Genomic DNA, 72,089 nt, shown 5'->3' on the forward strand with positions numbered 1-72,089 from the left:
TTTCTTCACAACTGCTTCTGCCTTCTTCTGTAGCTTAGATAGATATTTGCTCTTCTCATCTGGATAGTCCTCAATGGTTTCAATGCTTCAGGGACGAGCAGCTTGTTGATCACCCTGAGGAGGTCTCTTGCAAGGTGGCTTGAGGGCGAATTTCTTCGCATACTTAGGAGTAACATATATGTACTACTTCCACTCCTTAGACCACATGCGTTCAATTTTCTTAAGCCTTATCTTGCGCTTCGCCATGGTTTATTTGCCATGAATTTCCTCATCTGGAGTGCAGTAGTCAGCATATATGTCTTCTGGAATTTCAAAAGTTGTGTTCTGTTCAGGCTTATTTCCTCCCTTCTGCTTCCGGTCATCCTCCATTTTCTTCAACTGAGGCTTTTTCTAAGGAATATGAACTCTTGAAGATTCTGATGACATAGGTACAGTTTCTTTCGGGAACTCTACAAATGAGTTAAGTTGATAAGAACCTAGTGATTCATCAGCTGACATTTTGTACGTGTGAATAGAGTATAGGTGTGAAGAATTTGGAGAGGTCATATGCTTTCTCAGATTTGAAGAAATTGAAATTTTTTTAATAGTTGAGGAATTTGACTAGTGGGTTGAGGAATTTGAATAAGCATTCTCATCTTGGGTTCCAGAGTTGTGCGCATTCGAGAATTTACACAATTGAGGAATCTCATGAAGAATTTGAGTGGCTTAGTGAAATTCATCAAGTGTTTGAGGAATGAGTGTGCATGGCTGACGAACACTCTGAGGAAAAACAGATTTCACCAGTCTAAAGTGAACTAATAGATCAACAGAGGCAGCAAAATAGGATTTTAATTACCCAGAGCGAAGAACACGACGAACTGAAGCAGTAAAAGAGAGAAGCTCTTTGGTTCAGATCTTCCGCGCCCTAACTCGGCGACAAAGATCAGCTACGGCGGTGGCAGAGGAAGAGATTCCGCGTCCGAGGTGAGTTCGGCGAGGGTGGGGGCGAGGTAGCGAAGCTTTTCCTCACCGGCAACGAGATTAATAGCGGTGGCGTTAGGGTCGAGCTCCAGCAGAGAAGACGAGAGGACAAAGAGTTTTGACTGAGGGGGGTAAGGGCATGTTTATAGCTCAGGTGAAAAACTGTTCAGCCGAAACTTTCGGACCGAAATGCCCTTGCCTATTCGTCTCCGCATGACACGTGGAGCCCATGACTGAAGCGGTGGAGTTCGTGGTTATCCGATCATGAGAAGTGGGTCCAGTTACTGTGTAACGTTATAAAAATGATTTTTGAATCTTTGAGGATTTCGTTGCAAAGTCCTCAGCTGACAAGGACACAGTGAGGATTTTGAACAAGTGTCAAGTAGAACGCATATGTAGAAATGAATAGACTAGGTTGAGCTTAGCATAGAGTGGAGTCGGGTCCGATCACATTCACTTAGATGAAATATCAAATTGAAGATTAAGCTATAAGTGAATGTTATTGAGGACTTTGAAATCACAGTCTATATATATATCTTTGCAAATGAAAATCATCAAACGTTTTGAAGAATTTGAAGATTTTGATGATTTTGAAAAACTTGAGGATTTTGTGACAATGTGTTAGATTGATGAATTTCAACTTTGAAGAAAAACAGCTTGAAGAATTTCAAAGTTGGGTGGTGGCGTGACCCACTGTATAAGAATGATGATTTCACGCGCCACGTACAATTGTCGTAGGGCCTTGAGAACCAGATTCTTCATTAATTTCTTCACACTAAGAGTGATATTCTTCACTGATTGAACAAAATTGATTCTTCGTGTGTTGCACATCTAAGTCATCAATTTTGCATAAGTGTTAGGATGTGTGCATGTTTTTACAAAACATTTGAAGACTCTACGATATTTAGCTCACACCGCAACTTGCAAAACCTTTTCTCATCCAAGGGCTTCGTGAAAATATCTACTAGCTGATTGTCAGTCTTCACATGATCGATGATTATATTGCCCTTGAGGACATGGTCCTGAAGAAAATGATGACGAATCTGGATGTCCTTAGTCTTTGAGTGTTGTACTGGGTTGTAGGCGATCTTGATTGCACTCTCATTGTCGCAGTAGAGGGGCACATTCTTCATGTTGTTGCCGTAGTCTCTGAGGGTTTGCTTCATCCATAGCAGTTGAGCACAACAGGATCCAGCAACAATGTACTCAGCTTCGGCAGTGGAGAGAGAAACACAGTTCTGCTTCTTTGAGGACCAGCTGACTAATGATCTTCCGAGGAAATGGCAAGTGCGAGATGTTGACTTGAGATCCACCACCATAACCAGAATCATAATATCCAACGAGATGAAGATTTGAGCCCTTGGGGTATAATAATCCTAGTGTTGGTGTGTGAGCTAAGGATCGAAGAATATGCTTCACAGCATTATGGTGTGATTCCTTCGGTTTTGCTTGAAAACAAGCACACATGCAAACACTAAGCATTATATCTAGCCTAGATGCACATAGATACAATAAAGAGCCAATCATTGAGTGATATACCTGTTGATCGAAATCTTTACCATTTTCATCAGTGCAGAGGTGGCTGTTGGTTGGCATAGGAGTCTTGATGCCTTTGCATTCATGCATGTCGAATTTCCTCAGAACATCCTTGAGGTATTTCTCCTCAGATATGAAGATGTCATTGGGTTGTTGACGAATTTGAAGACCTAAGAAGAATTTCAGCTCCCCCATCATAGACATCTGATATTCTTCACTCATCATGTAAGCAAATTAATCACTGTTACGTTTGTTAGTATGACCAAAGATAATGTTGTCGACATATATTTGGCACACAAATAGTTCTTTGTCATAAGATTTTGTGAAAAGAGATGGATCGAGTGAACCAGGTTTGAAGCCTTTCTTCATTAGAAATTCCTTCAATGTATCATACCACGCCCGAGGGGCTTACTTGCGCCATAGAGTGCCTTTTTGAGTCTGAAGACTTTGTCTGGATGCTTCGGATCCTCAAAACCTGGGAGCTGAGCAATATATACTTCTTCCTCAAGCTTACCATTTAGGAATGCACTTTTCACATCCATTTGATATAGAGTAATGTTATGATGATTAGCATAAGCAAGTATTATTAGAATAGCTTCAAGTCTAGCAACAGGTGCAAAAGTTTCATCGAAATCAATTCCTTCAACCTCTGTGTAGCCTTGGGGTACAAGCAGTTCCTTATTCCTCACCACTTGATCATACTCATCTTGCTTGTTTTAAAAAATCCACTTGGTGCCGATGATATTGTGCTTGCGAGGATCTGGTCGTTTGACGAACTCCCATACGTCATTTAGCTTAAACGGAAGAAGTTCATCTTGCATGGCTTGAATCCACTCAGATTCCAGGAAAGCTTCAACAACTTTTGAGGGTACTGTGATAGACACAAAAGAGGAATGCCAACAAAAGTTAACTAAATGTGAATCTTTTGAGCGAGTGAGAGGACCCGGCGCATTGATGTCATCAAGGATTTTGTCAAGTTCTACTTCATTTGCAATCCTTGGATGTGCTGGTTGAGGATTTTGTCTAGGCTAAGGAATTTGATCTGGAAACATTTCCTCAGGTGCACCTTCTTGAATTTCATCAGTGATGGGGACGATTTCTTCAGTAATTTCGTCAGTAGGAACAATGTCTTCAGTAGCTTTTAACTTAATAGCTTCCTCAGGAGATAATTTGTCTGGACAGGAGGCAATTGCTCTCTTTGCGAGGCATTAGTTTCATAGAACCACACATCTACAGTTGCAACAACCTTGTTGTGATAGGTGTTGAAGACTCTCTAGTGTGCGAGTCCTTTCCGTAACCAAGCATAAAACCCTCATGTGCTTTAGGTGCAAATTTTGAGCTATGGTGAGGATCTCTAATCCAGCATTTTGCACCGAAGACTTTGAAATAACTTACATTGGGTTTTTATCAGTGAGGAGTTCATAAGAGATTTTCTTGAGGAATTTGTGAAGATATACCCTGTTGATGATGTGTCAAGCAGTGTTGATTGCTTCAGGCCAGATAAAACGAGGAGTCTGATATTCTTCAAGCATGGTTCGTGCCATTTCAACCAGATTCCTGTTCTTGCGTTCAACAACGCCATTCTGTTGAGGAGTATAAGGAGAAGATAATTCCTGACTAATACCTTATCAAGATAATCATTCAAGCGAGTGTTTTTGAATTCTGTCCCATTATCACTCCTGATGTGTTTGATCTTGATGCCGAAGTTCATCGAGGCCCTTGAGTAAAATCGTTTGAAGACTTCCTGCACTTCATTTTTATACGGAATGATATGTACCCAAGTATATAGAGAATAGTCATCAATGATGACAAAGCCATATAAGGATGCTGCATTGGTTAGAGTAGCATAATGAGTAGGTCCAAATATTTCCAAGTGAAGCAATTCAAGTGGACGAGTAGTAGTCATGATAGTCTTCGAGGGGTGTTTGGATCTAGTCATTTTTCCAGACTCAAAAGGACCGCAGAGGTGGTCCTTGAGAAATTTGACTGATTCGATGCCAATGACATGCTTCTTCTTCGCCAGCATGTGCAAATTCCTCATGCCTGCATGACCAAGACTTCGATGCCATAGCCAGCCTTTTGAGGTTTTTGCTAGTAAGCATGTGGCTGGTTGAAGACCTGTGGAAAAAACAACAATGTACAAATATCCTCTCCTAAAGCCTTCGAAGACTTTTGATCTGTCAGCTTCCATGATGACTACACATCTGTATTTTCCAAAGATAACAACCATATCAAGATTACAAAGCATTGAGACTGACATGAGGTTAAACCCAAGGGATTCGACAAGCGTCACTTTGTCCAAGTGCCTATCCTTGGAAATAGCCACTTTGCCAAGTCCCAATACCTTGCTTTTACCTTTGTCAGCATAAGTGATTTGCTTCAGTGGTGATGGAGTCAGTGGTATATTCATTAGCAAGATTTTATCACCAGTCATGTAGTTTGTGCAACCACTATCAAGAATCCACTCAGTATTCTTGGGTTTGTCTTCTTGCAGATCAATTAGTACAGCTTACCATCTCATATGCTTCAGACTTGAAGAATATGATTTTAAGTTTTTCAGATAGGAATTTCATCATAAATAGTAATTTTGAGGACGTGTGAAATGTTATCATTTCATCAATTCTAGCTTGCGCCCAATCAAGCATTTTCTTCAGGTCTCCAGCAAATTCTTCACATGATGATTTTCATCTGGAGACCTGACTTGCAGAAGTGATTAGTTCAATTTCTTCATCACCCACATCTAAAGGGGTGGCAAAGAGTTCATCATCCTGAGAGCACCATATGAGAAAGGGGGCATTGAAGCTAATGCACTTCTTTTCGCAGTAGGGGGGTTATAGTACTCAAATGAATAGGCAGAGAAGTTCTTTGAGGATTTATGAACATAATGATTTGAGGTATAATGCTTATATTTATATCCCTTGTAATTTCCCTGCATATCAGAAGCATTAGCATGAGTACGAGCATAGTTTTGTCCACATGAGGATTTCGATCCTCTTGAAGACTTTGGTCCACCTGAGGAATTTGATATGGGGTTCAAGTTCTTCACAGGTGGTGTCATGAGGACATTCACCTGAAGATTTTCCAAGCAACTTTTGGGGACCCAGATTTTCCTCAGGAGTGGTCCATTCCTGGAGTTAGTTCCAACATATCGAGAAAATACTTCACCAGATTGATTTTTGAATAGTTTATATTTGGAGCCAAATGACTCCTCTGAGGAATAGGATAATTCACATGCAAAGCCTGTTAGAGTAGATGGATCAATAGAAGGTCCTTTAGCTGCAACCCATGTGGTTTTGGGGTACTTCTCAGGTTTCCAGTATGATCCATCAACATTCGATTTCCTCTCGAAGGCAATTCCTTCTTTCCTCGGGTTCCTGTTCGAAATCTGTTTTTTGAGCACATCGCAAAGGGTTTGATGCCCTTTAAGACTTTTGTATATGGATGTCACATACAATTCCTTCAGCCCTGCATTTTCGTCAGTGGCATTTGTGGTTTCCTGAAGTGAGGAATTTGATACCTTAGGAGGAGTTGAAGAATTTGTAGCAATATAAGCATTTGATAATTCTGGTGAAGAATTAGCAGTTTCATGCTCGATGCATTTGAGACATGGTGGAGTGAATTCAACCTGAGCGGCACTGATCTGTTGAGCAAGCAATGAATAGTTTTCCATTCGAAGATCATCATGAGACATCTTCAACTTCTCAAGATCAAGTTTCCTTTGAAGAAATTCATAGGAAAGTTTCTCATGATAAACCAAGAGTGTGCCATAACGATCTTGAAGACTATCAAATCTAGACTGAAGACTTTTCACATCTTCAGTGAGGATTTGAGTATGATTCATTTCATCATTCAACAGATCATCGCTTTTGTCTAGTAGTTTTTCAAGCTTTTAAAGGGCGCTTAGTTGTTTAGTTGCAATGTTGGCAAGTTTACTATAACTGGGTTTTTTATAATCATCAGGCTCACAGTTACTTGAATCAGAGGAGGAAGTGTCATTCGGTACCCTTGAAACTTTTGCCATGAAGTAATAGGTTGGAGCGAAATAAGTAGCATAGTCATCGGTGTAGATAGCGTTGTCATTTTCTTCAAGGTTGAAGATTGACTTGCTGACGAATGTGGTGGCCATTGCAAGACTTGCCACACCAGACTCTGAGTCTTCTTCAGAACCTTCCTATTCATCACATTCCTCAGATTCCTCCTCAGAATCCATTTCCTTGCCAATGAGTGTCTGAGCCTTTCTGAAACAAGTCTTCTTGTGCGATGAGGACTTTGAGAATGAGGATTTTGAAGATTTCTTCTTTTTCTTCGAGTCATCAGAACTTTCATCCTTGTATTTCTTCTTCTTTGATTCTTTCAGCCAGTGAGGACAGTCAGCTATGTAATGACCAGATTTCTTACATTTGTGACAGGTTCGTTTCTTGTAGTCCTCAGATGAAGATTCTGATTTCCTCATATCTCTTCTTGAAGATTTACCAAAATGGCCACGCCTTGTAAACTTATGGAATTTCCTTACGAGCTTTGAAAGCTCGTGTCCAAGTTCTTCAGTGTCACCAATGATGCAACCTAAGTCTTCTTCTTCAGACGAGGATATTGCTTTAGCCATCAGCGCACGAGGTCTTGAGTAGCTTGGTCCATACATATCTATTTTTTCTTCCTGTTGGAATTCATGAGTATTGAGTCTTTCAAGTATATCAGAAGGATCAAGCATATTATAGTCTCCTCTTTCTTGAATCATCAGCACCGCTCTATCAAATGATGGATCAAGAGATCTTTGCAGTTTCTTCACAACTTCATGGTCAGTGATGTCTCGAGATCCCAGTGCTTGCAGTTCATTTGAGATGTCAGTGAGGCGATCAAAGGTATCTTGGCAGCTTTCATTGTCAAGCCTCTTGAAGCGATTGAAGAGATTGCGAAGAACATCAACACGAGAGTCACGCTAAGTTGAAATTCCTTCATTGACTTTGGACAGCCTATCCCAGATAAGCTTAGCTGTGCCCAAAGCACTCACTCTACCATACCGACCTTTGCTCAGATGGCCATAGATGATATTCTTCGGTTGAGAATCAAGTTGCTTTTATTTCTTCACATCAGTGGCACAGATAGTAGCAGTGATGGAGGGAATACCATGTTCCACAATGTACCAGAGATCATTGTCAATAGCCTGAAGATGCATCTGCATCTTGGTCTTCCAGTAGGAAAAGTCCTTTCCTTCGAAGGTAGGACATCCTGCAGTAACCATGATCATACATGAAGTCGACATAACTAAAACTCCAGGTGGTTAAACCAAAATCACACAGAACAAGGGAGTACCTTGCTCTAATACCAATTGAAAGTGTGTTATATCGACTAGAGGGGGGTGAATTGGCGATTTTTAGAATTTCATCGCTGAGGCAATTCCTTTTGAGGAAATTCCTCACTCATGAATTACGTGAAGCGAAAATAGTACAGGGTCAGAAATGCAAGGACTACTACATCAGATTACTTGGTGAAGATTATGAGAACCGGTTTGCATAGTACGCAGGTACACAGAACGCATGTGAAGATTAACTCGAATGAAGAATTTGAGGTTGAGGGAATGTAGAGAAAGTCTTCAGACAAATTCTTCAAACAGCACAGATGAAAGTCTTCAGCAAACAATTCTGAGGAAATGAAAGAGTTGAAGAAATAGAACCCGTAGCTTGATGAAGACAGTTGTTGATGATCCAGTTCCAACTGCTGTGAGAGTTGTACATCTAGTTTGGAGCGTCTTGGTATGTAAACCAAAGGACACATAGTCTCGAGACACACTGTCCCTACCGTATTCTCCATGAGCTAAGGACACACAGTCCTCGCCGAACACTCGTGGTAAGTCTATAGGGCAGACTTCCAAACCCTCACAAACTCGATCACCCGGCGATCCACAATTGACTGTTGGATGCTCTAGACCATGACGCCTAACCATCTGGAGGATCCACAGTCCTCAAAGGTAAAAGGCTTCAGTTCCACACAGGAACAAATTCTTCAGTGATGCTCAATCACTTGCTTTTCAGTTTGGGTTTGGTGCTTGGGGTATTTCATCACTTGATGATTTACTCTCGAAGACTGAAGAATTTGGATTGCTCTAAATGACAAGTGTCAGTTTCTCTTAGAGCAGCCAACCAGCTAGTGGTTGTGGGGCGTCTATTTATAGCCTGGGAGCATCCGACATGATTGACATAAATACCCTTAAATAATGTGACCATTGGGTGGATAAGATCAGTGAGGTGGCGCGTGTCGCGGTAACGGTCGGAACTTTTAACTGTAAAAGTCCTCATGTCTCTCATATTCCTCACTTGAGGCATTTGTAAGTTTAGGGTTGGATTGAGCATCATGAGGAAATTCATTCCGTAGTATTACTTCGACCCCCTTTAACAATACGGTGTTCCTATGACTTAAGAGTAAAGAAAATGAAACAGAAAGAGTAAATCTCCACGCTTCAAAGTCTTCAGACTACTTTTCTTCAGGACACACCAAATTCCTCATCTTCAATATCATCATGAGGAATATCAATTTCATCGCAATTTTCTCGCGATCAAATCTTCAAGTTAAGACCAAATTCTTCAGCCAAATACATTAATTTTTAGGGCTCGATAGTCATCGTATAACTCAAACTCCTCAGCGACTTATAGACCTTGTGTACACTTACAAACACATTAGTTCCTTAAGATATAAGTCTTCAAACCACCAAAATCACTAAGGGCACTAGAGGCACTTACAATTACTTATAACAAGACTTCTGGAATGTCCTCAAGAACAAAAGTTCCTACTCACACCTCATAAACATGTTCAAGATAATTGGTGTAATAATACTCATTAAGTATCTAAACATAATATCTTCCACCAAGTAATCCAAAAAGCATCAACTACAAGAACAAGTAACCAACATGTATCAATTTGAGGTTTTGAGACAAAAATTGAAACAAGAGATTGACAAGGGTTGGAGATGAGATGGTGATGATGAAGATATTGATGAATATTGTCCTCCCATGAAGGAGGAAGCGCTGGTGATGACGATGGCTTTGATTTCACCCTCCCAAAGGAAAGTTTCCGTGACAGAATCTCTCCGATGGAGAGCAAAAGGGCCTACGCCCAGGTTTTCGCCTAAAGACAGGAGCGCTTCATCCAAAAATGTTTATTATGATTTTTCTAGGATAAAATACACAATATAGGAGCAGTGGGACATCAAAAGGGCCAACAAGGGGCCCACAAGCCATCAGGGCGCGGCCAGGGAGTGGTCGTGCCCTATTGGCTTGTGGCCAGCATGTGGCCCCCCTGTGGTATATTTTAGGCCCAATAATTCTTAAATATTCCAGAAAAAATATTCGTGAAGTTTCACATCACTTGGAGTCTCTCAATTTTTGTGCCTTTTTCTTGGTTTCTCGGTCTAGAATTCCAGTTTCCAGATATTTCCCTCCTTGTGATGTACCTTGCATATTCAAAGAGAAATGGCATATGGGTTGTATGATAAGAGGGAATAATCGAAAAGAATGACACAAATATCAATAATAATTCATGATAAAAAATGGGCGTATCATCTTCCAACGCAGAAATTAATATCATATCTGGTCCCAATACAAATACATTGTTATAAGCATCAAAGATCTCATACCCATACCTTCTTTTTATTATAAGTGTTACGTTACTATTAGCTTGATTGATCCGGTCAAAAGATAGAATTAATCTTTTAACAAATTCTTGATAGACATCATCGCTTCAAGGGAACCTTCCTCTCACGGGTTCGATAACCGAATGTCGCCTCTTTGGGGATATATATGAGGGGTACTTTCTTGAACCTATCCTTTGCTTATTTCGCATCTGAAGATAGAACCATGGCATGTTTGATTGTGTCTCGGTGTTACGATACTTGTTCATTGTTGTTGGTCTCCGAGTCGGAAAACAAGATCAGATCTGCCATGATGACGCTACAATCTGAGATGGCTCATCGAGGATCAATCCTAAGGGGAGTGGTCGATGTGACAGTTATCGCAGCCCATAGTCACCAACTACAAGTTTATAGCTAGTCGATCAGGACGTATGAACTTTAGAATCTTTGGTTCTTTGAACTCATGTGTTTTGGGTACCAGGGCTTAACCACTGTCCATCAGATCTGAGGCGAGTGATGGTGGTATGACATGGATGACCGACTATTGCTGTAGCGATCGAGTGGGTAACATAGGCATTGGAATAGTTGTTGCTAGTATATTTCTCCTCAAAAATTTAGCTCAAACATGTGTGAATATCTTGTTGCCGATGACCGAGATGCCTTGATGATTGAAGAGGTTCTCGGGGCGGTGTGCCAAATTGGTGGCAAGCGCAATCAGAAGTTGTCGTGGTTGTTGATGCTGAAGGCAATGGTGCATATGTAGATCGTGCGTGTAGGGTGGGCGATGGGTTGATGTTGAGACGACAAGCCCCGTTGATAGTGAATGTGAGTGATCCAAAACTTAGGCTTTCCCTCAGCAAGAAGCCGCCGGAGGGTGGGACATATAAGATCTGAGATCACTCTCGAGAAGGCACCATGCGTGTGTGGTGTGCAATTTGACGATGCTATCTACCATCAGATTCCTCGGTAGGGGTCGAGGAGCGTATGGAAGTCCTAGATTGGAGATCACACAAGGGTTTTACCTACGTTCGGGCCTTCAGAGATTAGTACCCTACATCCTGCTAGTTTTGTTATATCACTATGGAGGGATAGCTTGTTTCAGGGGTTAGAATGGCGTATGAGATTGCTATCGAGAGTTTCTTTCTAAGAATAGATAAGAATGAGGGTCCATGGCCTCCCCTTATATAAGCGATGGATGCATAGGTATTACAGAGAGGTAGATGCAATCTCCTCCAACGTCGCCCTTGTCTTGGAGGGGAAGAAGGTCTTCAGAATGCTCCTAGGGTTTCTCCTTTTCTTTGGGCCTTATGGGCACGTGGTTGAGCCTGCGTCTGGGCTACCTTCGATGAGCCACCCCCAGTGTATGGAAACGTTATTGTGTCTAGGGTGTTACAGTTGGGATCCCAACTATGTTGACTTATCAAACAAGCTGCGAGCATGATGCGTAGAGTGAAAAAAGAGAGAATGAAATAGGTATAGAAAATTAATCCTTTTCAAATCGAAGAAAGTATGGAAAGAATAATTTCATGAACCAATGGTCTACAAAACCACCACTTGACCTATTATTTTATCTAGAAATTGTTTATAAATGTTGTTCCTTAATGATCGTTTCAATCCCACAATTTCCGATGAGATTTTTTTTATAAATGAATGATATTATTATATACATACGATCATGCTATAAATGTTGTTCTTTACTTTCAAATATATCTTCTTATATACTCGGGCATGTTCCATAGAGGAACATCTCTAAATGATGTTCATTAAATTCCATTATATCTCATTATAGACTCGAGAAAATTCTGATATCTCTTTTGCTATAAAAGGTCACGAGGGGCCTCAACGGAAGGCTCACTTTCACAACAACACATTTGTCCCATCCTAATTAGTAAATGGAGAATTCTACTCAACCCATAGTGGTTTTTGTGTTACTATTTCTTTGTAATGCAATCATAGTGGGATGCATTCCATCTATCGAAGAGGTAAAACATTTAAATAGTATAGTTTGCTCCTAGTATATTTGAGGTACACATATTTTTTAATTAAGTATCCATCTTTCCCTATATGTTCTATTTGTAGAAAGGAAACTCAACATTGCTATGACCTTTTGACCTTCATCCAACATTCTTCTCGGCAAGCAAGAACACTAGCTACCTTATATCAAAATTCAAAATTTGCTTATGTGAGTATTACACATGTCTATGCTATCTCAAATTTTGAGGCATTATCATATAAATATTGAATCTACTTATTAGCACTACATTAATTACATTTTGGCAGTCTTCTAGTCATTTCTGGCTAGGAGGAGGTCGTATTGATTATTATGGCGCACAGACCTCACCAGATGTATATGGCTTTAATTTACATCGTGGCCAAGAAACCGCATCTGCCATTTGGATTGTAGATAGGGCTTCACAAAACGGAATTCAAGTTGGATGGCATGAAAGTTACCTTGATCTCGGCAACTATGAAACAAAAACCATAATTTTTTGATTCCCTATGATGTCCATAATTTCACTAGAAATTGTTTTATTTATTATCTTTTAGTACACGATTTTTAAATATTTGTTATAATAGCTTATGTTTATTGATGAATTCTCAATAAGATATAAACCTCTATGTACAACTTGTATTGTTGAGAAGAAAACATAAACACTACTTACAAATTGTCTTTTATGTTACTCTGATATATCATAGCTTATTTTCATGATAAATGAATAACATACTAAGTTGTGTTTATTAGCTACTACTACTTTTTGATCAACTTTTGTGCATTTGATTTTTAACACACCATAACAATTTTGTGCAGGTTTCGCCGAAGTTGTACAATGATTCTCATACTCACTTCTACATGGCTTGGACGGTAAGTTATATTGTTATCTGCATATGATGTAAAATTAGAAATGGTTAATCCTAGTGGTGTATGATTATTTTTGCAACTATGAAGGACAACATTGTCCTTGAGATATTACAATAATTTGTCTTTACATACATACAAAAGGACATACATTCTAATATATTAAACTAATATCCCCCTTAGCAAAATATGGGCTTGTTTTATACTCTTTTGACTTGCTTGGTACTTTTATAATAAAACTAAACAAATCTACAAATTGTCACAAACATGATACACAAGCCATCATGATGTGACTTCTTAAAATTCGTGGTGTCTATTACTATAATCTTTGATATAATGTACTCCCTTTATTATGAACATATTTTTGTAATTTAGTATTGATACAACTCTCAACGTAAAAAATTAACTTACACTTTCACATGCATAGGTAACAAAAATGTAAAACCAATACATGATGTCGGCATAAATTTGACCTAAGAGATTTTCCGTGAGTTTGGAAATGCATTTATTATTGCCACTATCATATATGCTATGTAGTACGTAGATGGCTAAGGTTATTTTTATAGTTGATTCAACCGATGTATATTTTGAGATATTCTTGGTCCTCTAAAACTTATGATTAACAATGAATAGGTGTTTACCTTGTATACGTACAAAGCAGGTATACAATGAATAGGTGTTTCCATGATAAAACTTGAGTTTGTAGCTTCCATAGAAAAGCAGATATAAGTACATTACATTTTATATAATATGAAATCAAGAATAGATGATTGATATAACGCTTTATCGCACACACGGTGGGGGTCTTCTATAGAAATTTTGCTATGTAATTATTTTGCCAATAATCACAAGAAAATGAACAAGAAATTCAATAAGTTTGATATGTTATAACTTCAATGATAATGCACTAAAATATAGCTTTGTATTCCTTAAAATACTTTCATTCCTTTTTAGGAAAAATCACAAATACTTCTTACATGGAGAACATGAATGAACATACACAAGGCTCAATTTTTTATACTCTTTATGTTGCAATGACAGACTGACACTGGAAAGAGTTGCACAAATATGCTTTGCCCTGGCTTTCACAAAATATCATCAAGCATAGCTCCACGGAAGATCCTCGACAAAGTTTCAAGAATACATGGACCAAAATGGTTTATGACACTAAGAGTATTCAAGGTAAATTATTCCCAAAATTATTGAATTTTGATTGGTCTTGTCCAAGTTGACGTGCTACAAATAATTTACAAGCTTACAACTAATTTTAAACATATTGACAATGTATGAGATTAGAACTATATATGGGCATACATAGGAAATGGTAGCCTTGGAAATGATGTTTGTGGGTTAATGATTCCTAGTTGTAAGTGATTAATTTAATCTATGAAAGTTTGGGCGTACAATGGATAGTTTTTTAAATATTGCATTTAAATAATCACTTGAGTTTTTTTTTCATAAAAGGGAACTTGAACAAAAGTGGTGATCAACATATTTCCGCACTTTGATAATTAAATAGAAATTTTTGAATGTGATGTGATGTTATATTTTTCATAATAAAGTAAATTATATTTATTTTTATGGAAAAAATAGATAACCTACAATACACATCATATGCTGGTTTTACTTTCAGGAGAAATCTTCTGGTGATTGGCATGTCTACCTATACAAAGATAATGGTATTCAAGAACTAGTAGGTTACTTTCCAAAGTATTTGGTTCCAGGACTCATAAATAAACAAGTTGAGATAAGTTTTGGTGGCTATGTGTATTACAAGAAACCACAACCGAGTCCTCCAATGGGTAGCGGTTATGTTATAGCCAGCAGCAATGCGGCATCATTCAACATCCTAAGGCTTATCGATGCTCATGGTAATGATCATGTAGTCAATACTGATCTGCCATCTTATATTGACAGGAAGGGTTGTTACACTCCTTCACAGATTGACGCTTCAACTATATTCTTTTATGGGGTTCCATAACAAGGGTACATCAGAACAAAAGAGCTTGCCTGAGCAAAGCAGTGACCCAAGATGATTCTACTAGACGACCTCTTTTGCACACAAGAACGTTCCTACTTCCTCATGTGGATTTTATGCAAAAAGGATTCCAGCACTGCTTGCACAGCTTCATTCGGTTGTGCTTTGATGTGTGAGATCAGCTTTTCATAGGTCTCCCTTTCATACTCAGAGAACACCCTCTGGAAGTGATGATAAAGAAAAGCATGTCACGCATGCTTGCATTGTAAATGAACTTATAATAGTAAAAATTATGCAATGAACAAGTCTTGTCACACTATGTTGAACAAAAAGGAAAACCTCGAGATTGAGCTCTTTATACAGAGCCTTCACTTTTGCGACGCAAGCAGGATCTGATTTCCCGTAATTTTCCTGTGCATGACAATACAGACGTTAAGATAGTGCGTTACACAATATTATAGAATGATTCAGTTCATGTGCCTTACAAATAGGATGTCTTTTTGCCTCTCATCGACACGCACTAGTGCTTGAACAAACAGCCAAGAGCACTTGAAGTCTTCGATATCGGTTCCAATCTACGACAGGATTGTTTTAATTACAAATCACATGCAAAATGTTTTGTTTTGACAGTAATAGAGGAAGTGAATCAACTTACCTTGCCCAGAACTTCTGGATCGCCAAAAGAGTCGAGATAATCGTCCTGAAAGGTGAAACTGGCTGTTAACACTATTAGAAATGAGCAACTGACATTACAAGGGGGCCAAGGGCTAGTACATATACATGTGGTAAAAGGCAAGAAACCCCTTATACAATGGAAAAAGTTTACCATCATCCGACAGATAGCATGGCCGCATCCGCCACCTTCTTTATGTGACACGCGTCCAAATAAGGATTGTGTCTTCGTCAAATACATTACTGCAACTAGGGTTTTGTTTCTAAAACATATGCGATGTTGCAATGATTTACGACCGGTTTATGTTTTGCAGCAAAATCTATGTTTCAGAAATTTTCCGCAACAAGACCCTAGTTGCAAAAAAAAGATGCAACAAAACCCGAGTTGCAGATATTTTTTGCAACAAGCCAACTGTTGCAAAAAAGTTTGCAACAAGACCTATGGTGCAAAATTAATTATGCAACTAGGTGTATGTTGCAATGGTGAAAGCAAGCTTGGCCGCTCGATGCGGTCAGATCCAATGGTTTGTGATCTGGCTAATCTTTTAAAAAGATCAGCCGGTGGACACATAGCATGCCCCTTATACAATGGGATGCACAGTAAAAATGACTATACACATCTATCCCCCATCCCCCTCAAACCCATGGTGGGTCAACAACACTGAGTTTAGAGAGAAAGAACACATGCTGCGCTCGAGTCTGTACCTTCGTGAAGAAGTCTGCCAATTGTAACTCAGAGGGCACATACTGAAGAGCGAGAGTCTGATCCTCCACAGCAGCACGCACAAAGTGGGCATCCACACCAATGTGCTTGATGAGCTCATGCTTCACCAGGTCACTGTGTTGTCTGACAGTAAGGGAGTCGATGTAGTAACAGGCACACGAAAGTCCTCAAGTAACCATCATAACCAGATCACCTCAGCCGTCAGCATAGCCATCGCACGCAACTAAGCCTCGGTACTCGAGCGAGAAACTGCAGTCTTTTTCTTGGTCTTCCAGGCAATAAGAGAGCCACCAAGAAGAACACAGTAAGCAGATAGCGAGAGGTGATAAGATGGATCACTAGCCCACGTAACACCAGAGTAGGCCTGGAGCTTGAGTGAGCTAGAGCGGGGAAAGAAAAGGCGATGAGATATCGTGCCACGAAGATATCGTAGAACACGGAGGAGGTGACTATAGTGGACAGAGATGGGGGTGCAGCAAACTGACTGAGAATGTGGACTGGATAGGAGATGTCAGGACACGTAACAACAAGATAGACAAGGCTCCCAACGAGGTGACGATAGCGAGTGGGATTAGGAAGAGGATCACCGTTAGAAGCGCGAAGCTGAATGTTCAATTCCATAGGAGTCACAACAGTGCGCTCATCAGCAAGAGCGTAGCAAGCAAGAATATCCTAAATATATTTTCCTAGGAGATGAAGAAGCCATCAGGGATCGAAGAAATCTCAATCCCAAGAAAATAGTGAAGGGGATCAAGATCAGACATGAGGAACTGGTCGCGAAGGCGGGCCTTAACAAAGGCAATGTAGTCAGAGTCATCACCAGTGATGATCATGTCATCAACATAGGGAAGGAGAAGAGTCTGACCACGAGGAGACATGTGAACAAACAGTGGGGGGTCATGATCAATACGAGAGAAGCCCGCGGCAGTCACCATAGAGGCAAAACGCTCAAACCAGGCGCGAGGGGCCTGTTTGAGACCATAGAGGGAGCGTCAAAGTCGGCAGACCATACCATCAGGAGCATGGTACCCTGGTGGTGGTTGCATATAAACCTCCTCATGCAACTCACTATTGAGAAAAGCGTTCTGGACGTCAAGTTGAAACACAGACCAATGACGAACAGAAGCCACAACAAGGAGAGTGCAGACAGTGGTCATGTGGGCAACAGGAGCGAAAGTCTCATCATAATCGCGGCTTTGTTCCTGCTGAAAACCACGAGCCACAAGACGAGCTTTGTAGCGCTCAAGAGAACCATCAGAGCGAGTCTTACTCTTATAGACCCACTTGCAGGTGATGGGACGAACACCGAAAGGAAGGGAAACCATATCGCAGGTGCCATTGTGCTCAAGGGCAGCAAGCTCCTCGACCATTGCAAGCTGCCATTCAGGCTTAATCATGGCAGTCCGATAGGACAAGGGCTCAACCACAACGGAGAGACCATAACTGTGAGGAGAATAGCGATCAGGCGGGGGGCAAGGCCGAGCACGAAGGTTATGAACCGGGGGAAGCGTGAAGGGAGGCGCTCCGGAAGTGGAGGGCGCATCAGTAGGATCATCTTCACTACGAGGCCGGCGAGTGTAGTGCAGAGGAAAAGGAGAGACGGGTGATGAGGGTGGGGAGGAGAATGGAGGGGAAGAAGATACGAATGGTGAGGATGCGGAGGAGGATGGAGGGGAATGTGGTGTCATGGTGGATGAGGAAGAGTTAGATGTGTCGGAGGAAGTGGGGAGATAGGAGGCACATAGGAGGAGGTATCGGGAAGAAGAAGAAAGGAAAGGTCGTCCAAGGAAAAGCGCGAGGAGGAAGGGTGAGGGTAGTACGAACGAGACTCATCGAAAGTCACATCATGAGAAATGCGCAACCGACGACCAACAGGATCCCAACAACGATAGCCCTTGTGCTCATCACTTTAGCCAAGAAAAACACACTCGACTGACTGAGCAGTCAGTTTGGTGCGTTCTCGCGCCACAAGAAGGACGTAGCAAACACACCCAAACATATGGAGAGCTGAGTAGTCAGGAGAACAACCAGTGAGACACTCCATAGGAATGCCACCCTGCAAGGCAGTCGATGGATGAATGTTGATGAGATAGGTGAATGCGGAAATGGCCTCAGCCCAAAAGTGGGGTGGAAGAGAAGCGGCGATCATCAGCGCACGATGTTGGGACCCCGATCCTGAGTCATAAGAACCTAGCCTGTAACACATCACATCACTTTGCGGCCTCACGCACGGTAAACTCCACGGCTGCCACCTTACCTTGGCCGGGACCGTTTGCGTCTTTTGGCTCACGTATATGAATATGTTGCTAGCGTTCAAACGACGATGAACCCGGGTCGACATGACTAGTTATAAACCCCAGCGGTACAACCGTACAGGGGCAGGCATACATAACCCAGCAAAGCAGGTGTCGGTCATCAGCGTGTGTAGACGAGTCGTAGCAAGCTACAAGGACTCCATTACACCGCGTGACATTTCCCCGAGGGGACAGACACAGCACCAAAGAAGGATACATGCCGGTCAATCAATGTGTTCCGAGCAGTAGCAAACTACCAAGGCTCGATGGAATCACAAAGAGGCATTTCCCTATAAAGAGTACTACTAAAGGCAAACAACTAGGTGTCGAATCCCACACATATAATGCATTTCAAACATACACACATTATGCACGATATGTGTAGATACAAGATGGCATCACAACATAACTCTATGACTCAAGCATTTATTAAAGACTCATAAGAGTCAACATAGTATGATATTACAAACAGGGGGTCTCGTGACCCGACACTCAAGTCATACAAGCAACAAGCGGAAGCAATTCATGTCTCGGAACAGACATCTACTAAAAGTGGCTGGAAGAGCGTGACAAGCTACTACGACCCTACCAAAGGAGCCAGACCTTTGTCTGGGATTCCAAGCTATTCCGGTCAACATCGAACACATCGCGTAGAACCTTTAATGAGTCTAAGTCTTCTCTGCAAAAACATAAATAAAGCAACCGTGAGTACAAAGGTACTCAGCAAGTCTTACATCAGAACTATCTACATATGCATCATGTTTCAATGAAAGGGTTGTGGAGTTAGATTGCAGCAAGCCAGCTTTGACTCTTGGCTAACCTGTACTACGACTACAAGCTCTTTCTTTGAGGTGGGATAGCGCACACGAGTCCACATATTCACCAATTCAATACACCACTATGGATCCACTCTCGTTTCCCTACGAGAAGGCCTTCCATAGCACTCACACTTATCTTGCATGTTTTAAAGTATCCATTTAAGTTGTCTATGTACCACGTAATGCTTCCAAGTAGTCCATATCCGAGGACGCGGCTATTCGAACAGATTGAATCACCCTGCAGGGGTATACTTCTTCACACATGCTCCCACCACTTAGCACCATATGCACGTCATGCATCTCGGATAGCTTCAAGCGGAAGCACTGGAGTGGGTGTCGGCCACGACCGTTAACCACACAAGACCTTAGTCCAGGTTTATCGCCTATTTGAGACTGAACCCGCAAGGAAGTCCGGCCGAGGTTTCCTCTACGGCCCCAAACGATGCGCGCAGGGTTCCCAAGCCCACCATTCGGGTGCCACTTGGTACACCGTGCCACTGTGTATCTACCGTAGTGAAGCCTACCCCGTCGGGCAGAGCTAAACACGGCCGCCAACACTTTTCCTACAAACACCAGAAACTAATTGCAACTCCTGGACAGAGATCTAGGCAATTAATAAGCCGAGCGGGGTCATATTTCAGGGCCCAATGCATGGTAGTATCTTGTCTTGGATAACATACACAGAACTCAGTTCTTAAGGCGGTCCAAATGAGACAACCCGCCATGTACTCCTACATGGCCTCTCATCGCTACCTTTACCAAATAATATTCACACCTTTACTCTCACACTGTAGAACATGAACACAACCATTCTGATCCATCATCCAGACGGATCAGACCCAACACGACTCTAAGCATAGCAGGCATTGTAAACAAGCATGGATGAGTAAGCACAACAAGGCTCAAGCAGTTGCTACTCATGCTAAGTGGTTTCAACTATTTACTGTGACAAAAACAGGTCATGCAGAGGAATGGGTTCAGCTACCGATAACATGTACAGTTGAAACGTGTTTGTCCTAATGCAGTAAAAGAGAGCAGGAGCGAGAGGGTGGGTTTATATCAATATGCTCAAGGGGGGGTAGCTTGCCTGACACGTCTGAAGATAGCAATGGGTCTTCATCAATGTCAACGATCACATCGTCGGAAACATCGTTTACCGAGAGGGAACAACACCGACAAACAAGAAAGAACAACAATTACTTCACGGAAATGCAACACTATGATGCATGCTCAAGACATGAAATGAAAGGTGGCGGGGCTAATGTGGCTATCATTTCTTAAGTTGAAGTTGGTTTGAATTAGGATTCAAACATCACCTCAAGCCGGGTATCTTTCCGGATACCCTTTTAATTGATTCGACCTGACGCTCATAACAAATTGTTCCAACATGCATGGAGTTAGTATTTTGAGGTACTGATTTGCATTGAGCATAGTAATTGAAGTGGGATTCAAATAAGTATCAATTTCCAACTCCAAACTATTTATTAAAGTTACCCTATTCATCATTTTGCCTATTTGGTGTTGTTAACTTTTTCAAACATGCATGAAAATGCCATAATCAGATTCCTTGGATTTTTCTGATACTTTTCATATATAAATTATTTTCATTGGACCTACACATTATTTTATATGATTTTTAGAAGTTTTCAGCATTTTCTGGAATTATTTTATAAACAGAAAATCAATTACTGCGTCACTGTGATGTCATCACTCCGTCAGCAGTCAACAGCGCCTGGGCCAGGTCAAACCTGACCAGTGGGGTCCACTGGTCAGTGACCCAGGGCTTAATCCCGCGTTGACCCACCCTAATGGTGGTTTGACTCTCCCGTGAGGCCCTATGTCAGCGTCTCTGGGGAGGGGGGTTAGTGGCTAATAGCTTGCCACGTCGGCCTCCACCGGAGGGTGGTCGCCGGCGACCAAGCCCGCGGCGGAGGTCTCACCGGAGTTAGCCTAACCGCGGCTATAGGGGACTATTTGCGACAAGGTTTGCGGCTACGGGACGCTGGCGATGCGCCCGTTCTGGCAGGGGGTAGCAAGAGGGATAGGGTGGCCGGGAGATGTGCCGGCGACGAGCGTGCGCGGCGGCCGGAAGTCGGGATCGACGGGGTTGTGCTCTGGAGGGGGTTTTCGAGCAAGAGAGAGGGGGAAAACATCAGAGGCTCACAGAGGTTCCATTCCTCGCATCGACGAGGTTGGAGGGGCTCTCTTGCAGCGGATCGACGGCGGCGGATCTCGGTGACAGGAGATGGAAACGACGATGACGGCGACGCTTCAGGAGGCTGCGACTTGATTCCTTTGGCGTGGAGGAGGTACTCGTCGTGGCGGAGAGAATGGGCTACTCAGGGGGCCTTCCCTGCGGTCGGAAAGGCGCCGGTGAGCTCAAGCAGAGCTCGTCCATGGCGGGAAGAAGAAGAGCAGAGGGGAAGAAGGAGGAATGGATGAGGCAGAGGGGTTCGAGGGAGGAGGAAAAGCAAGGCACGGGGGTGAGGCATCGCACTGGCTAGGAGGGACAGGCAGGGAGGGAGGAGGTGGCACCCTTGGCCACGGCGACGTGCTCATCTTCTCCCCTGCCTTCTGGCAGGAGGAGGGAGACGACAGGGGACCCCCTGGTGGGCTGGGCCTGGAGATGAGCGCAGGTAAGTCTCTCTCTCTCTTTTCCCTTTTTTTGTTTTTATTTCTTTCTGGCATTTAGGTTTAGGTTTTAAAATAAAATGTTTAAATATTTTATAAAACCCTAAATTAGTGTTATGTGATAGTGATAAAAATAAGCAATGCCACATAATAGTTTCAACATTTTATAAAACTAGGAGGTATTTGAAATTAATTAATTAATTGATTTCAGTGGCTTTTGAGTTTAAAATAAAATGCCAAAAGTATTTTGAAAATATATATCACCCCTGATATTTGATTTCCAACATTTATCAAAAATGATGGACTTTTATGAAAACCATTTTGGTTCATTGATTTGTCACCACTTTTGAATTGTTTTGCATATAGAGTTGCTAGGGTTTTGTTTTGAATATAGAGTAGCTAGGATTTTCCTCTTGTTGGACCTATTTGGATGTTGTTTGGTGTTAGGTTTTGGTCATCCCCATTTGTAGAACATCCAAATTTCAATTAAATTGATTTGAATGCATTCATGAATGCTTACTGATGCAACTAACTACAATCTATATTCTAGGGCTGTGACAACTCACCCCCACTAAACAAGAATCTCGTCCCGACATTCAGGCGTATTCGGGAGGAGGAAGAGGGGACACTAAACTATCACAATCTTCACGATCCATTTGCTCCTCTCGAGGACGTTGATTCATCGTACCATGTTGATCTTGACATCTTTGTCCTTGAGGTCTTCATCTAGCTTGACGACAAAAGAACAGGGAGACTACACAAGATTCGATCTCCTCGAAGATCGAGCAACTCAAGATCAACTCATAGAATGAGACATAGGAATGTCCCTTGAGCTGAGACACAACACATAACACGGATGAGAAAATGAGGCATAAGACAAAGGTTCAATTGGTAGGCAACAAATCCATGCTTAAATCAGATGGTGACGAGGTTTCAAAGTAGCGAGGATTAAATTGCCATTCGTAACATAACGGGGCACCTTAGGAAGGTGACTCACAGAGATATTCCTTTAAGTGGCAAAAATAATTACTTTTGATCCCAAGATCATTGAAACTCTTCATACCAGGGTAAAGCGATTCACAATTAATTGTTGGAGGAATTTGAAAGAATGGTATACTCAGTTTGAAAGAAACTAGAGTTATAGAACAACTCGGCGAACGGAAGGCACAATCCAATTATTACCGAGGATATAACCTAGTGTCTGAGCGTGCTCTCAAGAACTTGAGCACTCCCATATTCATCAAAGTTTTACCAACATCCGTGCCAAGATCTTGGTGACACAACATACTACCATGATGAACAGTGATGGAGGATGCAGATACAAAGGAAGACAACACTTCCTCAGATTTCACCTTAGCTGTGCCAAGGGAACGAAATCTGGTTGATCGGCCGAGAGACATTTAGCACTCTGCTTCTAATGTTCTCCTTGATGTACTAGCACACCCAAATTATAGATCATGCTTGATATCTAGCGCATCAAGTATAGGTCGGACTTCGGGACCAAAGGGAATCCATGAGGAACAACTTCCAAAATAAGTCATACAGAACCTCACGGGGAGATGGCTAAGATTGCTGATACAAGATATTCTAATATCAAGTCTTCCGGCTAGGTGTGTTAGCCATTACATCACTTTACCGGGTTACATAGAGACCAATATAATAATTCTTGGGGAAAGTTCCAACCATTATAACTGCCTGAGATTCAGCTCCGGTTGGTGCCACGATGCTTCAGACTTAGCATGTCTGAAAAGAAAGTTTGCAACACAAATCGACGAGATAACGTTGCATGAGTCTCAGGAAATGAACTACGGAAGACAACTCCAAAACATGAGCTAGATCGCAAGACCCACGTGAACACACTGCCCAAGACAATGATGACCACATGAAAAGTCTTACAACAAAACACTACCGCGTTCTAGTTTGGGAACCATCATTGCGGATATCGAAGCCATGTGCAAGTCCGTCTGGTACCTTCAGGAATGGCACTTAACTTCTTTTCCTTGAACAAGTCAATCAGTGGCTTGGTGTGCTAGGAAATACATATGGAGAGAGAGGTTGCAAAGCTATCAAACCACAGCATACTTCGCACGTGCATGACTGATTTGGGATGATTCTGAAGATAACAAAACGACCTTCCCAAATTCGTGGCAGCAACTTGCACCAATGCACATGAATTAGAGGAAGTCACTTCTTACCCTAACATATACCTCATGAATAGACATGAAGACAATGTCTTAAAAGTTTCCAACACTAACTTAATGTCCAACATAGATCATGGAACAAATTAGAATGTTGCCGATGGGCTCAACAACAATTCATCAAGATACCCATATAAATGGATTTCCATAACTATGTGAGCAAGATAATAGCATTGGTGAGATCAAAGAATATAATGGTGTAGGCTCAAGGAAAACCCTGAGTAAGACACCGCTACGAAAATCTTTGGTTCTGAGTTTGATTTGACGATAGCCCATGCTCAAATCAAAATTGAACAAGATAATATATGCAACAATTGCTCACACGAATCAACCGATGAAAATATCATCTTTCTTCACACCCACACAACATAAAGATATCCCTTTTAAATGAGCTGAGTTTAGGCGAAGCTTTTATCTTCCAACTCTCCAAGTTGTTGTTTAGCTTAACCAACTAGCTCGGGGTATCCAATACGGATTCTTGGAGAAGATGGCTTATAGAGAAACCAACTTGATCACGAGCTCTATTATAACAGTCAGGAAACAACCTGGTAATACTTCCGAGAAGATATTCGGAAAATCACGAACCACCGATATATTATTAAGCTCGGAAACAATCTCGCTTTTCAGGGCAAGATGATGTGATCAATAGAACGAGGGATTGACAAAATCCTAACTCATCGATCGAAAAGTGCACCATGAAACATGGACTAGGTAGGACACTCAATCTTAGGATGACAATTCAATCACCATCACCATAAGAGTGAAATTATTGTCCATTAGCTACCAAGCAATAGCATTGCTAGGAGTATTGATTTCACACATCATGGTTCACTTGTCGATATTCCGGTTACAACCAACACGAAAACCAAGGGATGAACAATGATAGCGAGAAGTATCGCTACATCAAGAGCTCATAAGAGATGGTGCAATTCTCATAACACTCTTGACAAAAAGAGGGTAATACTCCAAGATAGAACAGAACAAAAGCTGGTTTAGCATTTCGATCTGCGGAATACAACTACTTTGACCCAATCCAAGAAATGGATAAAGTACTGGAGTTTGCTTCTCCCAGTCATTCGAGAATAGAACAACTTGATAGACTAAAAGAATAATAGGCATCGATGACATGGATGCACAACTATTCTTGACTATCCTCTCATGGATGAAGTTCAGAATACAACTAGATAGAACCAACTCAAGATCACATCATTTCTTGAGTTATGGATGCATGGATTAGAATGTCGAACGAGTTCAACATAATTCTTCCAGATAACCCATGCAGAAGGGCGGAGTAGGCAGAATCACAATATGGAGTGGAGAACTCATCACGAGCACTCTTGTTATGATCTTTAATTCACGAAGAAATTATGCCAAAGATGATTCATGGTGTTGGGAGGATGATATACCATGAACCTTGGGAGCTACAACCAGGTTACTAATCATTCTAAAGGAACTAGCAACACTATCAACAGAGATGAGCAGAATGATCCTTGGATTCAAAGACCCAGAAATAGAGTACCTACAAGCTATTTAATATCACGAGATGTTTTTCGAAAATGATGGCCAAAACTATCACACTGGAAGACATACCACACATCTAGACTATTGGGTAGTTTTCGAAGTAACATGTTTTCCTAATACATCAACAAAACATTGAGGTAATAAAGTACCTCAACACAATTATTAGTGTGCTTTGTCCGGCCAAAAGACATTAGCTCAGGAGGAGGGAATTTGCAATTGCATCAGACTATTTGGGAACTTTGGAAAACTCGGATAGCATAACGGCTGTACGGGCATGAAATATGAGGCAACCTGCAAGAAAACTAACAACATAACAATTGAATTCTTATGCAAACACTGATCTAGGAAGACAACAACTTCTCTATAAGTCTCCAACATAGTAACTCGTCATCCTAATGAATAGATGAGAAGCCTAATTCTTAAACCCCTTAGAATAAAGAAGAGGGTGACTCAGAATAAGAATGACACAATGAAAGGAGTAAAAAGAGCCTTACGTTCCCTTCCACAAACAATTCCCTTATATAACTAAAGAGTTGCTAGACACAACATCGACCAGTTTGGCTTGGTTATCCTACAGGCAGTCAGGCTCTAATACCAAAGCTGCCGGGACCCCGATCTTGAGTCATAAGAACCTAGCCTGTAACACATCACATCACTTTGCGGCCTCACGCACGGTAAACTCCACGGCTGCCACCTTACCTTGGCCGGGACCGTTTGCGTCTTTGGCTCACGTATATTAATATGTTGCTAGCTTTCAAACGACGAAGAACCCGGGTCGACATGACTAGTTATAAACCCCAGCGGTACAACCGTACAGGGGCAGGCATACATAACCCAGCAAAGCAGGTGTTGGTCATCAGCGTGTGTAGACGAGTCGTAGAAAGCTACAAGGACTCCATTACACCGCGTGACATTTCCCCGAGGGGACAGACACAGCACCAAAGAAGGATACATGCCGGTCAATCAATGTGTTCCGAGCAGTAGCAAACTACCAAGGCTCGATGGAATCACAAAGAGGCATTTCCCTATAAAGAGTACTACTAAAGGCAAACAACTAGGTGTCGAATCCCACACATATAATGCATTTCAAACATACACACATTATGCACGATATGTGTAGATACAACATGGCATCACAACATAACTCTATGACTCAAGCATTTATTAAAGACTCATAAGAGTAAACATAGTATGATATTACAAACAGGGGGTCTCGTGACCCGACACTCAAGTCATACAAGCAACAAGCGGAAGCAATTCATGTCTCGGAACAGACATCTACTAAAAGTGGCTGGAAGAGCCTGACAAGCTACTACGACCCTACCAAAGGAGCCAAACCTCTGTCTGGGATTCCAAGCTATTCCGGTCAACATCGAACACATCGCGTAGAACCTTTAACGAGTCTAAGTCTTCTCTGCAAAAACATAAATAAAGCAACCGTGAGTACAAAGGTACTCAGCAAGTCTTACATCAGAACTATCTACATATGCATCATGTTTCAATGAAAGGGTTGTGGAGTTAGATTGCAGCAAGCCAGCTTTGACTCTTGGCTAACCTGTACTACGACTACAAGCTCTTTCTTTGAGGTGGGATAGCGCACACGAGTCCACATATTCACCAATTCAATACACCACTATGGATCCACTCTCGTTTCCCTACGAGAAGGCCTTCCATAGCACTCACACTTATCTTGCATGTTTTAAAGTATCCATTTAAGTTGTCTATGTACCACGTAATGCTTCCAAGTAGTCCATATCCGAGGACGCGGCTATTCGAACAGATTGAATCACCCTACAGGGGTATACTTCTTCACACATGCTCCCACCACTTAGCACCATATGCACGTCATGCATCTCGGCAACCTTCAAGCGGAAGCACGGGCGTGGGTGTCGGCCACGACCGTTCACCACACAAGACCCTAGTCCAGGTTTATCGCCTATTTGAGACTGAACCCGCAAGGAAGTCCGGCCGAGGTTTCCTCTACGGCCCCAAACGATGCGCGTAGGGTTCCCAAGCCCACCATTCGGGTGCCACTTGGTACACCGTGCCGCTGTGTATCTACCGTAGTGAAGCCTACCCCGTCGGGCAGAGCTAAACACGGCCGCCAACACTTTTCCTACAAACACCAGAAACTAATTGCAACTCCTGGACAGAGATCTAGGCAATTAATAAGCCGAGCGGGGTCATATTTCAGGGCCCAATGCATGGTAGTATCTTGTCTTGGATAACATACACAGAACTCAGTTCTTAAGGACGGTCCAAATGAGACAACCCGCCATGTACTCCTACATGGCCTCTCATCGCTACCTTTACCAAATTAGATTCACACCTTTACTCTCACACTGTAGAACATGAACACAACCATTCTGATTCATCATCCAGACGGATCATACCCGACACGACTCTAAGCATAGCAGGCATTGTAAACAAGCATGGATGAGTAAGCACAACAAGGCTCAAGCTAAGTGGTTTCAACTAAGTGGTTTCAACTATTTACTCATGCTAAGTGGTTTCAACTATTTACTGTGACGAAAACAGGTCATGCAGAGGAATGGGTTCAGCTACCGATAACGTGTACAGTTGAAACGTGTTTGTCCTAATGCAGTAAAAGAGAGCAGGAGCGAGATGGTGGGTTTATATCAATATGCTCAAGGGGGGGTTGCTTGCCTGACACGTCTGAAGATAGCAATGGGTCTTCATCAATGTCAACGATCACATCGTTGGAAACATCGTTTACCGAGAGGGAACAACACCGAAAAACTAGAAAGAACAACAATTACTTCACGGAAATGCAACACTATGATGCATGCTCAAGACATGAAATGAAAGGTGGCAGGGCTAATGTGGCTATCATTTCTTAAGTTGAAGTTGGTTTGAATTAGGATTCAAACATCACCTCAAGCCGGGTATCTTTCCGGATACCCTTTTAATTGATTCGACCTGACGCTCATAACAAATTGTTCCAACATGCATGGAGTTAGTATTTTGAGGTACTGATTTGCATTGACCAAAGTTTGAGCATAGTAATTGAAGTGGGATTCAAATAAGTCTCAATTTCCAACTCCAAACTATTTATTAAATTTACCCTATTCATCATTTTGCCTATTTGGTATTGTTAACTTTTTCAAACATGCATGAAAGTGCCATAATCAGATTCCTTGGATTTTTCTGATACTTTTTCATATATAAATTATTTTCATTGGACCTACAGATTATTTTATATGATTTTTAGAAGTTTTCAGCATTTTCTGGAATTATTTTATAAACATAAAATCAATTACTGCGTCACTGTGATGTCATCACTGCGTCAGCAGTCAACAGCGCGTGGGCCAGGTCAAACCTGACCAGTGGGGTCCACTGGTCAGTGACCCAGGGCTTAATCCCGTGTTGACCCACCCTAATGGTGGTTTGACTCTCCCGTGGGGCCCTATGTCAGCGTCTCTAGGGAGGGGGGTTAGTGGCTAATAGCTTGCCACGTCGGCCCCCACCGGAGGGTGGTCGCCGGCGACCAAGCCCGCGGCGGAAGTCTCACCGGAGTTAGCCTAACGCGGCTATAGGGGACTATTTGCGACAAGGTTTGGGGCTACGGGACGCTGGCGATGCGCCCGTTCTGGCAGGGGGTAGCAAGAGGGCTAAGGTGGCCGGGAGATGTGCCGGCGACGAGCGTGCGCGGCGGCCAGAAGTCGGGCTCGACGGGATTGTGCTCTGGAGGGGGGTTTTCGAGCGAGAGAGAGGGGGAAAACATCAGAGGCTCACAGAGGTTCCATTCCTTGCATCGACGAGGTTGGAGGGGCTCTCTTGCAGCGGATCGACGGCAGCGGATCTCGGTGACCGGAGATGGAAACGACGATGACGGCGACGCTTCAGGAGGCTGCAACTTGATTCCTTTGGCGTGGAGGAGGTACTCGTCGTGGCGGAGAGAATGGGCTGCTCAGGGGGCCTTCGCTGCAGTCGGAAAGGCGCCGGTGAGCTCAAGCAGAGCTCGGCCATGGCGGGAAGAAGAAGAGCAGAGGGGAAGAAGGAGGAATGGATGAGGCAGAGGGGTTCGAGGGAGGAGGAAAAGCAAGGCACGGGGGTGAGGCATCGCACTGGCTAGGAGGGACAGGCAGGCAGGGAGGAGGTGGCGCCCCTTGCCACGGCGACGTGCTCATCTTCCCCCCTGCCTTCTCGCAGGAGGAGGGAGACAACAGGGGACCCCCCCCCCCCCCCGTGGTGGGCTGGGCCTGGAGGTGAGCGCACGTAAGTCTCTCTCTCTTTTCCCTTCTTTGTTTTTATTTCTTTCTGGCATTTAGGTTTAGGTTTTAAAATAAAATGTTTAAATATTTTATAAAACCCTAAATTAGTGTTATGTGACAGTGATAAAAATAAGCAATGCCACATAATAGTTTCAACATTTTATAAAACTAGGAGGTATTTGAAATCAATTAATTAATTGATTTCAGTGGCTTTTGAGTTTAAAATAAAATGCCAAAAGTATTTTGAAAATATATATCACCCCTGATATTTTCTTTCCAACATTTATCAAAAATGATGGACTTTTATGAAAACCATTTTGGTTCATTGATTTGTCACCACTTTTGAATTGTTTTGCATATAGAATTGCTAGGGTTTTGTTTTGAATATAGAGTAGCTAGGATTTTCCTCTTGTTGAACCTATTTGGATGTTGTTTGGTGTTAGGGTTTGGTCATCCCCATTTGTAGAACAGCCAAATTTCAATTAAATTGATTTGAATGCATTCATGAATGCTTACTGATGCAACTAACTACAATCTATATTCTAGGGCTGTGACACACGACTCGTCTCAAGTAGATGACGATGCTTGTGTTCCGCAACGCCATTCTGAGCATGGGCACCAGGACATGAGAACTGAGCAAGAGTACCCTGTTTCGCGAGAAAGGCACACAACATCTGGGAGATATACTCTCCAGCGGAGTCAGCACGAAAAGTGCGAATAGGCATGGAAAACTGGGTGTGAACCATGGCAGCAAATCGTTTGTATATAGAGAGAACCTCGCTACGAGATTTCATAAAACAGAGCCAAGTGTAGCGAGAGAAATCATCAATAAACAGAACATAATAGCGATGGCCTCCTTTCGAATCAAAGGGAGCAGGTACCCGTACATCAAAATGAACTAAGTCAAAAGGACGCTGAGATACTGACTCACTAGTAGGATAAGGTAATTGAGTCTATTTGCCAAGCCTACCACCATTACAATGTAAAGATACATCTCCGGATACAGACCGTAAGACACCCTGACGCACCAACGACGACAAGTGGGAACCACATAGGTGACCAAGTCGATGATGCCACTGTTGGAAGGTCGCAGAAGAGGAGGCAGCAAGAGCATGAGAACTGGCAGAAGTGGTGGCAGCGGAAGGAACATGAAGCCAGTCAACCTACCAAAGACCCTCCAACTCGCGATGCCGAGGGCCAGCACCAATCAGAGCCTTGGTGTGAAGCTCCTGAATAGAGCAAGAGTCAGTATCAAGAATGACACGACAACCAGAGTCAGTAAGTTGGGCAGCGGAGAAGAGATTCATGGTAAGATGGGAAACATGAGAAATTTAGGAACAGAAAAAGACGGAGTAGAAAGAGTGCCACGACTAGCAACACGAAGAGGAGTGCCATCAGCAGTGAGAACATTAACAGGCGAATCAAGAGGTTGAAGAGAAGACAACGTGGAAGAATCAGAAGACATATGAAAATAAGCTCCAGAATCCAGAACCCACGAAAATGTACTTGACTGTGTAGGTGCCGATGGTGATGAAGGGGTGGGAGCTATCACAGTGGCAGCGGAACCCCTCGATGAAGAGCCAGAAGAAGCCAGGAGGCGCTTGAGCCGGATAATGTCCTGGTCAGGGAGTGACCGAGTCGAGGAAGATCCGGGACTCCAACTCGAGGAAGAATGCCTCTGGTCTCGCTGTTTCTGGCGATAATCAGCCTCTGGGTGGCCTGACCTAGACAGTAGCCATAGACTATATCACGGCGCGATCGGCCCTTCTCAGCATAAGGAGGGCGACCCATCCCCCCTGCGGGTGTGGGCAGGAATGGCGGTGTAGTGGAACGAGTAGATGGCACAAGAGCTCGAACAGCCAACACAGAGGGAACCGTAAGCAACCCAACAGAACGAAGGCGAGTCTCCTCATCACGAAGCTCAGCAAGAACCTCTGTGATAGGAACACGACCTCGAGCAAGCAAGTGAGCACTCCGAGGCTCAAACCCGGAGCGGAGGCGAGCTAAGAACTCATGGACATGCTGAAACTTCAAATCAGACCACGTAGTCTAGCAACAACGGCAAGCTCCACATACAGCTATCCGAAGAGAGTCAAGCTGGTGCGAGATGGCAGAACTCTGTGTGTAGAACTGATCAACAGAAGATTGCTGAAGAGCATGCTCCTGACGCACCACAGATAGGTAGAGCGCATCACCAGAGGGCTGATAGCACTGACGGAGATAAGACCACATTGCTGCAGTGGTGACGAGACCCATGAACTCAGAGGCAAACTGAGGAAGGACACTCGCAGTGAGAACAGCAGCAGCCCGAGCATCATCATTGCACCACTGAGTGTAAGCAGACAGATCATCCCGGTAGACAGAAAGAGCATCTGAGTAAGCAAATACCTGATGATCATAAGCCTAGACCGCAGCATCATCGAGAGCCTTGGTTGCACCCCGATCAGCCTGGGAAGCACCAGCAGCCAAAACAGGCAGCATCGGTTGGGTAGGAGCCACGGGAGCAACAAGGGCATGGCGGACAGGGAAGCTCGCCAAAGAGGACACCCCATAGCAGAAGACCGTGCATGTGGATACGCATAAAGCCCACAAACTCAGCATAGTTGGTGCCATCGAAGATCACCGACCACCGAGGAACAACGACATAGCTCGAAGAGGACATGATGAGCTCCCTCTCCCTGAGTTTTTTTTCTCCTTTGTTTTGAAGTCAACCTGATCCGATCTGGATCAGGGAGCGGACCAACGGCCGAGCACGACGACAGCGGGCGGGCAACCCACGGGGCAGGAAGCCGCGGGGCAGGCCGGACGATAGCTGCAGGAAGCAGCAACCGTCAACGGGGACGAAGGAGAGCATCGGCCGAGCTCGGCTGCAGCGGCATCAGCGCGGCCGAGAAGAGGCCAGGCGAGGAGCAGCCGGCGGCGGTGGATCCAGGCGGGGCCGGACCTGGGGCGGGCAACGGCAGCAAGACGAGGCAGAGCCGGGCAAGGGGAGAGCCGGCGACGAGCCCAAGGGCAGCCAGGCGAGGGGAGGGCGGCCGGAGCTGCTAGGTCGCAGCTACCAGCGGTAGCGGCGGTGGAGGAGGAGAGCACGGAGCTGCAGCGTGCGGGGTGGGAGAGAACCTATGCATCTAATACCATGTTAGGAATGAGCAACTGACATTACAGGGGTCCCAAGGGCCAGTACATATACATGTGGTTAAAGGAAAGAAACTCCTTATACAATGGGGTTTGCACAGTAAAGTGACTATACACATCTAACAAACACCACTTCTGAAAACGTAAATATCAAGAAGAAAGATAGTTATTCAGGTGAAAAGATAAATGTACTACGAGTAGTATACCTGAATCTGAAAGTAAACACCCATTTCAACTAGGATGCGCTTCGCTTGAACATAATCATCCAAATTCTTACCGGACGGTAGCAGTGCACAGCCGACCTTTGCAATAGCCAATAAGTTAAAAGGACTTTTACTGCTGGTGGATCATAACTAGTGCTGCCAGAACATGTAAAATGAACATTCTCTTTTTACCGCCAAATAGAATGAATAGTAAGCTGTTTTGTATTCTACAATGAGCCCGTAACTGCATATAAATTAAAACTAAAACATGCCCCATCAGCACAAAAAAGAATAAACTACAAACGGGCAAATCATTGTACTCAAGGTACTAAGCATGGATAATATAACATCGTCGATCTTCATAATCAGGTGGCAATGGCATACACATCTACAGTATATTTGCTCAGATCTTTATGCCCTTCACTCGTTGTAATCTGGTCTAATAACTCTCCAGAAGTCGTCCTAAACTCGACCTAAATGAGAAGTAACAGAATTTAAGCTCCTGCAACAAAAGATGACATAGAATGGGACATTTTTGGATATACCGAATTACCTCATTGAATAAGTCTAGGAGGTCAACATAGTAAGGTTTTCCATAGAAATAACGCTTGAAGATTCGTGATATTTGGCTGTGAAGGACAAGTCCATCATTTATGGCAATGAGGCCAACCTGCTCATGGGAGAAAAACAAAGCCACTACAAGACTGTAACAAATCATGAAAGTCAACCAAAGGACTAGACACAAATAATGATGCAATAGTTTCTTCTGCTAAATAAATACTAATAATAATCTGTCTATTTACATAAGGAATTCATGGCCATAATAGTATCTGTGTTATCTAGGTAGTGACCTACTTCATCCTGTGATATTGGAATTGAGTCACGACTATTTACTTAAGTCTTGATTTAGCAGAGGAATACAGTGAAGCAGAATCCTGAAGGGAAGGTGGAACGGTATAAGGCCAGATTGGTCGCCAGAGGATATAGTCAAACTTATGGAATTGACTATGATGAGACGTTTTCTCCCGTGGCAAAGATGAACACAGTAAGGATATTGGTCCCCTATGCTGCAAACTTCGGGTGGAAGTTGCATCAATTAGATGTCAAGAATGCCTTCTTGCATGGTGAGTTGCAAGAAGAAGTGTACATGGAAATAACACCAGGTTTTGGTACTTCAAAGACTACGGGGAAGGTATGCAGGCTGAAGAAATCCTTGTATGGACTGAAGCAATCACCAAGGGCCTGGTTTGATAGGTTCAGACGTGATGTCCGTGGTATGGGGTATGGTCAGTGTAACGGTGACCACACGATGTTCTACAAGCACTCTGATCGGAAGATCACCATTCTTGTTGTTTATGTGGATGACATTATCATCACTGGAGATGAGGAGGAGGAAATAGAGAGATTGAAGGGTTGTTTGAGAAAGGAGTTTGAGGTAAAGGATTTGGGTAACCTAAAATACTTTCTTGGCATTGAAGTGGCTCGGACAGAGAAGGGAATCTCTTTGTGCCAACGAAAATACACCTTGGATCTCTTGAGTGACGTGGGCATGATGGGATGTCGTACTGCCCCTACTCCGATTGAACAAAATCACCAAGTGACAGCACAATCAGGAGAGCTAGTGAATAAGGAAGAGTATCAGAAACTGGTTGGAAGGTTGTTGTACTTGTGTCATACCAGGCCTGACATTACGTATGTTACGGGGGTGGTGAGAAGATAGATGCATGAACCAAGGAGTGGGCATCTTGATATTGTGCACAGAATCCTGAGATACTTGAAGGGGACTCCGAGTAAAGGGTTGTGGTTTGGGAAGAGTGGACATCTTGAGGTTGATGGCTATAGTGACTCTGACTGGGCCAGTTGTCAAGATGATAGAAGATCAACTTCTGGTTACTGCGTGTTTGTGGGAGGAAATTTGGTATCATGGAGAAGCAAGAAACAGCCGGTTGTGTCTAGATCAACAGCAGAAGCTGAGTATAGAGCATTATCTCAAGGGTTGTGTGGGATTCTCTGGGTGAAGTACCTACTGAGCGAGTTGAAACTTCTGAGGAAGGGGCCCTTGAAGGTGTGGTGTGACAATCAGTCAGCTATAGCCATCGCTAATAACCTAGTTCAACATGATAGGACAAAGCATGTGGAAATTGATCGGTTCTTCATTAAGGAGAAGCTTGATGCCGGGGTCATCAGCCTTACTCATGTCAGTTCTGGGCAGCAGTTTGCAGACTGTTTGACAAAGGGTCTGGGAACAAAGGATTGTAACTTGGCATGTGACAAGATGTGAATGATAGATATCTACCACCCATCTTGAGGGGGAGTGTTGAACCGGTATGGCCCAGCCCATACAAGTTATCTCTTAGGGCCCTGGCCCATGTAGTGGGACTAACCTAAAAGGAGGCTCCCAGCCATCTCCTGTTCCTGAGACAACCGGCACACAAAAAACACTTGTGCTGGAGGTACTCCTCTCCCCCTCCCGTACTCCTCTCTCCACCCGTTCCTATAGTTAAGTACAACAAAAGATTTCTAATAAACAGCTGATCATGTACAAGAACATTTAGGGCCAGTTCTTTTGGGGCTTATGGGTGGCTGCCAAAATAAGCTGCCCCCTACCCAACTTACTCTGGCAACCCAACCTAAATTTGCTTTCTAGAAGCCTACTCCCTCTGTAAGCAAATATAAGACATTTTTCAAATATGTATGTGAAACAAAAAAACTTCTTATATGAGTACAAAGGGAGTAATTAGGAATTATCGAGACAAAGCAAAGAGCCCCCTCGGTCCGAAATTACTTGTCACAAAAATAGATACAAATAAATGTATTTAAAACTAAAATAAATCTAGATACATCCATTTCTACGACAAGTATTTCCGTACAGAGGACGTACTTGACAAACCTTTGGAAGCCTATACCAACATGGTTTTCCTCGCCTAGTTTGAGAGTTGTCCATAATATCATCAAGGACGAGGAAATAAGCCTGAAGCTGCGCATTACGCCAAAGAACAACCATAAGAATTGCACCTTGTACGATGGTCCCACAATATTCAAATCGCTATATCAGAGAAGCATCGATGGTAATACCCATTCGATGCCCCAGCCAAGAATGCAAGCAAGAAAATGTTCCTCCTCATTCGGTTCAGACCCTGCTTTCAACAATTTGTAGCTCTCTACGACAGCCAACCCGCGGTTCAGCTTTCCTGTACATGGGCAAATCTAAGTCATTAGTTTGTGTTGGAATATATTGTCGGGCTCTCTCCATCAGTTTAGACTTGTGAACCAGGTGATTTGGAGCATGGATTTAACAGTTTGAGGGTCAAAAATAGTGTGCCATGGTGTGAAATCATGGATTTTTTTAGTCCAACATGCATAGTTTGACGGCTCTCTCCTTCCATCTCAGAATGCAAGCATTTGCTCACCACCAAGCACGTTGTAGTCCAACATCTGCTCGGAAAAAAGGACCATGGATTTATTTTAGCAAACATGTACGATTAACCGTGACTAATACAGACGGAGAGGATAGCATCTTAAAAAAACAGATGGAGGATTGAAGAGAGATGGTAGTACTGACGGCGTCGATCCATCGGAGGGCGTCGTCGTTGAAGTCGAAGGAGCCATCCCGGAGAAGCTCGGCCTTGAGGGTCTCGTAGACGTGTCGGAACATCGTCGTCGTCGTCGTGGTGCCCGTGCTCGCTTCGCCCTGCGCCGCCGCGGCCATAGGTGCGTACCTGAGACGTGTGTGGATACCGGCGAGCGTGCGCCAATCTTGATTTATCCGGTTTTTATTTTTTCCGCAGGAACTAGACCAGACCAAGGATATTGCGCTGGTTTTAGAGAGGACGCGGGAGCGACGCGCGTCGTGCTGCACTCATTTCAGTCCGCGGAATACGCCGCTGACCCGGTGGTCTGTTATTTTTCGAGTAAAATGCATCAGTGCACCCTAAACTTGCTGGTTAGGACTAAAATAGTCCTCAAACTGTGAAACTGCATTAATACAGTCCTAATACTTGTTCCTACAGTGTTCATACGGTCCTTCAATTTGATTCATAGGTCCTGACGTACAAGCAACTACGAATTCGTTGTATAGAGGATATTGGGCTGGCCACGTGAGCGTTTGTAGGCCGAGTTGACTTGGTCTCTAGTGGGCTGAAATCCCCAAATCGCTTTTAAATCCCTAACCCTCGACATACGTTCCTGCGGCAAAATTAACAAAAATGACCCCTGGGGGAAAGAACTCACGGAGTGACCCCTCGGGGAAAATATGTTACCTGGCTGACCCTTTTGTGTGGCGCCCGACACCTAGGTGCCACACTACACTGTGTGACGCCTAGCCGTTCGGAGCCACACACCCCCGACCACCTGGCAGAGAGGGCCCACCCCCCAGGCCGTGTGACGCCTATGCCTCAGGCATCACACATTGTAATGTGTGGCGCCGAGCGCTTAGGCGCCACACAATGACTTAACAGGCACGGACCAGCCCCCCTCCCCACCCCTCCCCCACCCCCTCCTCATTCCCCTCCCCTAGCCCCCTGTCCCAGCCATTGGCCCCTCCCTCAAATCCTTCTCTAAATCACCAAATCTGAAGGTTTGGACCGGACATTTGTTGTCCAATCACTCCCCTAAGGTAATCCCCACCTCTCCCCTCATTCTCATCCAAAGAAAAATCTTTTGTGGTCTTTTTTTTGCAAATTTGAGGAAATCCTAGTTTTACATGAAATCTGGGATGTATATGATATTGTTGTATTTATTTGTATGTTAGGATAAGGGGTATGATGGGGTTAGGATTAGGGTTGTTTGGATGTTTGCATTATGGTTGTTTTAGGGTTAGTCTAGGGTTAGGCTATGGTTAGGCTAGGGTTAGGGATGTTTGGTTGTGTTAGGGTTATGATGGGGTTAGGGTTACGGTTGTTTGGAAGTTAGGCTAGGGTTATTGTAACTGTATGATTGCTTATAAAAAAAGTTCTATGTTTTGTTGTTTAGGGATGGGAAGAACATGTGTTTATGTTCATCACGTGGACAAGGATGCCTTTTTAAAAGGCAATATTGACCCGGACCAGGATGAGCTTGACATGGTGTTCGATTTGTGTCCTAGCTATGGTGAATTGTTGGAACAACTCCGAAAGGATTTGAATTGGATGGACCCTAGTGATGTAGTTGAGTTTGATGGTAGGCATAATGTGGGATTCGGAATGCATATTCATTGGAAGACCATGCATGTCAACTCCGAGCAACGTTGGCTTGCATACAAGGATACGGTGGCCGAATCACTAGACAAGGCTCTAGAGTTATTTGCCATCAAAACAAATGTTCCTAACTTGTTGGATTTGAACGGGGTTGCCTCTCCGATTGTTGAAGCTATTCCTGCACCCATCAACGAAGAGGCCAACATTGAACCTCTTTCCTGTGTCAATGAGGCCAACGAAGAGGACAACATTGAACATGAACCATTGGTAGAGGCTAATGATCAGCACGGTGATGATGAGAATGATGGCAATGTTCTTCATGACAACAATCTTGGTGATTTGGACAAATATAATTTGCAAGAGACAATGGACCATTCTATTCCGTACTCACGTGGCTATGCCTCTGAGTCTGACGATGAGGGTCCTGATGAAGAAGTTCACGAGGAAGGGTTCACGGCAAAGGAGGTTGAAGCTTTCACGGAGGTATTAAAGCGTGATCACCGGACACCATTATTCGAGGATCTTAGCCTTGCGGATGAAGCCGTGGTTGATGCAGGCGAAGGCATATTGTTTGGAGTTAGGCCACCTTCTCATCAGGACACACATGGGAAGAATATTATTTTGCCGGGGTCAAAGTTTGAAACATTCTTTGAACTGAAGATGTGGTTGGATGAATATTTTGTTACGCATTATAGGCCACACAAAGTTGTCCATTCAAACATGAAGCTGCGTTACACGGTTGCATGTGAGGATAGAGGGTGTCCTTGGATTGTCCGTGCAAGACCATGGAAAGGAGGGCCAGGATGGAACATTGTCAGTTGTATGCCTCACATGTGTCGAGGCAAGAGGGTTGATGGTGCCTTTTCGTCGCAAAGCCATAGACAACTCACCTCCGAGTTCATCGCTTATAGGATTTCCAACTCCATCTCCTCTCTTCCTACAATGAGCATAAAAAGCGTACAAGACCTTGTGAAAGCCCTTTTTCATTACGAGGTGAAATATGGGAAGGCATGGAAAGCAAAGCAAGCCGCATTCAAGATGTTGTATGGTGATTGGGAGCAAGCATACAACCGCATACCTAGGTTGTTGGGAGCTATTGCCCACACTAACCCGGGCATGGTTCATGTGGTCGAGCCGTATGGGGAGAAAAAAAGGATTCTCAATGGAAATAGGGTCCGCGTATTTGGCCGTGCATTTTGGGCATTTGAGCAATGTGTGAGGGCTTTCCAGCACTGTCGTCCTGTTATCTCCATCGATGGCACGTTTTTGACCGGACAATTCAAGGGCACTTTGTTGGTTGCAATAGCAAGTGATGCCAATAACCGGTTGATGCCTTTGGCTTTTGCTTTGGTTGAGGCAGAGAACAATGTTAACTGGGAATGGTTCTTGCATATTTTGAGAACCGAAGTATTACCGTTTGAGAGGGAAATATGTGTCATATCGGATCGCCATCAAGGCATACTTAACGCGGTTGACATTGTCATTCCCGGCCATGCTCCTTTGCATCATCGATGGTGCATGAGGCATTTCTGTGCAAACTTCTACCGGGCATGTGGTAGCAAGGAGTTGGCGGATGATCTTCAAGATTATTGTCAAGCATTTTCGGACAAACGATTTGCAAGATTGTACAATGCTTTGCTTGTAAACAAAAAACTTGATGCAGGTGGGCTTGAGTTTATGAACAGGCACATTGAACTTCGGGCCAAGTGGGCACGAGCTTATGACGAAGATGGCCAAAGATATTGTCAAATGACAAGTAACATGGCAGAATGCTTCAACCGGGTGTTGAAGGGTGTCTGTGTGTTGCCGGTGACGGCAATAGTTCAATACACATTCGACAAGTTGAGAGCATACTTTCTAAAGTACTCGCAAGAAACAGATGATCAGATTGCGGGAGAGAACAAGAAAAAGTACAAGTACCAGTTTCCACCAAAGGTTGACAAATGGATGGTATTTCAATCACGGAAGGCTGACTCCCAAATGGCTACCCTGTACAACAACGAGGATTGGACATACCAAGTGAATGAGCCCGGAGGAACGACAAACTATGGCCAGCAACACGGAAACAGGGCATTCAAGATATCTTTATCCTTGTGTGATTGCTCTTGTGGGAGGCCAATGTTGCTTCATCTCGCATGCTCGCATTTGTACACGGCAGCTCGCAGTAGAAATGTGGACGTCAACCATCCACTAACCATGAGGGAGTCCGAGTGCTCGATCATGACCACGAAGCATACATGGGCTCCTAGATTTGAACCATACTTTGACCAATCACAATGGTCGGAGTATCATGGAGTACAACTATGGCCCGACCCAGAGTGGAAGGTTGTGAAACTGGGAAGACGAAAGACAAAGCGTTTTAGAGGAGACATGGATGGATGGGGCCATGGTGGTGGCAGAGAAATGGGGAACAACCAATTCCAAGAGCCTACTGAGAGATCACATTGTGGAGAGTGCGGTGTAACAGGGCACAACACAAGAAGGTGTACGACGTGAAAGAAGAAGTCCAAAAACAATGATTCCAGGTCAAGCCAACCAAGTCCTAGCCAACCAAGTCCTAGCCAACCAAGTCCTAGCCAACCAAGTTCAAGCCAACAAGGGACGAGTCAAGGAAGCACAAGCCAACAAGGGACGGGTCAAGCAAGCACAACCCAACAAGTTCCTACTCAACATGTTCCTACTCAACATGTTCCTAGCCGACTTGGGCTTACTAGAGGACGTGGTGCTAGAGGCAGTGGTGGTGGTAGAGGCAGGGGTGGTGCTAGATGCAGGGGTGGGATAGGTGGTGGACTTACTAGGATTGGTATGCATGGATACCTATGAGGACCATTTCCGTATGTCACATATTTGACTTATATTTATCATGTTGTTTTTCATACTCCTTTGTGTGTTATTTTACTAACTATGAGCTTTGATGCCTGTTTTGTAGGTATGGCCGCTTCTCAACCCAACAAGGCAAAAGTGGAGTGGGGGAGGAGAAGGATGCAGCCAGTGAGGAGCAACGGTTGATGGAGAAGGCTGCAAAGAAGTTGAGAGAGGAGGATGCAGCCGAAGCGCGAAAGAAGAAGGATGAGGAGCATAAGGCAAGGATGGATGAGGAGTGGCAAATGGAACTTCAGCGCATGAGATATGAGGCTAGGATAAAGGAGAATGACAGGAAGACGCTAGAGAAACATAAAAAAGAATATGAAGCTAACTTTAAGAAGATGATGGCAGAGGGCGCAGCAAAGAGAGAGTGGGAGCATCAACGCTTCAGGAAGAGGGTTAAGGAAGAGGCTTCAAAAATGTGCAAAAGGGAAGAGGAAGAGGAAGAAGAGAGGAAGAAGAAGAAGGGAAAGGGGCCTTGCTCGACCCAATAGAGCTGGATGCTTCTATTCTCATGCGCGCTTTCATCTTCGAACCCTATGTGTTGTTGAACCTTGTTCGCTTGCGCGCTTTCTTACTATGAAACTCCACTATGTATGCACTTTTGGACGTATGTTCCTTAAGAACCCTATATATGTTTGAACTCCACCCTCTTTGTGTTGTATATTTGAACTCCTCAAGCACTATTTGTGATGTATATTTGAACTCCTCTCAAGCACTATGTGCTGCAGTTTTCAGCATGCCAATATGTGTGGCGCCTAAGCCTTGGGCGTTGCACATATGTGGCGCCTAAGGCTTAGGCGCCACACATGTGATTAGGCGCCACACATGTGAAACAGAGTAACAGAAAGTCCACATCTGAGATGCCAGTAGGTTTTGACATGTGTGGCGCCTAAGTCTTAGGCGCCACACGTGTGCAACGCCCAAGGCTTAGGCGCCACACAATTGAAAACCTACTGGCATCTCAAATGTGGACTTGCTGTTACTCTGTTTCACATGTGTGGTGCCTAAGCCTTAGGCGCCACACATCACATGTGTGGCGCCTAAGGCTTAGGCACCACACAAGTGAAACAGAGTACCAGAGAACTTGGCTACTCTTTTGATGAGTAATGCTCATCCTTATCTTAGTTTCACTTTGTTTCTCATTTCATCAAGACTATGTTTCTCATTTCATCAAGACTATGTTCATGAGGATATGTCTTGCACTTTGTTTCTCATTTCATCAAGACTATGTTGATCCTTATCCTTATCTTAGTATTCTCAAGTGCTTTGCCATGACTCACACACATTATTTAGGTTGAGCCTATCTTAAGATTACAAACAAAGTAAGATACAACGTGCTGATACAACTTGCTGAAATTAAGATACAACTTGGTGAAATTAAGATACAACTTGCTTATACAACTTGCTGAAATGAAGATACAACTTGTTGAAATTAAGATACAACTTGCTCATACAACTTCGTGAAATCTACTGAGTCCAACGTGGATATTTTCCTTTTCCATCACTAGCTTCTTCTGCTGCCTTGGCCGCATGAGCTCTTTCTCTCTTTCTCTCCCTCTCAGCTTCATGGGCTTGTTCCCGCTGTCTGTAAACCTCCTCTAGCCGTAGTTTCTCTTCTTGGTTTTTCCTTATCATCTCATCAGGAAAAGCCTTCTGCTCCACATAGTACTCTTCCCACTATTTCTTCTGCGCTACTTTCTCCTCTGCTTCAGCCTCCTCTCGGCGCTCTTCCAAGTCCTAGTTAGCCCATGCACGGAGACCTCTTTCACGAATCTCGGTCACCGCCCAGTACGACGTTTCCGTGTCAATCCAACGATAGTACATGCAGAGAGGAGGAGGAGACTACCGGATGGATCAGATTCAAGTAAACAGTAATATCAAGTAAACAATAATCTAGATGACTTGAACATACCGGAGGCCTGATGTACGCAGAAATAGATTCGGGTGGATCAGATTCATAATTGGCGCACATGAAAAACTTCATGCCCAACCAATCTGAAAATCCTCCACCTCCTTCACCTTGCAGAGATCACCGCACCAACATCGAACTGCTCCACCCCCCGAGGCAAACTCGCACTCTTCATTTTTTTAGGCCTGATGCTTTGATCCGAGCAAGGTAAACTCATATTGACTAAAGCGGTGGTAGTGTTCTCAAGTGAGGCTGAATGACGGAGGAAGGCAGTCCAATGTCTCCTTCTATAGACCGGAAAGGAGACGTCGAAAATTTGGCGGGAACGGAGGAGGGAAAGGTGGCGGGAAAGGAGATGTGGAAATATTGGCGGGAATGGAGGAGGGAAAGGTGGAGGGAAAGAAGACGTGGAAATATTGGCGGGAACGGAGGAGGGAAAGGTGGCGGGAAAGAAGACGTGGAAATTTTGGCAGGAACAGAGGAGGGAAAGGTGGCGGGAAAGGGTGTTGTCAAAATTTGGGGAGAACGAAGGAGGGAAAGGTGGCGGGAAAGAGTGTGCTTTGAGATGCCAGCAGGTTTTCACATGTGTGGCGCCTAAGCCTTGGGCGTTGCACATGTGTGGCGCCTAAGGCTCAAGCGTTGCACACGTGTGGAGCCTAAGGCTTAGGCGCCACACATGTGAAAAACCTGCTGGAAGCTGAATTTTGACAGCATATATTTTGACAGAAATTTAAAACATATGTGCAACACAAACAACAGAAGTTCACATTTATATTTGAATCTAACACCAACAAGTGCAACATCAACACCAACGACACAAGTTCACAACTCCTAATGGTTCAAAGCACCAAGTAAATGGTTCACAACTCCAAATGGTTCACAACAAAAGTAAAATGGTTCACAACAAAAGTAAACTCCAAATGGCTCCGGTTCACATCTTGGCGCCTCGTCCCCTCTTAGAAACTAGCTTCTTTCTTCTCGAAACTACAAATTGCTCCGGGTCATCCGACTAATCGTCATCGTCATCGTCATCCTCATCGTCCATGCTTCTCATCCTTGACAAACGAGAGCCCCCGGTGACCGGGTTCTTTCCTTTCGCATAATTATCCGGTGAGTACCGCCTAAATTCCTTTCTAGGCTTCAACATGTAAGCGGAGCGTTGGAAAGCCTTCAACGTCATCCCGTCTGCAACCTAATACATATGAAGGTTGAAAGTTAAAAGTTGAAGGTTGAAAGTGCACAATGTTTTATGGCTATATATGTCATACCTCAGGAGTGTCAACATCATCCTCTAGAGTATTTCTTTGGGTATTAGCTGCCGAGGTAATGTCACCATCGTCCATACGAGCGCCTGAAGAAGCTGAATCATCTAGAGTATTTCTTTTGGATGAACCGGATCTCGAAGGTGAAACATATTCAGGGTCGCGGCAACCTAAAATGTTGGATAGGCGTCGTAACTTCTTGCCCTGTTCCCGTTAGATTCAAATATAAATGACATATATAAGGTACCGTATGTTGCATTCGTGGGCAAAATAATAATAATGACACAACACCTTTATGAAAAGACGAAGTGCAGATTCTCCTTTTTTCCTCCAGGTGTCTTCTCTAGAATATCTTAGGACTCATCAGCTTGTTTCTTGACCTCTTTGCGCTATGATCACAAGACAATGATATGCAAGTGAATAGGTGTACTAGCATTCATACTTAACATAGGTGAGCACACTTACCACAAAGTTCAGGACAGGGGCGAAGGAAGTTTGGTACCCTTCGCGAATTAACTTGTTGTAATCGCCTTGGGCAAGTGCATCGTACTCAGTGGGTTCTTCCAATATGTCCTCCTCGTAAGCCGGCGGACAAATCTCGACACGAGTACTCTCCTGAAACCATCTTAGGTAGTTGTTGAACGCAAGCGGACAATGCTGGCGGTGCTGGGTTCATTGCGCACTCGAAGTTGCCTGCACACTTTGCTCGAACATAATGACATAGCTCTTATGATGCTTATGCCAATCCTTGATCTTTCGCTGCCTCCTCCTATCCAACCTGCTTTTAACAAAACCCATCAGTAGCTCGCTCAACACTAAGAACAAAACTAATCAGTACTTCTTTATTGTGCATGATTTTTTTACATGTGAAGCAGTGTGTCTGTGTCCACCACTCCGGTGGGTGTGGCTAAAACACCCAAATTGATGCATCACACGATGCTGGAGATTAAACTCAACCACCCAATTGCATATAAGGGGACAACGCATTAGCCAAAGATGTTTTTCCTGCAGGCGTAGTGGATTGAGCTCGAACGTGTGTGCATCACCAAAGTTTGGGCCGGCACCATATGACTGCCATTCCACCTACAACACAACATAAAAGGCACAATTCATTTTACTCACAACATCAAATCTGGAAGTCAACTCTGAAACCATCTTACCTCCTCGGGGGTAAGCGAATCCATCTCGTTGGTGTATTGCTTGTACAATAGGTTCACTTCGCTTGCCACCTCCGATACCAAGTCCCACTTGTAAGCCCATGTAGGAAGCCGTACAGGGTTGCCGTGGTCATCCCAGGTATTCCACTTTGAGCTTTTAGGGCGTCCAACAGGTAGGCGTTCCCAGCTCCATACTGAAAGTAGGAGCATACAACCACCAACTCCACCGTCCTTTGTGGTCCTTCGACAAGCATTGTCCAACTACAAGTAACAACAAACATGCATCAGTTTAGCAGAAAAATATAACAGAGAGTACTTAATATTAACAATTCATTACCTGCCGATACAAGTAAGCCAGTGCGGCCGAGCCCCAACTGAACTTGTTGTCGAAAACAGTCAACGCCTTCAGCCACATCCATGGAGCATTCTTGCGAGTGCCGTCAGCAAAGATAGTCCTAGAGATGACGTACCACATGTACACGCGAGCATACCTCTGGATCACCTCGCCATCTGTGTCCTCAGGACAATGAGCAAAGTTCGCGGCAATCCAAGTGAAAGGAGCGCCGGCCGGGACTCTATCTTTCTTCCCTCCATCTTCTACCTCCGGCTCCTGCGGCGACATACCAATAAGGGCCTCCATTTGTTGCCGCCATCCCTCGGAATCAGTGCTCATACAAAGAGGCTTCCCCTCGATCGGAACTGCGGTGATCATGGAAACATCTTCAAGAGTAACTGTCATCTCTCCGGTCCGGAGGTAAAAACTATGTGTCTCCAGCCTCCAACGATCAATAAGTGTTGTGACTGCCGCAGGGCTCAGATTGGGCGTTCACCGACTCACAAGCTGAATGAATGGAAGGAGTCCTGTCATCTCGATGTATGGGGTGTACCGCTCATCGTACTGCATTACAGACGATGCCCCATGAGACCAGATCTTCAAGGGCGTAAGCTCCTGCAAACAGATAGGAGAAGAAGATATCAAGTGCTTATTACATTTTCAAGTGCTTATTAAATACATGTTTTTTATCATATGATCTACTTACCATTTTCTTCTCCGACATGAAATAGGCCCGGTGTTCAACGTCATAAACATTATTCAGAAGCCACACCATCCTACAAATCACAAGAAAATACTCATATTCAAAAAATTACTCATCTACTAATCCACTCATCTACATATTATTCAAATCCTAAGAACTCATATGAATCTACTCATATCCTAACTACTCAAATCCTAAGAACTCATATGAATCTACTCATATCCTAACTACTCAAATCCTAAGAACTCATATGAATCTACTCATATACTAACTACTAAAATCCTAAGAACTAATATCCTAACTACTCATATCAATCTAGTCATATACTACCTATTAATACTAACTACTAATATGAATCTACTCATATCCTAACTACTCAAATCCTAAGAACTCATATCCTAACTAGTCAAATCCTAAGAATTCATATCCTAACTACTCAAATCAATCTACTCAACAAAAACCTATTCCACTTGGATAGAAGGATGGGAAACGGAAGAGATTACCTAGTAGCCAACCTTGGGGGATCAACCCAAGGAAGAAATCACCAGATCTGAAGGAGATGGGGGAGGGGATTAGGGATTGGAAGAGAGCCAGCCGCCGCCGTTCCTGTTTCTGTTTGAATGAGGGAGGGGAATGGGGAGGGGGTGGGGAGGGGGGCTGGCCTGTGGCTGTATAAGTCATTGTGGGGCACCTAAGCGCTCGGCGCCACACATTACAATGTGTGACGCCTGAGGCTTAGGCGTCACACGGCCTGGGGGGTGGGCCCTCTCTGCCAGGTGGTCGGGGGGTGTGGCGCCGAATGGCTAGGCGTCACATAGTGTAGTGTGGCGCCTAGGTGTCGGGCGCCACACAAAAGGGTAAGCCGGGTGACATATTTTCCCCGAGGCATCACTCCATGAGTTCTTTCCCCCAGGGGTCATTTTTGTCAATTTTGCCTGCTCCTGCAGCGCCCAAATCCGTCCATCCGCTATCGCACTCATGTAGTTGCCCGCATGTTGCCGGCCATGGCTCGACAGCCCGTCGTCAGTCGTGGTTCCCGTCTCCATGGTGCCGTAGAGAGCCTTTCCTCCGACCGGAGACCAGCCACATTCTCCTCTTGCGGACGGCTTCCATAGATGAGCTCTAGGCACTGTACCGCAGTCACTTGCTACTCGCGACGACTGTGGGCGACGATAGCTCAGGCTGACGCCCAGCATGCTTCTCACGGGCATGAATAAGAAGTGCAGTGTCCAGTGCAGTGTCCAGTACACCACATTAAAATAAACAATGCATTATTTAAAATATGAAACATTTGTTGAATGAATATAAAGTTTTGAAGTTGAGAAACAATAGATTTGCGCAAATTAAGCACACATAAGCATTATATTTGCACTTGAACAATCTGGTCAATTAAGTTGCACAGTACAAATAACACAAAGTCTGTAACAGTTGTTTCCTAATCAAAAGACAGCTCTTCCAATGATCATAAAAAAACATTGCCATTACAAGTTTTGCGCCTGATCATAAGCAGAAACACAAAAAGAGATGAGGATTGTTCCAAACTTCACGTCCCTTTACCTAAATTCATCGAACATATTAACCTTTCTAGGTTTCTTAAAACATGTCATGTTCTGATTGGTAGGTGCAGATTTTTTCTTTGTATTGTTTCCTTGAATAGGGCATGGATTAAATCTTGCCTCCTCGTCCCTTGTACTAGTTGCTGCAGCTCTTTGTTTCATTTGTTCCTCCAAAGCAGCTTGCTTCCTTGCTTGATCTGCCATCTTGTCATCCATTGCTTTCTTGTTTGTTTCTTCAGCTCTCCTCTTTCTCAGCTCCCATTCTTCATTCCTTGTTGTGTCTTGTTGATTGTTCTGTTGCTCCCAAGCATTTTGCCTTTTAGCCTCCTCAGCCTCCTTGAATTTTCTCCAACTCTCGTGCCTCTCAAACTCCTCTGCTTGATGTATTAGAAAAGCTGCCTCCTCCTGCTGGTATTTTTTATTTGTAATCATTTTCTTTTCCTGTGCAATCCTTCTCTTCTCATCAGCCTTCTTTTGTTTTTCCATCTCTGCATTTCTTTTCCTCGCATCCATCATTTTCCTTTTCTTCTCTGCCATTTGAAGTTTCTCCTCTTGGGCTTTTCTCTTTTTTTCCTCAGTAGCTCTTCTCTTCTCTTCTGCAGCTAGTCTCTTTTCCTATAGAATAGTTTTCTTCTTTTCCTCAGTTGCTTGTTTCTTAGCTTCCAGCTCTTCCTTTCTATTTGGAGGTGCAAACTTAATTTTGTCCTCTTCTTCTTTCAACTTTGGCATAGCTGCTTCAAATTTTGCAAGGTCTGCAACTTCTCTTTTCTCAGCTGTAGCTCTTACATTTGCCAATGCTAGAACCTCTCTTTTCCTGTGAATATTACCCTCCTTTGTTGCAGTAGTAGGTATAACTGGGGGCTGAGACATGACATGCTCCTCTATGAAAACAGAATTTGGCAACGGGCCTTGATGGACTGCTTCCCTATGGCTTGATTCCCTCTGGCTTGCTTCTCTCTGAAACAGAATTCAATTTTACGATCATAGATGAAACATGTGTACATGAACTTGTTATGTGAAATGAAAACAAATGATATGTAAGTACCTCCTATGTTAAAATATTAATTATGTCAGGCTGATACACATGTAGTGGCTCTTGAATTAAACCTTCTGTCTGCTGATTCTGTTCCTACAAACAGTAAAAGCAGGACATTTTTTACATGTTGAAGCATATAATTACTAACATAATGAAGTCCATGTAGCTAGATATAGGGACTCACATGAGTTCTAACTGCTTCTTCCTCATCCGAGGAGGAGGAAACATCAGGCTCTGCTCTCACTCTGACCCTTTTAGACTTTTTCTTTGGTTTTAAACCTAACTTGAAGTCCGTACAACCACCAATGTTATAGCCAGCAACTCCGCAATACACTACTAGAATCCAGTTCTTTGCCGTCAGCCAGGTCTTTGCCATCTGCTGGCTAATGGCAAAGAACCTCTTTGCCGTCAGTTGACACAAGCCAGGCGACAAAGGGCTCACTGATGGCAAACATACTATTTGCCATGTGTCAGCCCTTTGCCGTGTGCCAGCGGACGGCAAAGAGACCGAGGGCAGACGACAAAGAGGACGGGTGGGTCCCATGCCTGCCGTGTCCGACGAAAGGCTAACTTTGCAATCAGGGGGCGTTTGCTGTCCGCCATGGGGCCCTTTGCCGTCGGGGGGTGGACGAAAAAGGGGCCGACCCTCTGACGGCCGTCTACTCCCCCTCGCGCTCACTGTCTCTCTCTCCCCCCCCACACTGTCTCTCTCTCCCCCTCACCTCACTCGCCCCCGCCGCCGCCCCGCCTCGCTCCCACCGGTGACCCCCTCCCCGCGGCCACCCCCTCCCCGTGGCCACCCCGGCCCCTCCCGGCGGCGACCCCCTCCCCGCGGCCACCCCCTCCCTGCGGCGACCCCCTCCCCGCGGCCCTCCTCCCTCACCACCACACCTCCTTCCTCTGTTGGTGAGTTCATTTTCTTTCATTTTTTTTCTTTTTTTCATTTCATTGCATCTGTTAGTTTAAGTTACTGTCAGTGTTAATTAGGTTAACGTTAGTTTAGCTTAATTAGGTTATTATTAGTTTAGTGTTAATTAGGTTATTGTTAGTTTAGGTTAATTAAGTTACTATTAGTTTGGTGTTAATTAGGTTACTATTAGAAGAGGAGGAGGAGAAAAAAGAATAATAATAATAGTAATAAGATGATAAAGAAGAAGAAGAAGAAGAAGAAGAAGAAGAAAACGAGGAGAGATGAGAAGAAGAAAGAAGAGGACCCCGACCCCCCGCCCATGACCCACGACGCCACCAACCCCCGAAGCCCGATGCCACCAACCCCCGACCCTCGACCCCCGACCCCCGACGCCACTGACACCCGACTCCCGTCCCCCGACACCCGACACCACTGACCCCCGACCCCTGACACCCGACTCCCGGCCCTCAACGCCCGACGCCCGACGCCACCAACCCCCGACCCTCGACCCCCGACGCCACTGACACCCGACTCCCGACCCCCAACGCCCGACACCACTGACCCCCGACTCCCGACGCCCGACACCACTGACCCCCGACTCCCGACGCCCGACACCACTGACCCCGACTCCCGACCCCCGACGCCCGACACCACTGACCCCCGACCCCCGACTCCCGACCCCCGACGCCCGACACCAGTGACCCCCGACCCCCGACCCCCGACGCCACTGACCCTCGACCCCCGACCCCCTACCCCTGACCCCTGACCCCCGACGCCAATAACCCCCAACCCCAGGCCCCCGACACATCTTTGGCCTCTTGTTGATCGAAAAGACCCCAACCCCCGACGCTAGTGACCCTCGACCCCCGACGACACTGACCCCCGACCATCGACGCATTTAACCCGACTCCCGACCACCGACACCCGACACCACCGACCCTCGACGCCACTAAGCCCCAACCCTCGACACCTCTTCTACTTACTGTTGAACGAGAAGGTGCTTTTCGGCCTTCTAGACGCCCACGGGGTCATAGTTTTGTAAATTATGAGTTAGGTCACATATTTTCCGATTATATTAATTATAAAAACATCATGTTTGTGTTGATCGTGTGAATTTCAATGTGCAGTTGTTCGACGACCTTCACGTGCGTTGGACGAGCTCCGCCCCTGCGTTTGTTGGTGAGCACAAATGACTTCTCCTCCTACCCCCTTAATTTGCTTTGTCCCGGTCTTCGTGCCAATGAAACTTGCTAGCTATAGGTTTCTTCAATCATGAGTATGTGTGACCAGTATGCGTCTCCTGTTCGAAAGGGCGACATCTATAAATATGCATTTCTTTGCATATTTATAACCGCCATCCTTTCGAATTGTCCAACATTACCCATGGACATCCCGAGTATGTGTAGATTGGGTTCGTTTTCCCGTATGTTGTGCTCTGGATCCGATGCAGAATTTCGTCAGTGCCTTCCTGTTGTTCTTCGGGTACACATCATCTCTGCTTATTGCCGAGACGTGCTTCAGGAGAACAGCGGGGAGGTGCTGTCGAAGTTCAGCGTCGCATCTAGAGCAGAGCATGGGAAAACGAACCCAATCTACACATACTCGGGTGGGATTAGGACCTATCTTTACCTATTAGCATGTAGGTTGCATGGATGTAATAAAACTGACAAACTTGATTAGCGTATGAATATAGATGATGAATTATATATTTATTTCTTGTGCGCCAATAGGTAGCTAGGCAACATGAGTGATCGTGCTTGGATGTACACTGGTCACCCTAGTCAGAAAGACATGACACATGAATGGTTAACAAAAACCAGGGGGTTTGTGAGAGCCGCATTTGCAAATGACCAGCAAAAAACATGGTGCCCCTGTCCCAACTGCGACAACTGGAAAAAGCAGGCAGAGTTTGAAATGCGTATACACCTACATAAGTGGGGTTTTACGCCTAATTATACGGTCTGGACTTTTCATGGTGAGTGTGACCAACGTGCCAGAGCTGAGGTGATTCATCGTCCCACCGACGAGCATGGTACCGGGATTGAAGACATGGTGCAATACTTTGATGATGCTCGGGATTTGGACGATGAGATGGAGGAATCTGCAAAGGCCTTCTATGAAATGTTGGAGTCTTCAAAACGTCCTCTCCACGAGCAGACTGAGCTTTGTCAGCTGGATGCCATCGCGCAAGTAATGGATCTGAAGGCTCAATTCAACCTAGGTAGAGAATGCTACGATGCGATGATGATGATATTTGGACGCTTTCTACCCAAAGGCCATGTACTTAAGATGCCCTATGAGAAGATACATGCCTGTGAAAATGGATGTGCCTTATTTAGGCTTGAGTATGCGGCCTTGAACTATTGCCCCATTTGGAATTCTTCCAGGTATATTGTGGTAGACAACGGTATGGGTGAGAAGAATCGGACCAAAATCCCCATTAGTGTTCTTCGGTATCTGCCAATTGTACCAAGACTTCAATGCCTTTTCATGGTCGAAGAGACGACCAGACAGATGACATGGCACAAATTGGGCAAAAGAACCAAACTAGATGCGGATGGGAACAAGATGTTGGTACACACTTCAGATGGTTTTGCGTGGAGGCACTTCGATGCATTACATAAGGATAAATCGGAAGATCCAAGGCAACCTAGAGTTGCCATCAACACGGATGGGTTCAATGTGTATGGTATGATGGCAGCACAATACAATTGTTGGCATGTATTTGTCATTCCACTAAATTTGCCACCCGGAGAGATTATGAAAAGAAAGAACATTTTCGTGACGTTGATAATTCCAGGGCCCAACTATCCAGGGAAGAATATGAATGTGTACATGCAGCCGCTTAAGGATGAGTTGCAAGAAGCATGGGATACTGGGATCAAGACCTACGACGCGGCTACCAAAACAAATTTCAAAATGCATGTGTGGTACATGTACTCGACGCATGATTATCCGGCGTTTGCGCTATTAGCTGGCTGGTGTGTGCATGGAAGGTTCTCGTGCACCACATGCAAGGCAGCTCTTCAGTTCCGTTGGCTACAGGCTGGTCGCAAGTATTCTTGCTTCGACATGCATAGACAATTCCTGGATCCTGACCATAAGTTCAGAAAAGACAAGAAGAATTTCATCAAAGGTAGAGTTGTCAAAAACACTGCACCAGCTGCGTTGACAGGCCAACAGACCCTTGATTAGTTAAACGCTCTCGAGCCTGATCCTTTGCGTCCAGGATACTTCAAAGGGTATAATACGGAACACGCTTGGACTCACAAGTCATGCTTATGGGATCTGCCTTACTTCAAAGACCTCCTTTGCCCACACAACATCGACGTGATGCACATTGAAAACAATATTGCGGAGGCCATTTTTGGTACATTGTTTGGCATAGAGGGGAAGCCAAAAGATAATCCTAAGGCTAGAATCGACGTGGAGGCTCTATGTGATAGACCGTTGCAAAACTTGCGACAGCGGAAACGAAAGCAAAGCATAGCAAAGCCAAAGGCATGGTTCAATCTTGAAAGGCCAGCTATGAGGGAAATTCTATTGTGGGTGAAAATGCGGTTGATGTTCCCCGATGGGTATGCTGCGAATCTAAAGAGGGGAGCGAGTCTTGAGAAATTGAAAATATTTGGTCTCAAGAGTCATGATTGGCACATATGGATTGAGCGGGTAATGCCAGTGATGTTGCGTGGCTTTATCCGTGAGGATGAATGGCTAGTACTGGCAGAGCTGAGCTATTTCTTCTGTTCTCTTTGTGCGAAAGAACTATCGCCTCGTGTGCTAGATGAAATGGAAGAGTTGGCGGCGGAGTTGATCTGCAAATTAAAAAAGGTCTTTCCACCGGGCTTCTTTAATCCAATGCAACATTTGATTTTGCATCTCCCGACCGAGGCAAGAATGGGGGGGCGTTCAAAATCGATGGTGCTACTCAACTGAGAGGATGCAGAAGACGCTTCGAGCTAAGTGTAAAAATAAACGTAGAATTGAAGCATCGATGGCCGAGGCATTCATTACTGAGGAGGAGGCAAACTTCGTGACAACACACTACGAAGCCAAAAATCATCATTTGCATAACCCGAAGCCTCGGTACAATGATGGCAATCCAAAAAAAGTTCGATCCAACCTCAGTCTATTCAAAGGGAAGCTCGCACCATCCGGTGCTTCCAAAGGGAAATCATTGGATGTCGAAGAATGGCGGACCATTTCATTGTATATCTTCACCAACCTAACAGAAGTGCGGCCGTACATCGAGTAAGTTCTCTGTAAATTATTGTTCCGCAACTTCTAATTGCTTTGAACTACTCTTATTCCTGGATATTTGATATAGTCGATACGTTGCCGAATTCTTGGATGGAGCGGTCATCAAAAAGGATTCCGTCGAAGAGTATGAGCTTCTCGCAAAGCATGGAGGCGACTATCCCGATTTCATCTCTTGGTTCAAACAAAGGGTAATTAATTACCATTAAGGGCCCATTTGATTTCTTGGTATAATTTGCGGCTAATGCATCCATTATTTCGTATTAAACTTGTAGGCTGATGCAGAGTCTATGGACGCCGAGTTGAGACAAGTCGCTAATGGTTTTGACTATAAGGTCCGTTCATTTGACAAATACAACATCAACGGGTATCACTTTCGTACCTTTGGCAAAGAGCTATCTATGCCCGACCTAAAGACTACAAATTGTTCTGTCTCTGCTATTGGCGAAGGAGGCACCGAGTATTATGGAAGAGTTGAAGCAATTTATGAACTTCTATTCTATGGTGAAAACCCATCGACCGTCGTAGTCTTCAAATGTTATTGGTTTGAGCCGAGGGAGACTAGAAGGACTCATGAACATATAGGACTAGTCGAAATCAACCAAAACACCCACTTAGATGTTCCCGATGTCTATATTACAGCTTAACACGCGACACAAGTTTTCTATCTACCGTGGGCCTACCAAACTGATCCAAATCTCAAAGGTTGGGATGTCGTTTATGAAGTGTCACCACATTTTAGACCACCTACCCTCAATGAAGAGGATTACGAACCTCACATTAACCCAGACACATATGAAGGAGAATTCTTCCAAGAAACACGTATGTCCAAGAAACGTTTCAAGAACCGCTCTACTTCACCCCAGAACATTGAAGTAGACAGCGACAGTGAATCCGTCTTAACCCCTGAGCCCGAACAGGAAGAGCTGGAAGAAGAAGTGGTTATTGCTGCGGATGACCTGTCACTTCTTGACCGATTACATAATAGTGGCCTTCCACATGTTCTTCCTGATAATGATGATGATGATGCATTTATTGATGATAGTGATGATCATGATGCATTTATTGACCCCGAAGCATATATAGACGAGCACGATTGTTATTAGTTCATGTCAGGTATTCAACTATTACTATATATAAATTTTGAGTTCATGTTAGGTATTCAATTTTTATTAGTCATGTTGGTATTTATGACGATGATACACTTAAATTATATACATTTTATTACTCATGTTGGTATTTATGTTGTACTAATTTCATTTACTCTTTGTCATGACAGGTGTTGAAAGATGGTGGGAAAGGGTCGAAAGCACTCCGTGGCTCCTTCTTCGTCGGCGGGTGGTGGGATGGGTACTTCCATTCCTGCCTCGCCTCTTCGGAGAGCGTTGCTCTCTACTCTGCAAGGAGCACCCCCCGTGAGAGGAGGTCGACCCCCCGCGAAGCCGAGAGGTACTAAAGGTACACGTTGTATTCATGTTGGTATTTATGTTGTACTCATGTTGTATGCATATTGGTATTTATATACATTTTATTACTCATGTTGGTATTTATGTTGTACTAAAGGTACACGTGGCCGCGGGAGAGGTAGGGCGGTGGCTGCCACGCCTTCTGAGGTGGAGGCTACACGGTCTCCGCCACCACCCCAAGCTGATTCACCTGAGCACAGGACTTCTAGGATGGATTCGTCTGAGGTGGAGGCTACACGGTCTCCGATCCACGAGCCTTAGGTCGACGAGCCTCAGGTCCACGAGCCTTCGACCCACGAGACTCGTGTCCCAGAGGCTTCGTTCCAGGCGACTCCGGAGCAAAGCAGGGATGAGGGTACGTCCCTAGAGACCCAGTGGGATACCTGGGCTGAGCCAAGTGGCCATGCTGGTAGCGACGAGGAGCTGGGTGTGGGGCTACCGTCTACCAGCGTGGTAGTTCGGGGCTCCCGCTCGTGCCGGCGACTCCCGAGCAGAGGTGGTCGATTAGGCCAAAGGGGACAAGTAAGTTAATTTACTCTTATTTAACCTTTTGACTTCATGTTTTCTCAAATATCTAATTTTTGGCTTTAATTTGTCATACCGTAGGGGTTGGATTGTTGCCAAGGGTGTCCGCAAGCCCAACGACGTCCTTGGTGTGATTTTAGGTCAAAACTTCCTAGGGTTTGTTACGTTGCCCGGTCGGGAGCGAGAGGTAGAAATGACCTGGGAGCACTACTTGGGGGCCCCGGCCCTGCTGGAGGTGGAGATCGACGGTGTTTTGTGTTGGGTCACGTAGCATAAATTCAAAAAAAATTCTACGCATGTTCAGATCTTCCTATGGAGAGACCAGCAACGAGAGAGGGGTAAGAGCATCTTCGTACCTTTGAAGATCGCTAAGCGGAAGCGTTGCTAGAACGCGGTTGATGGAGTCGTACTCGCGACGATTCCGATCTAGTGTCGAACAACGGCACCTCCGCGTTCAACACACGTGCAGCCCGGTAACGTCTCCCGCACCTTGATCCAGCAAGGAGGAGGGAGAGGTTGGGGAAGAAGTCCAGCAACACGACGGCGTGGTGTCGGTGGAGAGACGAGGTCTCCCGGCAGGGCTTCGCCAAGCGCCGGCAGAGAGGAGGAGGGAGAGGAGCAGGGCTGCGCCGAGAGAGAGATGAAACGGTGTGTCAAACAGCCCCAAACCCTCATCTATATATAGGGGGAGAGGGAGGGGCGCAGCCCTTAGGGTTCCCACCCCCAAGGGGTGTGGCAGCCCCAGATGGGAGAAGGGGCGGCGGCCAGGGCAGGGAGGAGGGGTGGCGCACCCCTCTGGTGGGCCTTAGGCCCACCTATGCTAGGGTTCCCCCCTTCCCCCCCTTCTCTAGTGTGCATGGGCTGGGTGGGGGGCGCACCAGCCCACCTAGGGGCTGGTTCCCTTCCCCACTTAGCCCATCTAGCCTCCCGGGGTCGTTGCCCCCCTTCGGTGGTCCCCCGGGACCACCTCCGGTGGTCCCGATGGTCCCGGTACATTACCGGTGATGCCCGAAACACTTCCGGTGTCCAAAACCATCCGTCCTATATATCAATCTTTACCTCCGGACCATTCCGGAGCTCCTCGTGACGTCCGGGATCTCATCCGGGACTCCGATCAACTTTCGGTAACCTCGTACAACAATTCCCTATAACCCTAGCGTCATCGAACCTTAAGTGTGTAGACCCTACGGGTTCGGGAGACAAGCAGACATGACCGAGACACCTCTCTCGCCAATAACCATCAGCGGGGTCTGGATACCCATGGTGGCTCCCACTAGCTCCATGATGATCTCATCGGATGAACCACGATGTCAAGGATTCAATCAATCCCGTATACGATTCCCTTTGTCTGTCGGTATAGAACTTGCCCGAGATTCGATCGTCGGTATACCTATACCTTGTTCAATCTCGTTACCGGTAAGTCTCTTTACTCGTTCCGTAGCACGTCATCGTGTGACTAACTCCTTAGTCACATTGAGCTCATGATGATGTTCTACCGAGTGGGCCCATAGATACCTCTCCGTCACACGGAGTGACAAATCCCGATCTCGATTCGTACCAACCCAACAGACACTTTCGGAGGTACCCGTAGTGCACCTTTATAGTCACCAGTTACGTTGTGACGTTTGATACACCCAAAGCACTCCTACGGTATCCGGGAGTTGCACAATCTCACGGTCGAAGGAAAAGATACTTGACATTAGAAAAGCTTTAGCATACGAACAATACGATCTAGTGCTAGGCTTCGGATTGGGTCTTGTCCATCACATCATTCTCCCAATGATGTCATCCGTTATCAATGACATCTAATGCCCATGATCAGGAAACCATGATCATCTATTGACTAACGAGCTAGCCAACTAGAGGCTTGCTAGGGACACATTGTGATCTATTTATTCACACATGTATTACTGTTTCCTGTTAATACAATTATAGCATGAACAATAGACGATTATCATGAACAAGGAAATATGATAATAACCATTTTATTATTGCCTCTAGGGCATATTTCCAACAGTCTCCCACTTGCACTAGAGTCAATAATCTAGTTACATTGTGATGTATCGAACACCCATAGCATTATGGTGTTGATCATGTTTTGCTCGTGGAAGAGGTTTAGTCAACGGGTCTGCAATATTCAGATCCGTGTGTACTTTACAAATATCTATCACTCCGCTCTGGACATGGTCCTGGATGGAGTTGTAGCGGCGCTTGATGTGCTTCATCCTCCGGTGAAACCTGGGCTCCTTGGCTATGGCAATGGCTCCAGTGTTATCACAGAAGAGTGTCATAGGACCCGACGCGCTTGGAACCACTCCAAGGTCGGTGATGAGCTCCTTCATCCAAATTCCTTCATGAGTTGCTTCTGAAGCAGCTATGTACTCCGCTTCACATGTAGATGTTGCCACGACTTCTTGCTTGCTGCTGCACCAGCTCACTGCCCCACCATTCAACACATATACGTATCCGGTCTATGACTTAGAGTCATCCGGATCTGTGTCGAAGCTAGCGTCGACGTAACCCTTTACGACGAGCTCTTCGTCACCTCCATAAACGAGAAACATTTCCTTAGTCCTTTTCAGGTACTTAAGGATATTCTTGACCGCTGTCCAGTGTTCTGCACCGGGATTACTTTGGTACCTCCCTACCAAGCTTATGGCAAGGTTTATATCAGGTCTGGTACACAGCATGGCATACATTAGAGAGCCCACGACTGAAGCGTAGGGGACAGAACTCATCTTCTCTCTATCTGCTGCCGTGGTCGGCGACTCAGTCTTACTCAATCTCATACCTTGCAAAACTGGCAAGAACCCTTTCTTTGAGTTTTCCATATTGAACTTCTTCAATATCTTGTCAAGGTATGTACTTTGCGAAAGACCTATGAGGCGTCTCGATCTCTCTCTATAGATCTTGATGCCTAATATGTATGCAGCTTCTCCAAGGTCCTTCATTGAAAAACTCTTGTTCAAATAGGCCTTTATGCTCTCCAACATCTCTATATCATTCCCCATCAATAATTGTCATCCACATATAGTATGAGGAAAGCTACAGAGATCCCACTCACTTTCTTGTACAGACAGGCTTCTCCGTAAACCTGTATGAACCCAAACGCTTTAATCACCTCATTAAAGCGAATGTTCCAACTCCGAGATGCTTGCACCAGCCCATAGATGGAGCGCTGGAGCTTGCACACTTTGTTAGCACCCTTAGGGTCGACAAAACCTTCTGGTTGCATCATATACAACTCTTCCTTAAGGTTCCCGTTAAGGAACGCCGTTTTGACGTCCATTTGCCAAATTTCATAATCATAAAAGGCGGCAATTGCTAACATGATTTGGACTAATTTCAGCTTCGCTACGGGAGAGAAAGTCTCTTCGTAGTCAACTCCTTGAATTTGTCGAAAACCCTTTGCGACAAGTCGAGCTTTGTAAACGGTTACATTACCATTTGCATCAGTCTTCTTCTTGAAGATCCATTTATTTTCTATGGCTCGCCGGTCATCGGGCAAGTCCACCAAAGTCCACACTTTGTTCTCATACATGGGTCCTATCTCGGATTTCATAGCCTCAAGCCACTTGTTGGAATTCGGGCCCGCCATTGCTTCTTCATAGTCCGAAGGTTCACCGTTGTCTAACAACATGATTTCCATCACAGGGTTGCCGTACCACTCTGGTGCGGAGCGTACCCTTGTGGACCTTCGCGGTTTAGTACTAACTTGATCCGAAGCTTCATGATCATCATCATTAACTTCCTCTTCAGTCGGTGTAGGCGCCACAGGAACAACTTCCCGCGTTGCGCTACTTTCCTGTTCGAGAGGGGGTGTAATTACCTCATCAAGTTCTACCTTCCTCCCACTTACTTCTTTCGAGAGAAACTCTTTCTCTAGAAAGGATCCGTTCTTGGCAACAAAGGTTTTACCTTCGGATCTAAGATAGAAGGTATACCCAATAGTTTCCTTAGGGTATCCTATGAATACGCATTTCTCTGCTTTGGGTTCGAGCTTTTCTGGTTGGAGTTTCTTCACATAAGCATCGCAGCCCCAAACATTAAGAAACGACAACTTAGGTTTCTTGCCAAACCACCGTTCATACGGTGTCGTCTCAACGGATTTAGACGGTGCCCTATTTAAAGTGAATGCTGCAGTTTCTAATGCGTATCCCCAAAACGATAGCGGTAAGTCGGTGAGAGACATCATAGATCGTACCATATCTAATAAAGTGCGATTACGACGTTCAGACACTCCGTTGCGCTGCGGTGTGCCAGGCGGCGTCAGTTGTGAAACGATTCCACACTTCCTTAGGTGTGTGCCAAACTCGTGACTCAAATATTCTCCTCCACGATCAGATCGTAGACATTTAATTTTTCTGTCACGTTGATTCTCAACCTCACTCTGAAATTCCTTGAACTTTTCAAACGTCTCAGATTTGTGTTTCATCAAGTAGATATACCCATACCTACTCAAATCATCGGTGAGAGTGAGAACATAATGATAACCACTGCGAGCTTCAACGTTCATTGGACCACACACATCAGTATGTATTATTTCCAATAAGTCGGTTGCTCTCTCCATTATTCCTGAGAATGGAGTCTTAGTCATCTTGCCCATGAGGCATGGCTCGCATGTGTCAAATGATTCAAAGTCAAGAGACTCTAAAAGTCCATCGGTATGGAGCTTCTTCATGCGCTTAACGCCGATATGACCAAGGCGACAGTGCCACAAGTATGTGGGACTATCATTATCAACTTTGCATCTTTTGGTACTCACACTATGAATATGTGTAACATCACGATCGAGATTCATCAAGAATAAACCATTCACCAGCGGAGCATGACCACAAAACATATCACTCATATAAATAGAACAACCATTATTCTCTGACTTAAATGAGTAGCCGTCTCGCATTAAGCAAGACCCTGATACAATGTTCATGCTTAAAACTGGTACTAAATAACAATTATTAAGGTTTAAAACTAATCCCGACGTTAGTTGTAGAGGTAGCGTGCCGACGGCGATCACATCGACCTTTGAACCATTCCCGACGCGCATCGTCACCTCGTCCTTGGCCAGACTCCGCTTATTCCGCAGTTCCTGCTTTGAGTTGCAAATGTGAGCAACAGCACCGGTATCAAATACCCAGGAGCTACTACGAGCGCCAGTAAGGTACACATCAATAACATGTATATCACATATACCTTTAACATTGCCGACCTTCTTGTCCGCTAAGTATTTGGGGCAGTTCCGCTTCCAGTGACCCTTTCCCTTGCAATAGAAGCACTCAGTCTCAGGCTTGGGTCCGTTCTTTTTCTTCTTCCCGGCATCTGGCTTACCGGGCGCGGCAACAGTTTTGCCGTCTTTCTTGAAGTTCTTCTTACCTCTGCCTTTCTTGAAACTAGTGGTCTTGTTGACCATCAACACTTGATGCTCTTTCTTGATTTCTACTTCTGCAGACTTGAGCATCGAGTACAACTCGGGAATGGTTTTCTCCATCCCTTGCATGTTGTAGTTAAGCACAAAGCCTTTGTAGCTTGGTGGGAGAGACTGGAGGATTCTGTCAATGATAGCATCATCCGGAAGTTCAACTCCAAGTGAAGTCAGACGACCGTGTAACCCAGACGTTTTGAGTATGTGCTCACTGACAGAACTGTTCTCCTCCATCTTACAGCTGAAGAACTTGTCGGAGACTTCATATCTCTCGACACGGGCATGAGCTTGAAAGACTAGCTTCAGCTCCTGGAACATCTCATATGCCCCGTGTTACTCAAAACGCCTTTGGGGCCCCGTTTCTAAACTGTATAACATGCCACACCTGACCAGAGAGTAGTCATCACTCCGCGCTTGCCAGACGTTCAGAATGTCCTGGGCTGCTGCGGGAGCGGGAGGGTCACCTAGCGGCGCATTAAGGACATAAGCCTTTTTAGCTGCTTCAAGGATGAGCTTCAAGTTCCGAACCCAGTCCGCATAGTTGCTACCATCATCTTTCAGCTTGTTTTTCTCTAGGAATGCGTTGAAGTTGAGGTTGACGTTGGACATCTACAATATTTATAAAGACAACTTTTAGACTAAGTTCATGACAATTAAGTTCATTTAATCAAATTAAGTATGAACTCCCACTTAAATCGACATCCCTCTAGTCATCTAAGTGATACATGATCCATGTTGACTAACCTGTGTCCGATCATCACGTGAGACGGACTAGTCACCATGGTGAGCAACTTCATGCTGATCGTATTCAAACATACGACTCATGTTTGACCTTTCGGTCTCTTGTATTCGAGGTCATGTCTGTACATGCTAAGCTCGTCGAGTCAACCTAGGTGTTTCGCGTGTGTAAATCGGGCTTACACCCGTTGTATGCGAACGTTAGAATCTATCACACCCGATCATCACGTGGTGCATCGAGACAACGAACCTTCGCAACGGTGCACACTTAGGGGAATATGTTCTCGAAATTTTAAGAGGGATCATCTTATTATACTACCGTCGTTTTAAGCAATAAGATGTAAAACATGATAAACATCACAATGCAATCATATAGTGACATGATATGGCCATTATCATCTTTGCTCTTTCGATCTCCATCTTCAGGCATCGCATGATCATCATCGTCACCGGCGTGACACCATGATCTCCATCATCATGATCTCCATCATCGTGTCTCCGTGAAGTCGTCACGCCAACTACTACTATCACTACTACTATGGCTAACCGTTAGCAATGAAGTACAAGTAGTAAGCACATGGCGTTGCATCTCATACAATAAATTAAGACAACTCCTATGGCTCCTGCAGGTTGTCATACTCATCGACATGCAAGTCGTGAAACCTATTACAATAACATGATCATCTCATACATCATACATGCAACATCACAACTTTGGCCATATCACATCACATGTCAAAACCCTGCAAAAACAAGTTAGATGTCCTCTAATCGTTGTTGCAAGTTTTACGTGGCTGATTTGGGTTTCTAGCAAGAACGCCTTCTTACCTACGTGACAGCCACAACGATGATATGCCAAAGCTATTTACCCTTCATAAGGACCCTTTTCATCAAATCCAATCCGACTAGAGTAGGAGAGACACACACCAGCTAGCCACCTTTATGCACGATGTGCATGTCTGTCGGTGGAACCAGTCTCACGTAAGCGTACGTGTAAGGTCGGTCCGGGCCGCTTCATCCCACAATACCGCCGAAAAAGAATAAGACTAGTAAAGGCAAGCAAATTGACAAACCATCGCCCACAACTTTTGTGTTCTACTCGTGCATAGAATCTACACATAGAAAACCTGGCTCGGATGCCACTGTTGGGTCACGTAGCATAAATTCAAAAAAAATTCTACGCATGTTCAGATCTTCCTATGGAGAGACCAGCAACGAGAGAGGGGTAAGAGCATCTTCGTACCTTTGAAGATCGCTAAGCAGAAGTGTTGCTAGAACGCGGTTGATGGAGTCGTACTCACGGCGATTCCGATCTAGTGCCGAACAACGGCACCTCCGCGTTCAACACACGTGCAGCCCGGTGACGTCTCCCGCACCTTGATCCAGAAAGGAGGAGGGAGAGGTTGGGGACGAAGTCCAGAAACACGATGGCGTGGTGTCGGTGGAGAGACGAGGTCTCCGGGCAGGGCTTCGCCAAGCGCCGACAAAGAGGAGGAGGGAGAGGAGCAGGGCTGCGCCGAGAGAGAGATGAAACGGTGTGTCAAAAAGCTCCGAACCCTCATCTATATATAGGGGGAGAGGGAGGGGGCGCAGCCCTTAGGGTTCCCACCCCCAAGGGGTGCGGCAGCCCCAGATGGGAGAGGGGGCGGCGGCCAGGGCAGGGAGGAGGGGTGGCGCACCCCTCTGGTGGGCCTTAGGCCCACCTATGCAAGGGTTCCCCCTTCCCCCCTTCTCTGGTGCGCATGGGCTGGGTGGGGGGCGCACCAGCCCACCTAGGGGCTGGTTCCCTTCCCCACTTAGCCCATCTAGCCTCCCGGGGTCGTTGCCCCCCTTCGATGGTCCCGGTACATTACACGTGACGCCCGAAACACTTCCGGTGTCCAAAACCATCCGTCCTATATATCAATCTTTACCTCCACACCATTCCGGAGCTCCTCGTGACATCCGGGATCTCATCCGGGACTCCGAACAACTTTTGGTAACCTCGTACAACAATTCCCTATAACCCTAGCGTCCTCGAACCTTAAGTGTGTAGACCCTACGGGTTCGGGAGACAGGCAGACATGACCGAGACACCTCTCTGGCCAATAACCATCAGCGGGGTCTGGATACCCATGGTGGCTCCCACTAGCTCCATGATGATCTCATCGGATGAACCACGATGTCAAGGATTCAATCAATCCCGTATACGATTCCCTTTGTCTGTCGGTATAGAACTTGCCCGAGATTCGATCGTCGGTATACCTATACCTTGTTCAATCTCGTTACCGGTAAGTCTCTTTACTCGTTCCGTAGCACGTCATCGTGTGACTAACTCCTTAGTCACATTGAGCTCATGATGATGTTCTACCGAGTGGGCCCAGAGATACCTCTCCGTCACACGGAGTGACAACTCCCGATCTCGATTCGTACCAAGCCAACAGACACTTTCGGAGGTACCCGTAGTGCACCTTTATAGTCACCCAGTTACGTTGTGACATTTGATACACCCAAAGCACTCCTACGGTATCCGGGAGTTGCACAATCTCACGGTAGAAGGAAAAGATACTTGACATTAGAAAAGCTTTAGAATACGAACAATACGATCTAGTGCTAGGCTTAGGATTGGGTCTTGTCCATCACATCATTCTCCCAATGATGTGATCCCGTTATCAAGGACATCTAATGCCCATGATCAGGAAACCATGATCATCTATTGACTAATGAGCTAGCCAACGAGAGGCTTGCTAGGGACACATTGTGATCTATTTATTCACACATGTATTACTGTTTCCTATTAATACAATTATCGCATGAACAATAGACGATTATCATGAACAAGGAAATATGATAATAACCATTTTATTATTGCCTCTAGGGAATATTTCCAACATTTTGTGCCACACGAGGGCCGGCATGGTGATCCGACAGTTCTGGGTAATTTCTCCTTCACACAATTATAAATCAACCATAGCTAGTTATTGTACTAATCGGTGTTGTCTCGTTTGCAGACCTACTACATGTGTGAGGAGGGATACGAGGAGGACGCGGCAAAGGTTATCGAAACCGAATGTCGCCACCTACTTCAAAACTTTCGGCACGAGGCTCGGGTGCAGGCTCTTCGAGACTACTATGCCACACGGCGTATTAGGAAGGACAAGGCGAAGTGTTGTGATTCTAAGATGTAGAAGGAGCATTATATGAAGGTAAGTACATATTATTAAGGCTTTGTAGTTAGTTTCCTTGATTTGGTTCTTACATGCTCAAATTTCTCTTTATTAACTTAGGTGCCCCCGAGATGGTGTGTGGATAAGATGGATTGTTGGGAGGCCTTGGTGGATCAATGGTCCTCCGAAACGTGGGAGGCCAGCCATAACAACGCCAAGGAGAGGCGTGGCAAAATGGTTGGTGTGCCACACCATCAAGGGAGCGTCAACTTAATCCAATTTGGCAAGAACTGGGTATGTGGTTTGCTTCATGCCTCATGCAATTCATTCTTAATGCTATCTTGAGCCCTTTACTAATACAATTTTCCTCTCTCTCTCTCTCTTTTAGGCGCGTCATAATAGGACGGAGGTGCCACAGATGTATGACCTGTATGCGATGGCCCATACTGCCTTGTACAAGAAGGTCAAGGCATTCTCTGAGTCTGACCTCGAGCATCCAGAAAACTTCACCAACATCTCCTCCCACCACAAGCTCGTGAAGTACAGAGATCACGGGAAGGCGAGGCAAGGGGAGGACTTTAACCCGAGCGAGGGGCCTATTGATCCAGAGATGGTGATGATAGCTGGCAACGGGAGGCCCCATGGCTCGATCGCCATTGGAGACGGCATTATACGTTGTCCTAGCACTCTCAGGAAGATAAAGGCATGCCAAACGAGCTCGTGTCCGAAGATAACACCTCGTCCATGGCCAGTCGAGCTCGCCATCGAGGTTAGTTTAATGGACTCAACTATCTTTCCGCATTATGTTGTGCGTTGGAACCAATATGATTACAGTGCTAACAATGAGTTGTGTTGCAGGCTGCTATTCTGAAAGAGAGAGAGGCAATGCAGGCGGTTATGGCGGAGAAGGATAAGGAGATGAGGGAGCTGGAGGAGAGGACGACTGCATTAGTCGAGGCGGAGAGGGCACGGAATGATGCGTCTAACAGGGCCATATACGAGCTCTTCGTGGTAAGTTTCTTTTCATATTATTTGAAATCTTGCATTTTAATGTCCGTTTCATTAATAACTAAAAAGTTTGACATGTCGAATACAAATGTACAGTCTATGTGCGAGAAGACCGGCCAAGTCCCTCCAGCGATGCTAGTCATTAACATGGCGGGGACGGTGAGTTTCATTTCAGTGCAGTGATCTTAAGAGTATCCTCATGCTAACGAGACATTGCAAACGATGTTTGGTGCAGAATATCTCCTGAAACGCATCGCACGACCCTTCTAAAGTGGAGCCTTCTCCAGGGCAGCCTTCTCCAGGTGAAACAACCCACAGCCACCGTGCTTCACCGCTGTGATGACGATAATGGTATGTTATTTCTAGTGTTTTAATAAAAATTACATATACTTAACTAAGTTCTCTCCTAAATGACATAATATGGCTTAGGTAGCTCCAAGATGACCTATTCCCCCTAACTTAGGTATTAAATGGCCTATAATTAGCTTAGCTAGATCCAAAATGGCTTAATAAGCATAGTTTGCTCCGGAATGACCTATTTTACCCAAGTTAGCTCCAACATGACCTATAGTTAGCTAGGCTTCCACCTTAATGACATAATTAGATTAGTTAGCTCCAAAATGGTCTATTTAATAAAAATGACATATACTTAGCTAATTATCCTCGAAATGACATAATTAGCTCCAAAATGACATATACTTAGCTAATTATCCTCCAAAATGACCTATTTAACCCAAGTTAGCTCCGAAACAACATATAGTTAGCTAGGCTTCTACCTAAATGACATAATTAGCTTAGTTAGCTCCAAAATGACCTATTTAATAAAAAATGACCTATAATTAGCTAAGTTCTCTCCTAAATGACATAATAAGGCTAACTTAGCTCCAAGATGACCTATTCCCCCTAACTTAGGTATTAAATGGCCTATAATTAGCTTAGCTAGATCCAAAATGGCTTAATAAGCATAGTTTGCTCAGGAATGACCTATTTTACCCAAGTTAGCTCCGGAATGACCTATAGTTAGCTAGGCTTCCACCTAAGTGACATAATTAGCTTAGTTAGCTCCAAAGTGGTCTATTTAATAAAAATGACATATACTTAGCTAATTATCCTCGAAATGAAATAATTAGCTCCAAAATGACATATACTTAGCTAATTATCCTCCAAAATGACATATTTGACCCAAGTTAGCTCCTAAACGACATATAATTAGCTAGGCTTCCACCTTAATGAGATAATTAGCTTAGTTAGCTCCAAAATGACCTATTTAATAAAAAATGACCAATAGTTAGCTAAGTTCTCTTCTAAATGACATAGTAAGGCTAACTTAGCTCCAAGAGGACCTATTCCCCCTAACGTAGGTATTAAATGGCTTATAATTAGCTTAGCTAGATCCAAAATGGATTAATATGTATAGTTTGCTCCCGAATGAAACATTTTACCCAAGTTAGCTCCGAAATGACGTATAGTTAGCTAGGCTTCCACCTAAGTGACATAATTAACTTAGTTAGCTCCAAAATGGTCTATTTAATAAAACATGACCTATACTTAGCTAATTATCCTTGAAATGACATAATTAGCTCCAAAATGACACATACTTAGCTAATTATCCTCCAAAATGACATATTTAACCCAAGTTAGCTCTGAAACGACATATAGTTAGCTAGGCTTCCACCTAAATGACATAATTAGCTTAGTTAGCTCCAAAATGACATATTTAATAAAAAAATGACCTATAGTTAGCTAAGTTCTCTCCTAAATGACATAATAAAGCTAACTTAGCTCCAAGATGACCTATTACCCCTAACTTAGGTATTAAATGGCCTATAATTAGCTTAGCTAGATCCAAAATGGCTTAATAAGCATAGTTTCCTCCGGAATGACACATTTTACCCAAGTTAGCTCCGAAATGACATAATTAGCTTAGTTAGCTCCAAAGTGGTCTATTTAATAAAAATGACATATACTTAGCTAATTATCCTCGAAATGAGATAATTAGTTCCAAAAAGGCATTCTTATCTAATTATCCTCCAAAATGACATATTTAACCCAAGTTAGCTCCGAAACGACCTATAGTTAGCTAGGCTTCCACCTAAATGACATAATTAGCTTAGTTAGCTCCAAATGACCTATTTGATAAAAATGACCTATAGTTAGCTAAGTTCTCTCCTAAATGACATAATAAGGCTAACTTAGCTCCGAGATGACCTATTCCCCCTAACGTAGGTATTAAATGGCCTATAATTAGCTTAGCTAGATCCAAAATGGCTTAATAAGCATAGTTTCCTCCGGAATGACACATTTTACCCAAGTTAGCTCCAAAATGACCTATAGTTAGCTAGGCTTCCACCTAAATGACATAATTAGCTTAGTTTGCTCCAAATTGTTCTATTTAATAAAACATGACCTATACTTAGCTAACTATCCTCGAAATGACATAATTACCTCCAAAAAAGCATTCTTAGCTAATTTAGCCCGAAGAAGGGGACAAGAGGAGAAGAAAGAGGAAAAATGAAAAGAATAAGAAGAAGAAGAAGAGAAGAAGAAGAAGAGAAGAAGAAGGACAAGAAGAAGGAGAAGAAGGAGAAGAAGAAGGAGAAGGAGCTCCTCCTTCTCCTTCTTCTCCTTCTTCTTCCTCCTTCTCCTTCTTCTTCTTCTCTTCTTCTTCTCATCTTCCTTCTCCTTCTCCTCCTCCTCCTCCTCCTTATTTTACTTCTTCTTCTCTTCTTGCTTCTTCTCTTTCTCTTCTTCTACGTACTTAGACTCATCCAACAAAGTCTAAATTGGCTAATTATCCTACAAAATGACATAATTAGCTTAGTTTGGTGAAAACATCATAAGAACCTTGGTTAGCTCATTAAAATGACCAATTTAGCTAAAAAATGAAATAATAAGCTCAAAATGGCATAAGAACCTTGGTTAGTTCATGAATATTATATACTTAGCTTGGCTTCCACCTAAATGATATAATTAGCCAATTTAGCTCCAATGTGGCTTAATAAGCATAGTTAGCTCCAAAATGACATATTTAACCCAAGTGAGCTCCGAAACGACCTATAGTTAGCTAGGCTTCCACCTAAATGACATAATTAGCTTAGTTAGCTCCAAAATGACCTATTTAATAAAAATGACCTATAGTTAGCTAAGTTCTCTCCTAAATGACATAATAAGGCTTACGTAGCTCCAAGATGACTTATTCCCCCTAACTTAGGTATTAAATGGCCTATAATTAGCTTAGCTAGATCCAAAATGGCTTAATAAGCATAGTTTGCTCTGGAATGACCTATTTTACCCAAGTTAGCTCCGAAATGACCTATAGTTAGCTAGGCTTCCACCTAAATGACATAATTAGCTTAGTTAGCTCCAAAATGGTCTATTTAATAAAACATGACCTATACTTAGTTAATTATCCTCGAAATAACAAAATTAGCTCCAAAAAGGCATTCTTAGCTAATTTAGCCCGAAGAAGGGGACAAGAGGAGAAGAAAGAGGAAAAATGAAAAGAAGGAAGAAGAAGAAGAAGAGAAGAAGAAGAAGAGAAGAAGAAGGACAAGAAGAAGGAGAAGAAGGAGGAGAAGAAGGAGAAGGAGCTCCTCCTTCTTCTTCTCCTTCTTCTTCCTCCTTCTCCATCTTCTTTTCTTCTTCTTCTCATGTTCCTTCTCCTTCTCCTTCTCCTCCTCCTCCTTCTTCTTTTACTTCTTCTTCTCTTCTTGCTTCTTCTCTTTCTCTTCTTCTACGTAGCTTAGACTCATCCAACAAAGACTAAATTGGCTAATTATACTACAAAATGACATAATTAGCTTAGTTAGGTGAAAAAATCATAAGAACCTTGGTTAGCTCATTAAAATGACCAATTTAGCTAAAAAAATGAAGTAATAAGCTCAAAATGGCATAAGAACCTTGGTTAGCTCATGAATATTATATACTTAGCTTGGCTTCCACCTAAATGATATAATTAGCCAATTTAGCTCCAATATGGCTTAATAAGCATAGTCAGCTCCAAAATGACATATTTAACCCAAGTGAGCTCCGAAATGACCTATAGTTATCTAGGCCTCCACCTAAATGACATAATTAGCTTAGTTAGCTCCAAAATGACCTATTTAATAAAAAATGACCATTAGTTAGCTAAGTTCACTCCTAAATGACATAATAAGACTTACGTAGCTCCAAGATGACCTATTCCCCCTAACTTAGGTATTAATGGCCTATAATTAGCTTAGCTAGATCCAAAATGGCTTAATAAGCATAGTTTGCTCCGGAATGACATATTTTACCCAAGTAGCTCCGAAATGACCTATAGTTAGCTAGGCTTCCACCTAAATGACATAATTAGCTTACTTAGCTCCAAAATGGTCTATTTAATAAAACATGACCTATACTTACCTAATTATCCTAAAAATGACATAAGTAGCTCCAAAAAGGCATAATTAGCTCATTTAGCATGAAAAAGGGGACAAGAGGAGAAGAAAGAGGAAAAATGAAAAGAAGGAAGAAGAAGAAGAAGAGAAAAAGAAGAGAAGAAGAAGGAGGAGGAAGAAGAAGGAGAAGGAGGAGAGAAGCTCCTTCTCCTTCTTCTCCTACTTCTTCTCCTTCTTCTTGTCCTTCTTTTCTTCTTCTTCTCCTCTTCCTTCTCCTTCTCCTCCTCCTCCTTCTTCTTCTTCTTTTTCTTCTCCTTCTTCTTCTCTTCTTGCTTCTTCTCTTCTAGCTTTTTCTCTTTCTTCTTCTACGTAGGTTATTTTCCCCAACAAAGACATACTTAGCTAATTATCCTCCCAAATGACATAATTAGCATTGTTAGGTAAAAACATCATAAGAACCTTGGTTAGCTCATTAAAATGACTAATTTAGCTCTAAAATGACATAATAAGGTCAAAATGGATTAATAATCATAGTTGGCTACAAAATGACATATTTTATCCAAGTTAGCTCTAGAATGACCTATACTTAGCTAAGTTCTCTCCTAAATGACATAATAAGGCTATGTAGCTCCAAGATGACATATTCTACCTAACTTAGCTTTTAAATGGCCTATACTTAGCGAAGTTCTCTCCGAAATAACCTATATATATACTTCTTCATCTAGTATTATTCTTCTAACTTTCTTATTTGTCATTTTGCAGATTACATTCACTTCATGGGAAGCTTGGATTATATTGATGGAATGCTTGAAGATGATTTCTTGTACCATGGCTTCACGGAAGCTTGTATTGAAACTATTGTAGTATATGGATA

At 44.2% G+C, this 72,089-nt stretch overlaps 2 protein-coding genes across 2 annotated transcripts; one reads left to right on the forward strand and one right to left on the reverse strand.

Moving 5' to 3' along the window:
• Positions 1–11,989: 11,989 nt before the first annotated feature.
• Positions 11,990–15,049, forward strand: LOC123440128. Its single transcript, XM_045116703.1, has 4 exons — positions 11,990–12,099; positions 12,927–12,980; positions 14,016–14,156; positions 14,608–15,049. The coding sequence occupies exons 1-4, from the start codon at positions 12,010–12,012 to the stop codon at positions 14,953–14,955; spliced, it is 633 nt and encodes a 210-aa protein (XP_044972638.1). The 5' UTR covers positions 11,990–12,009; the 3' UTR covers positions 14,956–15,049.
• On the reverse strand, positions 15,048–36,915 carry LOC123440129 (farnesyl pyrophosphate synthase-like). The gene is made up of 12 exons (XM_045116704.1): positions 36,871–36,915; positions 36,794–36,818; positions 36,459–36,574; positions 36,274–36,360; positions 33,937–34,053; positions 33,768–33,856; positions 33,576–33,627; positions 33,387–33,482; positions 15,608–15,652; positions 15,438–15,527; positions 15,292–15,363; positions 15,048–15,173 (listed from the first exon to the last, which is right to left on the reverse strand). Exons 1-12 carry the CDS (start codon positions 36,898–36,900, stop codon positions 15,048–15,050), a joined length of 945 nt encoding a protein of 314 aa, XP_044972639.1. The 5' UTR covers positions 36,901–36,915.
• Positions 36,916–72,089: the final 35,174 nt, after the last annotated feature.

The sequence above is a fragment of the Hordeum vulgare genome, chromosome 3H, assembly GCF_904849725.1.
Source record: "Hordeum vulgare subsp. vulgare chromosome 3H, MorexV3_pseudomolecules_assembly, whole genome shotgun sequence".
Classification (NCBI taxonomy): domain Eukaryota; kingdom Viridiplantae; phylum Streptophyta; class Magnoliopsida; order Poales; family Poaceae; genus Hordeum; species Hordeum vulgare.

Excerpts from the sequence above, each read along its gene's own strand:
- LOC123440128 (XM_045116703.1), top strand. The coding sequence starts at position 12,010 with ATGGAGAATTCTACTCAACCCATAGTGGTTTTTGTGTTACTATTTCTT. Across the intron at positions 12,981-14,015 it reads ACTTCTACATGGCTTGGACG|ACTGACACTGGAAAGAGTTG; the intron begins GTAAGTTATATT and ends TTGCAATGACAG. Across the intron at positions 14,157-14,607 it reads TGACACTAAGAGTATTCAAG|GAGAAATCTTCTGGTGATTG; the intron begins GTAAATTATTCC and ends TTTTACTTTCAG.
- LOC123440129 (XM_045116704.1), bottom strand. The coding sequence starts at position 36,900 with ATGCTATCCTCTCCGTCTGTATTAGTCACG. Across the intron at positions 33,857-33,936 it reads TCCTAGACTTATTCAATGAG|GTCGAGTTTAGGACGACTTC; the intron begins GTAATTCGGTAT and ends CTTCTCATTTAG. Across the intron at positions 33,628-33,767 it reads AGCAAATATACTGTAGATGT|TTACGGGCTCATTGTAGAAT; the intron begins GTATGCCATTGC and ends ATTTATATGCAG.